This window comes from Eptesicus fuscus, chromosome 10 (assembly GCF_027574615.1).
Source record: "Eptesicus fuscus isolate TK198812 chromosome 10, DD_ASM_mEF_20220401, whole genome shotgun sequence".
Lineage (NCBI taxonomy): Eukaryota > Metazoa > Chordata > Mammalia > Chiroptera > Vespertilionidae > Eptesicus > Eptesicus fuscus.
Window position 1 is genome coordinate 74,791,227 of NC_072482.1, and position 72,089 is coordinate 74,863,315.

A 72,089-nucleotide genomic window follows, 5' to 3' on the forward strand; every position below is an offset into this window, starting at 1 on the left:
GGACAAAGCTCAAACTCTTGAAGAACATTTATAGGGCTTCCCTCTCCAGCCTCTTATCTCCCCACACCACCCCGGTTTCTCTTTCAGTCACTCCTCATTCTGACCTCTCAGACATCACCATTGTTCTTCCCAAACTTTCCCCCCACAATCTCCCTTCTTCCCAGCATATAGTAAGCACTTAATACATACTGTTTCATTACTAATAATATTATTACCGACAATAAAGAAAAGTGGACATGTTTAAAATATATTTTCAAGGCAGAGTATTCAAGTGTTTCTGAGTACTTGTGTGTAAGAGAGGTGATAAGGTAAAGGGAGAAATCAAAGGTGACACATTTTTGTCTTGAGAAATGAAAAAAAAATAATTAAGAAATTAGAGCTAATTATTACAAATGAGAAAAATAGAAGCACTGAGTGATTACAAATTTTATTTTGTTTAGACTAAATTTAAGATGCATATGTGAGGGGATATTAACATGAAATAGGAGACAGGAGTCTGTATTCCCAGAAGGGGGTAAGAACTGAAGAGATAGTTGGTAGTTAAAGCAACAGCAATCATGAAATCCCTCAGAAAAAAAATGATATAGAGAGAAAGTGGAAATGGCCATTTCAAGGCCAAGAGGAGGTGGAGTAGGAAACAGAGGAAGCAGTGAGAAAGGAGGAAAACTGCAGGAGTGGTGCTCTGAAAGTGGCTCAAGAAAGCGGGAGTGCCACTTCTGTTGAAGGCTGCAAACAGGTGAAGTAAAATGAAGCCTAAGAAGTGACCACAGCATTTGGCCACATGGAGGCCATTGGTGACACTGACAAGGGCAAGCAAGGTGGAGTAGGGGCAATGAAAGTGCATGCAGCGTGGGCTGCAGGAAGAGGCAACGAGAGAAAGTGATGACCACGACCGACCGTAGATCCCTTAAGCAGTTATGCTGAGAAGAGGAGCAGATAAATAGAGCCCTATGATGGTGATAGGGGATAAAGGGAGGACTATATTTTACTGCTGGGAGATATAGACCGTGTTCGTGAGATAAGAATCATTTCAGAGAGAGGAAGACATTATAACATGGGATAAAGTGATAGTATCTGCAGTATGAGGCCCTGAAGGACACAAGGGGATGGCTTTGTACAGGCCAAATGGAAGGAGTGGCCAATGAGTGCAGCTCTTCTATGCTAACAAGAGGGAAGGGTAGGACTTCAGTACATGTGCAGGTCTGTGAATGGCTTTGGTGTAGGAAGGTGAATACTTCTGTTTTCTCCTTGATGAATGAATTGAGGTTATCAGCTGGGAATTGGGTGGAGTTGCGATGGAGAGGTTTGAGAGGAAGGAGTGTGAAAATGTGGTCTGGAGCATGGGGAAAAGAATACACTAGAGAATATCCTCAGGCAGAATTGCCTGAATGCCATTTGCAATTTGTCATCATGAATTTGAAATAAGACAAGCCATTATACTGGTATTTGGGTGTGTTTCCTCCAGCAAATGTCAAATCTAACCTCAGCCTGCTACGCCCTCCAACTCCTGCCCTTACTTTAACTTGGCTTCATCTCTTAGTCTTGCTGGATGCCAGTGTTGTGGGAAACCTGTGTTGCTCCTCCAAGTCTATATCTGATGCTCTCCTTGGTCTCCGTTACCTCTGTTACGACCACACTGTAATCCACTTACTTACCAGTATCTGCCAGCAGAGCATAAGGTCATAGGAGGCAAGGACTTTCTTATCTATGTTGTTCAAGTTCTACCCCAACTTCAAACATAGCACTTAGCGTACAGTAGGTGCTGAACATATACTAGTTGAATAAAAGAAATATGGCCCACAGGGCAAATGCCAATGTCTCCAATTTCCACATTAGCATCAAGAACATTTGCATTGAATGTTATTTTAAAAGAATTCTTACCTATTTATTACCAAGACACTAACAATTTCCTTGAGACTTATAGTTCAGATCCTCTTGCTGCAGTTCCCAAAGTCACTATGTATGATAGTGTACAAGTCAACTTCATTTTATTAAGTTTTGCCAAATGAACAAATAAGCCAGACAACAGTGTGGTGGTCACCCGAGGGAAAGGGAGTGGGAGGAGGTAGTAAAAGGTAAAGGGGATCAAATATATTGTGATAGAAGGAGATTTGACTCTGGGTGGTAAGCAAATAATGCAATAAATATACAAATGATGTACTATACAATTGTACACTTTAAATCTATATAATTTTATTAACCAATATCACCCCAATAAATTTAATTTAAAAAAGAGGTTTGCATTTTAGCCGACTTCCTTTCCTCAACTCTATCCTCTAAAAGTGGTGATTAAGGAAGATTTTTATCAGATAGTAGCAATGGTAAAAAGAGAAAAATAAGCACCAAAACTCGTATTTAAATGTGTAGTAGAACTGCACATCACATTTTACCTACTAAGTAGTTTTTCTTTTTCAAATTAGAAACCAACAAGTTTAAGAAAAAACATACTCCATATTCCCCGCATATTTAAATACATGTTAGAATGATTAGGAATATTTTGAGAAGACCTAACTTAGATTTAAAGTTAGTTTTCATACAAATAATAAAGTTAGCACACAGCCAATAGGGATATTCACCTCTCTGTTGTTAAGTAACAGACATGTTTTTCCTTTGATTGTAAGTCATCAGAGTGACTTGCCCAATCAACAAGTATTGTGACATTTTACAAAGATGCAAGAATGCATGTAGTAGCTTACATGATCTTCACAACACCCAACAATCTTGAGATGTACTTTAAAAATTATATATATATTGATTTTTGTAAGAAAGGGGGAGGGAGAAATAGAAACATCAGTGATGAGAGAGAATCATTGATCAGCTGCCTCCTGCATGCCCCACACTGTGAATCAAGCCCATAACCCAGGCATGTGCCCTGACTGGGAATCAAACTGTGCCCTCCTAATTCATAGGTCAATGTTCAACCACTGAACAACACTGGCTGAGCTTATCTCCAATATAAGTAAAATATAAGTAAACAAAGCTTACTTAGATAGATTAAGTAAAGGTCCTATAAATCACAGAGCTTGTAAAGAGCAGAGTCTGAATTTAAACCAAGACTGGTTGGACTCCAAAATGGGTTTTCTTTCAAGAAAGCAATGTGACGAGCCCCTTATCATAAGCCCCTTATGATGGCTAAGGTCTTTTCTAGTTCTAATATTGGATAATTGCTAAAGAAACAAATTTCCTCACTGCACGTATTCTCTTCTTGGGTTATCAGTCTCACTAGTGGCTGGGAGATACTTCAGAGTCTTCTCAGTGTCTCTCCTCTTCTCCTGATGTGCACATGTGGACACAAGCTTTACACATAGTGACTCAAAGGGTAACATTTCTCTGAGCAGCAATACTGTTTCCATTTATTTTACTACTAGAGGCCCAGTGCACAAAATTCGTGCATGGGTGGGGGGTGTCCCCTCAGCCCAGCCTGCACCCTCTCCAATCTGGGACCGCTGGGATCGGGCCCAAACTGACAGTCAGACATCCCTCTTACTCCGGGACCACTGGCTCCTAATTGCTCACCTGCCTGCCTGCCTGATCACCCCTAGTTGCCCCCTCCCTCCCCGCCAGCCTGATCACCCCTAACTGCCTCTGCCTGCCGGCCTGATAGCCCCTAACTCCCCCCCTGCCGGCCTGGTTGCCCCCAACTGCCCCCCCTGCTGGCCTGGTCGCCCCTAACTGCCCCCCCTCTGCTGGCCTGGTCACCCATTACTGCCCCCTTGCCGGCCTGGTTACCCCTTACTGCCCCCCCCCCCCCCCCCCCCACACACACACTGGCCTGGTCAACCCCAACTGCCCCATGCAGCCTGCTGTTTGGTCATCTGTCTGGTTGTTTCGGTCATGATGGCCCCTGACTTTTTATATATTAGGATTGGAATCTCTGCTGTATAAAGCAGGAGGATTAAAAAAAAAAAAAATGACCAGGACAAATAAATGTTTTACAGATGCTTGTGAAATGGGTGTTATGTGAATGTATTTGTACATAAAACGTAAATTTACACTACTTTTTCATTAGTTTAAGTTTCTAGTTATTGGGTTACGTACTTGTTGGAAAAGTAAATATTTACTTCAGTTCTGTATAATGCTGAGTTCACTCTTACCATTAGTTTATTTTAATAGTTGTATTATGACCACTGAGTTTAACTCTGTAATTGACAATGCACATTATCAGCCAGATGAACATTCAACGTACAACATGATATGCACCACTTAATTATGGAAGGCATATGTAATAACAAACATTTGTATAGTGCATTATTTAACAAGAGTTCATTATAAGAATGAACTCACTTCACAGATGTAGAAACAAGGCACAGAGAGGTCAGTGACTTGTCCAACCAAGTTCAAAATGCTAGTAAGTGGCACCTGGAAAATGCTTTGAGAGTGCATGAATATTACAAGCTTTCTAACACTGGCATGGCATGTTATCACCTATCAGAAATATGATCAAAGGACACTAGACAGTCTTGAAGATGAGTAACAAATCCTTGGCTCCAGGAGCACCAAGTGCATCATGTATATGAGAATTTAAAGTCTGAGTTGGAAAAGAGTGACAAAAGGAAATTATAAGGAACCGTGTGCAAGGGATATTGTAAAGCAGTGAAAAGAACACTGAGCTGAGAGATGGCAGCCAGTGGAAGTTCATCTGTAAAACAGGGATTTGGACTGGATGACTGGCAGGGACACTCTGTCCTTGCCCCGACAGATGTCCTCTGGCTCTGCCCTAGGAGGCTGGCCGGCTGCCTTACGTCCAGGTGCTCCCTTGCCCTCTAACTTCTGCTTGGTTCTGTCAATGAGGAGGACCCATGGCAGAGACAGGAGGGGTAGGGGAAAGAAAGTTAGGGATTCCACTTGGATCTCCCTGTAAGGTCCCAAAGGTTGTGGATCCTCTCAAGGCCTCTTGCTTTCTATGACTCTCCCCCTGCACGGGGTGGTGTTCTCCAGGCCTGCACCCATAGGCATGCACTACTCCTGCAGTCCTCCTATGCCTTGCTCACATCCGTGGTATCGGGACTCTTGCAAATGAACTCCCCTCGGATTATCCCAATTCAAATGCCGCTGGAACTCTGCTGATACTTCAAGAGTCCTCCCAGCTGTCATTGCACACATGCTTATTTGTGAACTACTGAACTTGGTTTTCTTGTTCTTTCTCCAAAGTAATGACTCTTGGCTTTTTCAAGTGAAGTTCAGATGGTGCGAAAATTAGCAGAAGAAAGAATTCTGAGTTCATTCCCTTTTCTTAAAAGTATAAGAACATCCACTAACCCCAAGTAAGACAGAAGTCAAATGTAAGTAAATAAGGGCACAGCTTTATTTCACTACAAGGCAGTAAGTACATTGTCGTATCAAAAGTTCAGTGCTAGTGATCTTGTACCAAACGTTGTTAAGGCAGCTACTGGCTCCGGACCCTAGTCTCTCTGGCCCAGCTGCAAACACAGGTTCTGTGTGGCAGTTCTGAGACCAGACACTTCAAAACCAAGGGGAATGCTGATCAAACACATAACATCTGAATTAAGGAACAGTCAGGCCGAACTCAAAACAAAACGTAGGACACCAATAACATAGATCTCCCAAAAAAGAAGTGCAACCTTTATGAACCACAGTTAACAACAACAACAAAAATAACAAAAAACAAATGCATAAGTCTCCCAAATAAGTTTTCCAATGTATTACAAAAGGAAAAAAAAAGTATACATATAAAAAATAAAAAAGTCTGAAATACTAGTGCATAGTCAATTACCTAACACCAAGTCTCTGTCCAAAGCTCTACTGCTCCTCTCATACTAGCAGCATCTCTACAGGCTAAGACCATAGCAGCAAGACACATCTTTCCATTTGGCATTTACAAAATTAAATTACTGAATAAAAATATAATTTGTTTTATAAAACTATTTCATACAGTAATAATTTTTAAAGCAAGCCAACAAAAAACTCATCAAATGGTTTAGTACAATAAGTGTACCTCCAATGTTAGTAACCATAAATGAGCATTTACAATCTCGATTAATTATCCCATGGTATTAAACCAACGTTTCTAGTAATGCATTGTGTTTAGTGATTGAGAAAAGTGAAATATTGGAGTACCGTATTTTGGGTAAAATTTCAAAAATCTCATCATGAAAAAATACTGGTCTGTTGGATCCTCTAAAATACAGGTAAATCGCTTTATGTTTAAAAACATCTGCACTAAGATATTAACAACTGGCTACAATTCATTACCTAATAATTTAGGTAAGACTGTTATTTATTTATTTTTTAAAAATCCTTTTAGTTGGGTGAAATCTGATAAGATTTCATCCACCTAAAATGCACTTGGTGCCGCTCTCAACTGTTGTACCACAACAAAAATAGGTTCTTCTCCCTTTCATGAAAAGTTTCATGTAGAGGAACGACATATCCTAAGTCGACATGAAGTGTTCTGAAAACCATAATGCTTGTCTGGGAACGTCTCACATGACCAGAGTCCGGGTTGAGAAGGCATTCCCATATTTCCGAGCCTGACCGGTGGCTGTCACCTGATCTTCCATCTTCCCACAGGATGCAGCTTCCCAGGCCCCACTACAAGGCTGGTGGGGAAAAGAGGACAACAGTAAGGTCAGACAGAAAGCACATATGTTAGCATACAAACGGAGTCCCAATCCTAGCACAGCCAGCAGAGGGAATTTTGACCTCCAGATAGCAAGTGGTGGACACCAGGGAGCCTTGGTCAGATAAAACCTTAGCTCTCTGACACCCAGGAAGCCAGCAGAAATTGTTTATACCTAAGAGAAAAAAATCCACTCCAATCAGTATCTTAAGATATAGCCACATCTGCATACTTGGGTGCCTTTTGTCTATTAGGCGATTTTACAAAGACAAGAATGGGATAAAAATTCCCCAGATACCAAAGGTGAGCTCTATTTACTCATTAAGCAAACTCGTGAGTGCGTGAGTCCTCTGAAAGAAAAAGCTCTTATAAGTGCTAGAATTGATCACCAATTACTAAACATGGCATATGGTTTTTTAATAGCAATTAAATAAATAATTTAGAATATCTGTTTACCAGGATAGCTTACTTGTATTTATTTATTATTTTAAATTTAAATCTTTATTGTTGAAAGTATTACATATATCCCCTCCCCCTCCCCCCCAGTGACCCATTGATCCTTTCTAGCCCCCATCCCCCACTCCAGGCCTTCCCCACCCTATTGTCTGTGTCAATGGGTTATGCATTATGCATACAAGTTCTTTGGTTGATCTCTTCCCACCCAGCTACTCCCGCTTTCCCTCTGAGATTCCAGTCTGTTCCATACTTCTATGTCTTTGGATCTATTTTGTTCCTCAGTTTATTTTGTTCATTAGATTCTAGAGATGAGTGAGATCATGTGATACTTGTCTTTCTCTGACTGGCTTATTTCACTTAGTATAATACTCTCCAGGTCCCTCCATGCTGCCTCAGGATAGCTTACTTCTCAAAGACACACTGGAAGATGGAATGGGCAGCATCCAGACCCAGGTCCAGTGCCTGGCACCTCACACACATGATCTCATTTGCACAGCACTGCTACCCCATGAGGGGGGTTCATTCTCTCCTGAGTCGGGCAGAAAACGGACACTCAGAGAGTGGAGATAACTTGCCCAAGGCCACTGCCAGGGTAAGTGATGGCATGGCTTTGAGTCTAGGTCTGTCTTCCACACAGCCCCGGCTCCTGCCTTCCCTCCGTGTTGCTCCAAACCAAAATAAGTACTCTCTGTGCCCAACTTAGTTCCCAAAAGGATCTGAGATGCTCACAAAATAAAGACAAGATAACAGAGTTTTAAAAGTGGACAAGGCAGGATTACAAATCCTACCTTATAATAGACAAATATGCAAATTGACCGCACCTTCGCTACGCCCAAGTCACGCCCACCAACCAATCAGGACGAGCATGCAAATTACCCCAACAAAGATGGCGGCTAATTTGCATATCAAGACAGCATAGAAAGAAGCCAAGAGATGCTGAAGGGAGGAGCGGAGGCGGGGCAGGCTGGCGGAGAAGGCGGGCCGGGGGACAAGGGAGGAGCAGAGGCGGGGTGGGGTAGAGTGCAGCAGGAAACCCTATTGCAGGATTTTTCCTGCAATGGGAACGCTAGTAAATGTATAAAAATTAATAATAATTGTACTTCCCATGAAGCACAATGCGCATGCTAAGTGTAAACCTCAGTTTTGGCCCTGAGCTCTCCAGCAGTCAGTGCAAAGAGGGAAATAGAAACACAAACTCAAATCTAAACCAATGGTTTTAAAAAAGCACAACTATGCCTGGTATTGACATCAAAGAGATTTTTCTTTTCCACCGGACAGAAGAAGAATTAAGAAAAGAAAGGCCTCTGCTTTCTAGAGCCTCGTGCTCCCTTCAGGAAACAGCCAGAACAGTGTGAATGGAGTGTGGTGCCAGGCCCAGGGGAAGAGGTGATGGGACACCCAGGAACTGCCAGGGCAACACTCTAGGGCAATGATTTCCAACGCTTTCCAACTCATGGCACACATCAACTAGTTACTAAAATTCTGATTTGACAAAACAATAGTTATACTTTTGATTCATTCACACTGGATGGCTATTGTGTCATTTGTTGTTGTTGTTATAATTAATTCTCACTCAAGAGTATTTTTCCATTGATTTTTAGAGAGAATGGAAGGGAAGGGGAGAGACACAGATGGAGAAACATCAACTGGTTGCCTCTTGCACATGCCCTGACCAGGGCCAGAGATTGAGTCCTTGACAGGAATTGAACCTGACACCCTTCAGTCCACGGGCCAGTACTCTATCCACTTAGCCAAACCAGCTAGGGCTGTGTCATTTTTTTAAAATTTGAAAATTGAAGGGAAAAGTGGTCAGTATCTAAATAGTCAGGTATTGCATGTTTTAAAAATTCTGCAGCACACCAGTTGAAAATCACTGCTCTAGGGAAAGGGCAAGAATAGGCAGGATTTAGATAGATTGGACAGAGAGGTGTGTAACCCAGGTGGAGAAATAGCATGAAGGAGTCAGGGAGCTGAGATCTGTACGTTCTTTGTGGGAGGACCTAGGTAAGAGGAAGAGATAGGGTGCATTAAAATGACCCTTCACAGGTGCTTACGACACACCTCCCATGCTTCCAAGTGTTTTACATGATCATCTCATTTAATTCTCACACAACACACGTGAAACACTGCACCTGTTTTACAGACCAGCAATTTAAAAGGAAGAGCGAATTTAGGGAACATCCTCAAGGTCACCCAGCTAAGAAGTAATGAAGCAAGAATGTGAACCCAGGCCCTAGTGAGTGTAAGAAGCTGCTTCCATTAGGGTTCTTACCAGTGGACAATTGTGGGGTGAGGCCAGAAAGGCCTTGGAATGCAGAAAGAAGCACTTAGTTGGGGGTGTCGAAGTTATCAGACTTTAGCAAAGAAGTATGATAATTCTGACTGAACGTGGTGATGGGGTTTCCTCACCCAGTGGCTGGGACAAAGTTTCAGTGACATAAGGTTTATAGCACCATGTGTCTAACTTGCAAACTTTCCTAGGACACACACTGGGTTCTCTCACTTCTGCCCAATCTGCCACCCATCTCCACCACCACCATCAAAGGCACCGGCCAAGTTTACACATGTTTACTCTGAAGGCTCAGCGGCTCCACATGTAACCTGAACTATACGACATAGCAAGGTGGATTATTATCGCAATATTTTCCTGGAAGTGGATCACAAAGATGGCAGGACAAAGAGGCCAGGCATCAGGGTTGACTTCTGCCACTGAGCCACTTTAATGTTTTCCTAAACAAAAATGATCAGGGTAGTTATAGCCTCCTATGAAATAGTTCTGGATAGGTGATGTTTCTCTAGTTTCGAACAAATAGATAATTCTCATACAAATTTCATGTTTTAGTTACTTGAGTATTAACATTTTCCAGTGCAGTATTGAAACATCAAGTTGACACAAGAAACCCAATTAAAAAATAAAATGCAATGCTATAATTTGAAATCTTGAGCTCGCGTTTGTACTCATTGTAGCAGTGTGACATATAATAACTACCATTTGAGAGCAAACAGTTTAACTATGGTGGATGCCTACCATGAAGTATTATGCAGTGCTTGAAGTACTTGGATCTTACAAAGCTAGTTGTCTGAAGAAGTAGCAAAATGAAATATCTTAATACACTAATACCTTATATGTAAATCTAAAATTACATAAAGATACACACAAAAACCAAAAATACAAATTTTGAAAGAACGCATTCAAAAAATGGGGGAGAATCTAATTCCAAGTATTATCAGTTTAATATATTTTCAACTTGAAATGTGGCTGTGTTCCTGCTGGATCTCCCACACGCTATCGCTTTATTCGTATTTGGCTCTCCTCCAGGACCAGATGTTTAAAATATGATCAGTATAAGGAAGGTACCATATATTTTAAACTAGGATTTTGAGATAAACTTTTCAGTCAACTTTTCTTAAGTCAAAATGGAATTTACCAAGAAATAAATCAAATGGACTGAAATATTCAAATTCCAGAAAGCAGAGCAATTCAGGGGCATATAAGCCCTGAAGCTCAGGGCCTAAGAAGGGCAAGACGACTGGGAACACCTGACTCTCCCAGTGCAAACACCAGGACAGAGTACCACTGTGTACAAGAGCCACTGTGTGCAGAACAATAAGCCACAGGTAAGTGTGCGGGCACCTCCTTTTCTGCACCGTGAGCGCACAAAGCAAACACTTGTTATAGCAATGAGTGAATAAAACTGGTCAGAACGGACACATACCCACACCTACAGCATGAAAGGGAGAGCAGAAGGCCGAGTACTTGGGTAAGAAAAGAAACACTCAGGTCCAACAGCCCAAATGGCAGCTGCCTCCTCTTGTGCTATTTCCTTCTCCCTCCTTAACTTGAAGCCCTGGGGCCCTGGGCCAACTTTTCATGCAGACAGAATAGTCTTGACAAACAAGGATTAAATGTCTTTGTGCTAGAAGAAGATTTTTTAATACTGTCATGTAGATTTTTGTGCATCCTCCTCATTCCCTCTCTTTAAATTTTAGTTTCATTTACAATAAAGAATTGATAAGAATTACAGATTTGTGCACATGAATTCTTGTTAAGTTACTAACCCATGGTACTATTGCAGACATGTCACTCTACCCAGATTTATTTCAACATTAATAATCCTACCGCACATCCTCCTCCTCTTGCCTGCAAGTCACCTTGCTTATCCTATAATCTACCTTTACTGCCCCTGGGCAGAAGTGAACTGTAAACATACTGTCAGAGCTTTCACTGAGATAACCTGCTAAAGCACTTTAAATAAACACTCAGATCCTCTGTAGAAAACAGAAGAAATAAAAGGAGACAAGACCATGTCCGCAGGTGGTTTTCTGTCAGATTATCTTCACATTTTTCACTTAGACTATGAATAGTTTTTTCATCATGCTGAACAACAACTACTATTATCATTATGTGCAATAGCAACTTCACACGATAGCTACTGATGTCAAAAGCCTTGGCAAGATATGTGCTCTGCAATCTGCAGGCCTAATAAAAAATTTGCATAAATCATAAAAATCAAAGCAACTTGTGAGATGATATTATGTTTTTCTTTTAAATTATGAGAAGATATGAAAGATGTCCACAAGAGTATGAATAAGAATGATCTGATTATTCTATTTAACCCATCTGAAGAAAATAGTTTGGGCTAAAATTATAAAAGTCAGATTTCCTTCCCAAAGGGGCATGCTTTTAAAATGTATCAGTTATAAGAGATAACAAAGAAATATTTAGTTGTATCTTGAAAGTCAACGATGAACCTGAGATGAACTGTCACTAAGATAAAGTTAATGGTTTCCAGACTTTTCTCAGGCATAAATGCCACCCTATGCATAAATGCACAAAACAATGAACTGTTCCTAACTTCAGGGTTGTTAACTTTTCATATTAAAGAGTCCTAAAAGTTAGGGGAGAGAAGGCCCAGGAAGTTGCCCAATCCACCAGTGCCTTCACTTCCCATCCAAGCCTTAGTTAACAATTGCTAATATGCAGGGACTTTGCCTACATTTGGAGTTTGTCCCAGATATCTCTAGGGGTCTCTTCACCTTACATCTTTATAGATTTTCCAACCATTTATACCTCATAGCTTAGGGCAGTGATGGCGAACCTATGACATGCGTGTCAGCACTGACACGCGTAGCCATTTCTGATGACACGCGGCCGCTGAGGCGGCCGCATGCCGAGGATGAAACATTTGAGAAATAATGTTTTTTCCTCAAAGTGACACACTACCCGAGTTATTCTCAGTTTTTTGGCGAAGTTTGACACACCAAGCTCAAAAGGTTTCCCATCACTGGCCTAGGGTGTTACAAATTTTTGGAAGAATAGCTCTTTCCTTAGTCACATATTAGTTCCAGGCTATTAAGATTAAGCCAAGTGCCAAATTGCTCCAAAGTCAGTCTATCTTTGCTGGCCTGAGGAAGATTCAATGTCATAGTGTTATCAACCCAACCCAAAGAAAATCACCACATCTTGTAATATCTGGGGCAGGGCACCCTGAATTGGAGAACTTGACATACCTTCCTACTCATTTAGCCTTTGTCAGGTCAACCCCAAAACTATACCCAGCAAACTTGCTTAATTCATTTATTTTTTAAAATTTTTGTTGAATTTATTAGGGTGACATAAGTTAATGAAATTAAGTAGGTTTCAAGTGTACAACTCTATAATAGATTATCTGTATATTGCATTGTGGGTTCACCAACCAAAGTCAAGTCTCCTTCCATCACCATTTATCCGCCCTTTCCCCCCATTTCCCACCCACCCGCCAAACTGGCTTATTATATAACATATCTTAAAAGCAGGTTGCTGGAATACTACTGACAGTTATGCAAAATTCTTGCCAGGACAAGTGGGAAAAAGTGACCCAAAGGGAGAACCAAATGAATATGAATGTATACGACAACACACTGTACTAAAGAATGCCTGGAAAGCTCGATGTCACATGGAGACAGCCTGTTTCCATATCTGTTGACATGCCAGCACAAGTAACAGAAAAAATAGAGAAAACCAGTAAATCAGTTGTTTCATTTCCATAACACCAATGAGATCTGACTACCTCTATTTCAGGAATCAGTTGAATCAGCTCTTTCTTTTGGTGACCCACTGACACAGTTCTGCATGAGTGGAACAAGGAATGAGACAGAGTGTGCTAGAGGAAATAATACACCACAGTGCAAGAAGACCGGTCGCTGGTGAGGCCTCCTTGCCTGTGTTTCTAAGGACAGGGCTGCACACGCCCTTTCCCTAATAACAGACACCATCTATGTACACTGACAAGTAAGCTGCCATTTTGAAAGCATTATGATGTCCACTTGAACTTCATAGCAACCTTGTGGGATAAGTGAAGGATGTGCCATGGTCCTAGCTTTCAGACAAGAGCATTTTGATCTGAAGAGGTTAATGAATTAAAGACATGCATGCAGTTAGAAAAGGATGGTGTCTAGACTAGAACCCAGGTCCCTGCTGCCTGCATGGTAATTTATTACACTCCTCAGCAACGCCGAGCTTGCAAAAAGGTTTGGCCCTATTTAAAAAAATCATAAGTAATTTATATAAAAATAGAAGCAATCCAAAACACGTGAAGCTGAAAAAAGTGAGCTTCAATTGCTTGCAATAATATTTTAAGATTTTTTTGATGCTGTGCAAATGTGTTTAAATTATAATGGCTTGAGAAATTGACTTAAACTCACTTTTTAGAAAACTAAGGCCATGACAAGCCAAGTCAGGAAATTAAAATTTAAGGCTGTCATTCTGTGGTTACCAAAAAGAGGAAAGTGAGTGAGTGAAAAGCATATGAATACATCTTTTACACTTGGGTTTTAAATAGGAATAAAAGGAAATTATAATTTAAGAGAAAAATACAGAAGTTCAGAAGGCTTATAACTTAAGTACAGTTTCAGATCTACTAATAAAAATGTCGATCTTAAGAAATGCTTGGCGGTAAAATGTATTTAGTTAAAAATGTAAAGCAAATTGAAAGCATATTGAGGAAAATAGGCACCTCTTTTCTTCTTGCCGAGGAGGGTGTGTGTGTGTGTGTGTGTGTGTGTGTGTGTGTGTGTGTGTGTACGCCGCAGGCTCTCTCAGGGTAACTTGTGAACAGCTCAGGCTTTCTAGGCTGAATGTTTATTTCCACACTGTGATCATTTTTGAGCTTTTAGACTCCATTCTCTACCCCCACACAACGTGAGGAGAATGGTCCAAGGTGAAAATCTCACATATTTTAAGCTACACAAAAGACACAAATATCAAACATGTCTCAGAACATCTATATTATGATTCTCTGTCTGCTTTTATAATTTAAAATTAAAGCACCTTAAAAACGAACAAGAAACCCAATAATTATAAGATTATGTAGCTGCCGCAAACTACTTTAGGCAAATATTCAACATAAATAATTTTAAAAACAAATATAATGTTATTTGTGCATAATGGCTAATAATTGCCGCTATTTATGCATTCTAGTTTATGTGTTAGGAGATACATAGAGAATTCTGATTTATAAAGTTTATTGCTTCTCAACGCACATAAGAAATGGGCATATTTAGTACCCTGACTGGTCTCTACAGACATTTCCCACTAAAATGGCCAACCTTGGGGAAATGGTTGGTTTCTAGGAAGAGAGGAAGGATATGTGGCTATTAAATTAAAGCCAATTGAATGAAATAAAATTGGAAATTCTATTCCTCAAAGACACTAGCCACACATGACAGCAGCATATGGAACATTTTCATCATGGCATAGGTTCTATTGGACAGCATTGGTCAAAAGATTAAGAGAGATTTAAGAGACTTAAACACCAAATGCAACGTGTGAAACAGTTTCAATTTTGATCAAACAAACAATAAAAAGATTATTTTCTGGATTCATGGGGAAATTTAATTATAGCCCAGGAATTAGAATATCAAGGAAGTATTGTTAATAATGTCATCATCATAGTATTAAGGTATATATGGAAATGTTCTTACTTTTAGAGATACATGAGAATAAAATGTTGCATTGTCTGGAATTTTAGAATGCTTCATAAAAAATGGATGAAGTATATATGGCAAAGTGTTAGTAATTGTTAAATCTAATTCATAGAATATTTTCTATACGTCAATCTATGTTTAAGATATATCATAATGAAATGCTAAACTCATAGCTTCTTGTAGTTCTAGTTTTAAAATATCACATGTACTTACACATATCTCTGTATAAGCATGTGCATTTATATGTACATGAAAAGCTGAACCTTAAGGCTCAGTATCTGGGCCTCAATAACAGTAATTGGTTGTGTAAAGTGTTACTGCCCTAATAAAGCCAGGGATGATTAAAACCGAAATGACAGAACCCAGAATTGAACAATTATGTAGTCTTCAATAAACTATTCTTATACCTAAGGAAAGTTAGTTAGACAATTAGATGGATAGATAATAGTTATGTAATACTGCACTATTACAAATGGCAAATATTTTAGAAGTCTCAAAATTTTAAAATACTGTAGGAGTCATATTTGGTTGTTTTAATTAAAAGCACTATGAAAAAAATATGTAGTTTGCTAAAATCTCACTTAATATTGGACTTATTGTAAGTATAAATAAAGTTTATAGAAGTTAAATGTATATAAAGTACTTTTAAATCAAATAGCCACATCATTTAACAAAGGCACAATATGTTCAATAATACCATCCATGAGAGATCATTAGGTCAAATTATTAATGGATACATATGATACAGCACTGTTTTAAACAAACAAAATTACCAAATTGCATAAAAACCTATATATTGTTGAACTAGGATTATATGAAGTATAGGCAATATGTGCTTAAATATTTAGAATTATTTGATGCATTTTTCAATGTTTATCATAAAAGTTTGAAGCATTTTAGAAATCACATATTCCTATGGTATCTGAAGCTAGATCTCCATGTCACAAAACAAAGGAGATACTTGGTGTGTAGGATTCATTCATTTAACAAATATTTCTTAAAATGAATTGGTTACCTATTATAACAGGTTATTAAAGTAAATTTGAGCAGTGTAAATCAGTAAACCATATAGTGCAGACAGAAAGATTGACTCTAAAATTAACTTTTGGGTCTCAGTTATTCAGTTTAGTAGAATTGACAAATACCACCTTCACCGATGGATGTACATAGCTGGCTTAATCTTAGTATACAGATGTCAAAGTTGCTAGAGTTCCAGATAGGGCTTGTTAACATGCTGGAAATATAGATTAATAAAACAGAGCCACTACTTAATTTTGAATTTCAAAAATAAGTAATGTTTTCTTGAAATAAAATATAAATATACTGATAATAAAGTTTCATACTGATTTTTAAAAAATGCAATAGCATTAAAAACTTTATGTAAAAATATGGACAATCCATATTTTACAAATACAGTTGACCTTTAACAATGTGAGGGTTAGCAACACTGACCCCTGCACAGTCAAAAATCAGTGTATAACTTTTGACTTCTCCAAAACTCAGTTGTCCTTTGGTACCCATGGGGAATTGGTTCCAGGACCCCCTCGGATACCAAAATTCACAGATGCTCAAGTACTTTATATAAAACTAGAGGCCCGGTGCACGAAATTCGTGCATGGGTGCAGTCCCTAGGCCTGGCTGGTGATTGAAGCGTGAGCATCTGGCGTGGAGGGGCAGGTCCCAGCTGACCTCTGGGCCCTGGACAGCACCTGGGCCCCCATGTGCTCCCCTCTGCTTGAATCATCAGGCCCCTGTCCAGCTCCCCCAGTGTCTGGGAGCTAGGCAACAGCCCCACCCCCTGCTGATTGCCATCTGTGGGGAGACTGGCAGGGCAATTGGGCCCTGCTCACACCTGCCTTGGCCTGGCACAGCCTGTCTACCTGCTCCACAATCCCACTGTGGTTCTGCTCTCATCAGGGCCCATCAGGGCCAGCAGTGCCTCCACTGCCACCCACTGCCAGCACCACGTCACCAACACCCACTATGTTCCATGCCGCCCCCTGGTGGTCAGTGCATGTCGTAGCGAGCGGTCAAACTCCCAGGGGACAATTTGCATATTAGGCTTTTATTATATAGGATAGTGTAAATCAGCCCTTTGCAATCATAGATTCAACCAATCACTGATTGAAAATACTGTTTTTGATCCAAGGTTGGTTGAATCTGTGGGTGTGAAACCTGAGAATACATAGGGCCTACTATTATATACTTACTGAAAAAAATCCGCATATAAGTGGACCAGAGTAGTTCAAACCCATGTTGTTTAAGGGCCAACTGTACTGATTGCTTGCCAATTTTAGATAACATATATTTTATATCAGTACCATGTTCAACCCAATGGTTTTGGCTAACCACTATTTGGTTATGCCAAACACTTTTAGGATTCGATTTTAGAAAAATAGCCGAAACCAGTTTGGCTCAGTGGATAGAGCGTCGGCTTGCGGACTCAAGGGTCCCAGGTTCGATTCCGGTCAAAGGCATGTACCTTGGTTGTGGGCACATCCCCAGCAGGGGTGTGCAAGAGGCAGCTGATCGATGTTTCTCTCTCATCGGTGTTTCTAACTCTCTATCCCTCTCTCTTCCTCTCTGTAAAAAAATCAATGAAATATTAAAAAAAAAAAATAACCAAGGGTTTTCACCTTCATCATAACTACTTAAGTATACTTTACATAGTTGCTCTTTGAAATTTAGAATGCCCTTTTTATATACTGTTATAAATGTGGGTCGAGTCCCAAGCTAAGTTACAAAATATATGCAAAACTTGATCTACCTTAATGTACGAATAGCACGTAGTCAAGTTCTATGCTGTGGAAACCAAGGGCCAAGTAATTCAGGAAGGGAAGGGGAAAGAAAAACAAGGAAGGCATCTTCCTCTGGAGCCAGGACCAGCGTAGGTGAACCTAACAAGTAGCTCCCTTTGCCTTCACACCCTCCTAAACCGCCTTCTGTGTCCCTCTTGTGCCCTGGTGGAGTCCGTTCCCTCTGTCATCTCCCAATTCTTTGTGATATTCTGAATCTTCTGCACACGGGGCCCACCCAGGCCCGAGTGACCCAGGAACCACCCCGGGTTGCCCCTAAGCACCAACTCTGCCTATGCACACTCCGGTCAGCAGTCACCTTTCACCAGTGCCTGTTGGATCGGACAGAGGCCACGGGAAAGCAATCGGATCGAATGAAGCATCAAAATGTGCCTAGAGCCCTTCCAGCTGTATTACTTGCATCCCATTATTTATATCACTTGAAAAATAATGCTAAATATCACAAATCATTAAAAGGGGGACATTTTAAGATACTCACAATTTGGAGAGAGAAGGCCTCCCCCAAGATGGGAAAGCCCTTTACAGAAAGGGCAGGCTCCCAAAGCACACATCCTGTCCCAGTGCACTTCACTCACTGTCCACTTCTAAACCCGGTTATTTATATGCTCCAAGGCTTGTGAGGTTCCCCTCTGTGTAGCTCGGGGAGATGGGGGGGAGCGCTCTGCAGGTGGCTGGGCAAGGGGCTATTTAATGTTGGGAACTGCTTTAAATAATTTAGGGGAGTAAATTTGCATTCTTATTTACATCTGGTGCAGGATTAATTTGGAATTTGTTGTATTTCACTACACATACTGACTTCAGAGTTACAAGAGAAATTCTTTTGAGATGAAACCCAGCAGCAACAAGTTAGCCCCATGATATTGACACTTGACTTTCTCATTCTCATAGTCAAATATGTCGTAATTTTTTTTTTAGCTAGCTCATTTCAAACTCAATTTAAACTCTAAGTAGAGGCTTGAGTTGATGGCTTAGTGATGGAACATAAAAATTCTTTTGGAACAAAAAGTAAACTATACCAATGAACTTTATAGAATTTTTAAAAGCAGAGGAGATATTGACGCATGTGTAATATATGATCTTAGTCTCAGACACAGTAAGAAATGTTTCATCTCATCATGCATTGGGAACCTGCTCTAATAAAAATTTCCAGCATGTCTCATATGAGTGGCAGCTGGGAATTTTTAATTTTTTGAACATATATTTTTATTTATTTTGGAGAGGAAGGGAGAAGGAGAGAGAGATAGAAACATCAGTGATGAGAAAGAATCATTGATCAGCTGTCTCCTGCATGCCCCACACTGGGGATCAAGCCCACAACCCAGGTATGTGCCCTGACTGGGAATCGAATTCTGACCTCCTGGTTCAAAGGTTGATGCTCAACCACTAAGCCACAACAGAGTTTTTATATCAAGAGTTGTTAAAAGTACCTCTCCTCTATGTCTAAAAACTCTTATCAAAGGATTATCGATCAATGGACTGATTGATTGATTGTCAAAGTGGACTTTACTTCAGTAGCTCACAGGGGTCCTCCTCACCCCACATGAGAGAGGAGTCCTGATTGGGGTTGGATAGTCCATCTCAATTGTTGCCAGTTGCACCCAGCCCTGGGCAGGGGGAGGGACAGGTTTTGCCCAGCCCTCACCCCTAGGGAATGACTTTTAAGATACCAATGTTGGAATGTTAATTACCTGCAAGGGACTTGCCAGGGACCTGTTTTTAGGTACTGTAAAAGCTTTGAGAACATTGTCTTCATCTTCTGATACTGGAGTCATTAAAACGGAACTTGTAAGAATATTCTAAAAGGAAAGAGAATAATTTGAAATTCAAATGAAATTGGATAATATGAAAGCCAACACAATTCTGACACTACAGTGAGTAGACTGCTATGACATGATACACATTAGAGGGGGGAAATGCAGGTATCTGCCAGAAATTCTCTTCTCAATGAGCTAAAAGGAGAACTTAACTATGTACTAACCCTAATCCCACTGCGGCCAACACCAATAAGAAAAAATGCTAGGCATGACATAGGCACTCAGAAAACATCTGCTAAATGAATTATTAAATACATCTTTAAAAATGAAAGTTTTACTAATCTCTAGTGAGATTAAAGAACTAGTGAGATTAAGCTCAAGAACTGTTTATTTTATATATTGACACAAAAATATTTCAGAGGTACAAATTAGTGGCAGTATAATACAACGGTTAAAAGTATGTAATTTAAAACTAGACTTTCTGAGTTTTAACCCCGAACCCCACTTATTAGCTATATGATCTTGAGCAAGTGACTAAGCCTCCTGGTGCCTCAGTTTCTCAGCTGGTATAATGGAAATAATGTTACCAACCTTGTAAGGATGTTGAGAGAATTGAATGAGTTAATGTATCTAAAGCTCTTAGAATAGTACTTATCACATTGTACATATTGAAAAAACATTAGCAATTGTTACTAGCTTTGATTCATCATAAAGGACAATCATTTACAAATTAGAAACTTTAAAAAATGGTGGTAACTGGTGCTAAAAAAAAAGAAATGAGCCATCAAGCCATGAAAAGACACGAAGGAAACAAAAGTACATTATTAAGTGAAAGAAGCCAGTCTAAAAAGGCTACATATTGTATGATTCCAACTCTATGACATTCTGGAAAAGGCAAAACCATGGAGACAGTAAAAAGATCAGTTGGTTGCGAAGGGCTGAGGGGGAAGAAGGGATAAATAGGTGGAGCATAAAGGATTTTTAGTGAAACTACTCTGTGTGATACTATAATGGTGGATACATGTCATAAATTTATCTAAACCCATAAAATTTACAACACCAAGAGTGAGCCCTGATATCAACTATGGACTTCAGGTGATAACTGTAACAAATGTATCACTCTAGTGGGGGATGTTGATAATGAGGGAGACTGTGCATGTGTGGGGACAGTGTGTATATGGGAAATCTCTGTACCTTCAACTTTGCTGTGAGCCAAAAACTACTACAAAAAAATAAAATCTATTTTGAAAAATGGTGATAACCAAAGCAATCCAGTATAGGGTACAATAAAGGGCATTGACTATAGACACTATAACACTATGCCACAGGCTACATAGAACCAAACAGGTGACAACTTAACAAGGAAATACTACATTTAAAAGACAGATAAATAAATGAAAAGAAAATTTAAAAATTAACAATCTGTCTTCATGGAAAACACATATGTTCACACAGCAGATTTTTTAAATGGCAAGGACTTTCAAATCCTAAGAAAACAAATAATGACAAAGTCTGCAATGGAATAGAATCTATTTCCAATATATAAACAAAACCTCTACTTTATATTCAACATTAATAACTGTAAGAAAATACTCATGCAAGAGAATATTTCGCTGACGCATTGAGGAGTGCTGAAACCACAGTAGCCCACGTGCCACACACAGAATCCAGTGTGCACCAACATCTCATCACATGGATGTGTACTTACTGGCACATCTGCCACAGGTGATGCCTGTGTGAACAGCTGAGTATTCAGACTCTCCCCTTCCCAGTGGTTGGAGCAGAAGAAGTTTCCTGCTTTATCAGTTGGAGATTCCACCTAAAAGCAAACAGGAAGTGCTTTGTTGTTTCTAGAACCAGAATTTCCCAGGAAACAGTTCTACTCAAGAGTAAATTTCTGTAAAATGAATAGGGTCTGAGAGGCTCATGTATAGCATGGTAACTATAGTTGATGTCACTGTATTGTATAATTGAAATCTGCTAAGAAAGAAGAGTTGAAATTTTCTCACCTACAAGGGCAAATATGTAAGGCGATGGATGTGTTAATTAACTCAATGAGGGAGAATCCTTTCACAATGTATACATATATCAAATCCTCACGTTGTACACTTTAAACAATTTACAACTTTACTTGTCAATTACATCTCAATTAGGCTGAAAAAGAGTAAATGTCTAGCCAGTCTCCTAATCACTTATCCCTATATGAAAATAAATTCAAGAGGCACCGTATCTAAGCTGTTAGAAACGTTTCTTGCTACCAAGCTCAAGCTTTGATCCTTGCAATTTAGATTCCCTTTCTTTTACACCATGCATTAAAAATACTATTATTTTAATTTCAATTCTCCATGACATCTGAAAATTAAATATATATGTATCAATAATCTTTCTATCTATGTAGCCAGGGACAAAAATAAGTAAAAAGCTCCTTCCTTCTCATCCCTTTATTCTCTCCAGCATATTTTCTGTTCAAACATGAAGTAGATAGAAGTGGCTTGGCTTCCCAAATGACAGGCCACATGCCTGCAGTCTGACCGCAGCGCTGAACTGCCTCTGGCATGAAAACCTTGTAGGAAAAGTGGTATTGCTCCACAGTGATGATGCAGACTCGTCAATAAGGAACAAAGGGAACAGCATTCACAGCCTATTCCTTTCAAAGGATTGCAAACTTACCTCTTGTTTGATCTTCTTCAGTAAAGGTCCATTTCCTTGAAACTCGGTGACAATTCCAGATTCATCAGATTCCTGCTTGATCACATCCTGCAGGTCTTCTACTAGATGAGATGGTGTCTGAGGCTGAAGGGAAGAGTGGGCATGTTTGCATCAGAGGAAAAGTTCTGCCTGAACTAACAAACCAACTAACCCAAGAATTTTGCAAACACTTACTAGCATCTTCAGGGGGCCATATTTCATTTCTTGAGCTGCAAGTGCATGTTTAAATGGTGTAGGGGTTCTCGGAGAGCTTTCTAGGATTGACTTTTTGATAGCTGGAGTTCTGAAACTTTAGAAAGAAAACAAGTGTTGGCTCAATACACAGGAACATATGTCCCTCACACTGCTCTCCCTATTACACTTAATATTTTTCTACTGAATAAAAGACTCTGTTATTGATATGGAATTGGGTATGCTGATTAATCACACATGTATTGTTTAAAAAGAGATATTATGTACATCAATCATTCTGAAAATACATGTACTGCCTGCCCCTGGGTTTCTATAATGATCATAAGCATTGTGAAGATCTGATGTCATTTACAAATACATTTCACCTATTATTAAAACAGGGCCTACAGTAGAAAACATGTTAATATTTTAAACTGCTTATTATACTTGGAAATAATAAGATTAAAGGTTGATTATAACTCATATTGATGTTCTCTGCCATTTCTTTGAATTGGTTAAGCCTTTATTGAATATAAATGACTGCTTAATCATTCCTATAATTTATATATATAAAAGCCTAAGTGACTGAATAACCGAACAACTGGTTGACCAGTTGCTGTGATGTGCACTGAACACCAGGGGGCAGATGCTCAATGCAGGAGCTGCCCTGTGGTGGTCAGTGTGCTCCCACAGTCAACCTCCCACAGCTGGCCAACCTCCCGTGGCTGGCCATCCCCCCTCCCCCATTGGCCCCAATCACCAGCCAGGCCAAGGGACCCCACCCATGCACGAATTTGTGCACCGGGCCTCTAGTATCATATAATATTACTGGGGGTGTCAGAAGTAGTCTATATAAATTTCAAAAGAAAAAAATAAGATTAAAAAATATGAACTAAAAAGAACTATTCTCATTCTTATTCTGAAGTGTATAATCAAAGAGAAAAGGAGACTGAAAATGTTATTTTCAGTGAAGAAGAAAAGGCCTTATTGAACAAACAGAAAAACTGAATGGAAAAGTTATATAAAACTACCTTTGCATATATGGGAAAATTTGAGGTAAACTACAAAAATTAATTTAGTTTATCCTCCCACCATCTACCTCTGGATAGTTATAATAGGCCCAGGGCACATATTCAATGTGGAATATACATGATTAAATACATACAAGTGGATCCATAACATTATATACATTCAAATGGATCACAGTGTTGATGCCAGACACTGGGGACTATATTGAGACATTGGAGACTATATTCTCTTAAATAACTATAAGTAAATAAGATCAATAATTTTATTCTTGAACCAAGAACTTACATAGTATTTTCCTTTTGAGCTTTCACAGTCTGGTCTCTATGAAATGGTGTTGTAACAGTCAATTTGTGACCACTGAGAGGGGTGGCAGTTAAAGAAGGCATTTCCAAGTCTAAGTTTTCATGATTACTGGAAGTGTTTAAGAACTAAATATGGGAAGAAAAAAATTACTTCGATCAAACAGTCATTCTTTATTGAGCCAAATTTAAAAATCACACTGTGATAACAAGCAAATATGTTTTACTGACCCACAATATAAAATAATAAAGATGCTCACAACATGTAATGTTGGACAAGGCTATCATTTTATGCTAATTGAACACCAAGATTTGGAGTCTGATTTCCAAAAAAACAAAATCTAGGGTCAATGCTGGAAAAATTGCAAAATCCTAAGAAAATATTCTCAATAAATGACATTTGCCATTAAAGAAATAAGATGCACTCTTCATGAAGATTAAAAGTGTTACAGTGATTTGGGGAAAGTAATGATTGTTTTTCTTTTATACTCTGTTGTCTCTCTTTAATGATCATTGAGCCATTATTATAGAAGGCCTACATTAGGTGGAACATTTTTTAATAATAAGCTGTCTCTCTCAGAACATTAATGTTCTAGGACAGAGGTTGGCAAACTCATTAGTCAACAGAGTGGCAAACTGCGGCTCGCGAGCCGCAGTTTGCTGACCACTGTTCTAGGAAAGTAATAGGTGTTCCTCAAACAGTTCCAAGGTAAAATAAATTTGGGAAACACACATATCATAATCTCCTCCTGGACATTCACAATGCACATCAGTGTATTAAAATCAATCTTTAACTTAGTTTGAATCAGTGTTTCCCAAACTTATATACTTTGTATGCGGATGTTTTCCTGGAACATCTATCCAAATCTTGCAGAATGAATATTATCTAAAACACAATTTGGAAAATACAAGCAAAAAAGCAAGATAAATTGTTTTGGTGAGTGCATCATATTTGTTCATACTTAAAGCTGCTCTTAACACTCAACAGACCTAATTGGAAAAATGTTTTAAAGTGCCAAATTACCTATTATTTTCAATTATTTTAATAATTAAGAAGCCAAGTTTTTGAAAAGAATTATAATTTCCATGCCTTTAAAAAATACTATATGAAATAAGAATATCCATTGGCAAAAAACTATGCTAATAAAATCTTATGGCACAACTCAATATGCCATAATTGAGAAATTGAAATTAAAACATAAATTATTTTACTTAAGCATTTGTCCCTCATCTTCTTCCCAAACTTTTTCACTTAAAGATGAAATGGAACCTTTAAAATTTCTAGTTGCAACCCAAGCATAGTTTGCTTCCCTCCACCCCTGGGTCAGTGAATCACATAAGTGAACAAAGAGGCAGAAGGGAAGTGAAGGGAAGGGAGTGAAGGGAAGGGAGAAGAGAAAGGGATAGAAATGTTAAACTCTAGTAGTGGAGGAAATAATAGCACATCTCATGCAACTAACCATCTTTCAAATCACCCAAAAGAGAGAATTATGACAAAAATCATCAGTCAATGTACAGACAGCCTGAACTTTGGGAGGCAGTATGACTTAGCAACAGCAATGATTCAACAACGGAACGAAATCAGTGAGGGTAAAAATAATTAGTCATTTGTTCCAAAGGATTAGTTTCTAGATTATTACGGCTTGATTGTCTGTTGGAAATTAGTAACAGCTGCGCAGAAACTGTGCTCTACCTGCGAGGGGGAGAAGGACAGGCTTTTGACAGGGGACCGATTGGGAGTTGAACTGCTGACGTCAGCAAATATGAAGGACCTAGAGTCTCCAGTGGCTAAGGGGCTGGCCTGGCGCCGCTTTGTTCGAAGGATGACCAGTGGAATTGTGCTGTGCCTCGCAGGAGGTAGAGGCTTGAGCGGGCCAAGTGAACCCTCACTCAACGTGCGTTTACTAGGCTCTCTTGCGGGTCTAGTCACATTGCCCTCTCTTTGCTGGAGCTGTAGGGCTTTGCCTGCATGCTGTTGGCTAGGTGAAAATTCTGCTTCTTCAAAGAGTTCAAAATTGCTGAGGTCACACCATGATGAAGAATCCTGAAAAAATGTAGGAGGCGCAGAACTCTGAGACAGTGTGTGCGTGATATGTGCCATCACCTGAAACAGCACTGAGAAAGAGATGCTGAATGCAAAGGAAACACCTGCCAGGCCCCCTTGTTTAACATCTTCGGGATTAACAATTGTTCTGATACACTGCTGGTCCTACATGAGCGATGCAGGGACCTCTGGGTACTCTAGCATTTGCATGCAATCCAAAGCAAAAGGAAACCCTTTTCTAGATGGCACACTTGGCAATGTTTATCCCCTGTCTCATGGGGACTGATTGGAAGCTGAACTGCAATAAAGGCTTTTTCATCACTGGGAAACAGTGGGAATGAACGGAGTGTCTGCTTTTGAGGGGCTGAACCCAAGTCTGTTTCACTGAAGGTGGTTTGTCTCAGTGAACCAAATGAGACTGGTAATCAATAATCAATGTTTTGTGGAGAAAGCCATGCACCACCAATGAACTTATTACCACTTCAAATATATTGAAAGATTGCTTTAAGCTCTGAGCAAACATAATTCTGAATGTGCTGTCCAAAAGCAAGGCACAATTCTAGAGAAACACAAAGAAGGAAACAAATTAAAAAATAAAAGATAACTCAAACATCATTCCCATAAACCAAGCTCTACATTTACGTCATTAACTTCACTATTTAAAAAAAAATATGCATTTTGAAGGAAATGTGTGAAAAGCTAGCTTTTATCTGGGTAGCCTATGAAATCAGATCTTTGGGGGGAAAAAAACCCATACACACAAAAACTAAAATAATATTTTACCTTTACATTAATATATGTTAACTACATGATAGTTGCTCTAGAAAATGGCAATGATTTGAGAAATGGGTTTCCTCACGCCCCTTCTAAAAACATTAACATGCCTGAATAATCTACTTACAGAATCTATAAATTGAAGTGTTTCTGCAAATTCTAAGAGGTTCTTAACATTATCCAGAATGGCTCCTTGGTGGACGATCATGCACCTCGCAGGAGAGGCGCTTTCTTCAGGTAAGCAGCCAGGATCCACAGGCAGAGATGGCGTGGAGTGGTGCTCTTCCAAACAGGAAACAGGTGCACTGTCTCCATGAGGTCTGGTGTGGTCGGCGATGGTGGTGCTGTGCCACCCGGGGTAGCTGCATGTGTGGTTCTGTGTCTAAGGAGGGGGGTGGTGGCGGGGGAATAAAGAAAGAGCGGGGAGAAGAAAGGGAGAAGGAACTTAGCAATGAAGTTGCACAAGGTATCAGATGCTGTTGGAGGAAAGATAAAAGTAGTTGCATCATCCAGAACTTGCGCCTATAAAACAGTTGTCAAGATGTTTCCTTTTATCAATGCAAGACCCTGCTTTTTAATAGTGGTATAGTCTGTCATCTACACGATGACCTTAATTGTCATCCTTTTGTTAAAAATGCAAGCAGGGGGACTATGTTACAAAGCACGACTCTCACATGGAGTTAAAAAATCTATTAACATAATTTCCAATAGGACCATAAATGTTTGCTGTGAATTAAGAATTATCCTACTCTTTCTAACCTACATAAAGGCTGGAGAATGCAAGAGTTAGAGTTGCCTTTCTCAGCACATGTTCTTGTTGCTTCTACCCCCTTCTAATGCAAAGGATTGCACCGATGCAGAGAAGGGGTGCCAAATCAACGTGGTTAGGAAAGCAGAAGAGCAAATTAACAGAAGTCTCCTTTCAGCATGACCACGAAACAGGAGAAATTGCAAAACATTCAAGTTAAAAAGTGGTCGAACTAACATAAGCACATAATAATTGTATTATTTAACCAATAAAGCTTTTACTCCTAAGAATACCTACTCTGTATCACATCTCTTTTATTTACTTGGCTGGCTAACCACATATGTTACAAATTACAAGCTGCTTTCCCAGTTTGCTGCCCAATCACTAAAAAAGATGTCAACATTCAGTAATGGTTCGCACAGCTTTCACATATGCACACAAAAGAGAGCAGCCAATGTTATTCATGGAGAGAGTATATGCATCTTTTTCACATGTATACACTGAACATGCATCAAATCATGTATGAAGTAATAAAGTATGAAAATCTAGGTTAAGAAACATAATAAAGAAAGAATGAAATGAATAGGTATCATACAGATACAAAGCTTTGTACAAAATAGTTTCATTCATTTTATCTTTGATAGTCTTCGAATTGATTCCAGTCCTTCTAAAGAAAAAAAAAAAATCAACGATGACAATCACTAATAGATGCTGAGTTTCTATTGCAACATAAAAGGACTACTTCCAATTTAGTCAACATTCTTATACCAACTGGGTTTTACTACACAAAACTTCTCATGTTTAAATGTCACTAATGGATATATAGAGTCTTGACTATGTAATATTTAGGAGAGAAGGAAAAAGATACAGAAGAGCACTGGGGTAAAGCCACACTCCTCCCATTTCAGCCCACCGTGACATTCTTACTGGTAGTGCCTGCTGTCCTTTGAGCTCATTCTCAGTTGACATTAGGAGCAACTCTAATTCCTTTATTCGTTTTTCTTTCTCAGGGTCTTCATCATTATAGTGTCTCTGAAATTAAAAGTTAAGAAAGGAAAAAAAGAAAAGGGCCTGAATGGAAGCTGTAAACACACTGGTTGTGGCCTGTAGTCAAGAGGGAACACACAGCCCAAAGGACCTGGCTGTGAAACCAATACAAACCGAATTGGGCCACAGTTGAAATCTTTGTGAATGTTATGCTGGATGTAAGAGAGTGATGTGACATCTGAGGCTAAAGTGGATGCTGACTGGTGAGTTGTTTATAATATGAGAGAATCCGAGAATCCCTGAGCAAACTCACTCTAGAAGTGAAGACTGGTAGATGGCTGGCTGGAGCTCCCCCACCTCTCCACTTGTCCCTGCTTTTTTTACTTCAGTTGGTCAGGTGACAATATGTGTTTAGAAGAAAGAAATAAAGCATGTCTCAAAAATGGTGCCTTAAACAGCTAGTGAGTTTCTTCAGGAAATGACCTTAAAATGGTCTTACCTGAATGGCTGCAGCAGCAGGCTGTGGAACATTGACTATATTGACATGTAATGCGACAGGATATGGGACATGACTGGAGACCTAGACACAAAAAAAAGCAAAACAAAGGACGAATCATTCATGGTTACATATGCTTCAGGGCACTTGGCTTGCTCGAGGACTGAGAAAAAGAATAGTTCACTGATCAAATTCACTAAACATTAAACACACACACACACACACACACACACACACACACACACACAATCCTCTAATTTGAAATTTTAGCCAGGCTTTTAACAATGGCTAAATAGCTAAAGCAACATAGTGGAAAAAAAAAATTTAAGTGCTCATCATTGATCCCGACAGGAAGTATTCCTAAGAGAAAAATACATCTAAAATATATTCATAAATGCATGAAAGGAGTTTTGGTGGGAAAAACCTGATGACACTAGCTATTTATAAATAAAAGCATTTCTCTGGGGATAATATGAGTTTTAGTAAATAGCACAGAACTGAGACCTTTCTGGAAAGTCTGTAGTCAAATACATGTCAAAACTCTTCACAAATATGCTTTGCGTAGAATTTGCATATGAGCTCTGTATTCTTGGGTAAATTTCACTGTTTCTTATTGTTACTATAAAGATAAAAGCTTCTTGCTTTTTTTTCTCTTTATTCTTCTCTTTCCACCCACTAAGAATATTTCTTTCCCTAAGTATAAATATCATGAAATGAAAAAGGAATCACACTGATCCAAGAAGGATAAAAGGAGACACCAGAGAATAGTGTCACAAAACTGCTCCTGAGCCCTGGCTGGGTAGAGCATCGTCCCCATATGCCAAGATTGCTGGTTTGATCCCTAGTCAGGGCCATACAAGAATCAACCAATGACTGCATAAGTCAGTGGAAAACAAATCGATGTTCTCTTTTCTCTCTCTCTCCCTCTCCCTCTCTCTCTCTCTCTCTCTCTCTCTCTCTCTCTCTCTCTCTCTCTCTTCCTTTCTTTCTCTAAAATCAATAAATAAAAATTAAAAAAAAAACACAAAAAACATTGCTCCTGTCTTGGAGTATGAAGGTAAACACAGAATAAATAAATTAGGGCATTTCTGTTCCATCATAACCAAAATGGAACTTACAATTATCTGTTGAATTTCAATGTTGAACTATCTGCTCTTTAAATGTAATATTATGTTCACTTTCATTTTGGAAGACAAAAATATTTGACTACAGCTGCATCCCTATTTCCCCAGTCTTCTTCAGCAGGGCCTTGTTAAGTAAGTTTACATTCAAACACTAAACTCCAAATTAGATTAGAAGCAGCATCAGAATCTAACAACTTGGATTGTAGCCTACACTGTCTCTATGAGTTGTGTAACCATGGACAAATCATTTAATGCCCTTGTTCCCAGAACCATATCAGGAAGAACAATACCTATGCCATGATCCTGTTTATGAAAGCTCTCTGAAAAGTATGCAACTATAGGGTATTATTACCTGGAGCTAAAATAACCACCTCTCTTGTTAAACAAAATTCTCGGGAATGGCTTACATTTTGTGCTTCAGAAATGTGGTAATAGGAATAGTCATTGTTCACTGAGGGCTGTCCAGTTGGAGGAAGGTGAGCTGACGGTGGAGCATGAGCAAAGCCCATCAAATGACTGTTCTTCTGGAAACTTGCGGCCACCGTTGGCTGGCTAGCTTTGGAAGACTCCTGTAGATAACCTTCCTGCTCCACCTTCCGACGCATTGTAGAATTCCAGTGGTTCTTGATAGCATTATCAGTTCTGCACAGAAATATATCACATTCAAATTTCACAAACAAAAACTTCAATTCAGATTAGAGTTAATTGACAGAAAACTGTTCCTAACAGAGACCTTTTCTTTTGGTCCACTAATAGTGTCATTTCTTTTTAATCATTTCAGTCTTTTCTACCTCCTAAAATCATGCTTTCCCTATTACCTAATTTAAATTCCATACATTTCTCTTAATTACATAATATGGAGTTGTAGTTTTCTATAAATATTGAAATCCTTAAACCATTTTGTTTCCTTGACAAGAGTATTTTCAACACAACTACCTTTCATACCTATTCTGACTGGTATAAGACTGTAATACAACTTAAAGTTCCAGCTGTCCTAGAAAATTGCTCCTTTGATTTGGCTTAGTGGGGGCTACACAGACATCACAACAGGTCCTCAGTAAAGTTGGGTGAATGATAATGATGCTGCTGCCACCTCACTGTCCTCTCTTGATCGCCAATAGCACCAGCCAGACATTTTGAGTGAAAAAACTCCCATCTTTTGAAAACCATTTCAAATTGTTCTGGTAACCAGACAGAGGTGAGAATGGAAAACGGGATCCAGAAGGGAGAAATGCTAACTCCCAATGTATTTTCAAACTGCAAAGCATTTTTACTAAAGTGTTTCAATTCTTAGGAAAACAGTTTCTCAATTTTAAAAAACCGTTTTAAAAGCCTCCCTTTTACTATTTCGATGGGGGTGGGGAATGTATGCTAAAGAAAGAGGAAGTTCAATCGCCCCTTAAATTTTTAGAAGAATCAACAGCATATCCTCTCAGACCATATGGGAGAAAAGGCGTCCTTTTATCAACCTCCTGAATTCTCCAAGCTTCCACTGAATCACAAGGGAGGAAATGCTTTGGAACATCACAAGAGAACACCAGATAAACCATCAGAGCCATGGCCTTCTTTGAAATGACCCTTCTTCCACTTTTGAATTATAAAGCTCAAGAACAAAAATATTTAAAATATCTTGTCTTACATATTTTTATGTAAGCTTCCCCTCCCCCCCAAAAATTATCTGTTATAATTGTTTAAATAGGGGAAGGGGCAAAAAATGAGCTTCCATACATTTCCCTTATAATGAGATCATTTTTGTGCCTCTTTCATTAGAAAGAAAGGATAACACTGACATTATTTAAAAACCTGGAAGCAGTATGATAATTCTGTAACTATACTATTTCTTTCTTTAAAAGAGAAAAATTAAGCCTAGTGGTATAATGAAATGCTGGTATCAGGAAAATGATAGGGAGGTCCTTCTGGTCACTTAGCAGCTATGTGAACTTAGAGCAGGGACAAACTGTTAAGCTCAGTTTCCTTCTGTATGTTTAGATTTTTGTAGTTTACAATGTGCTTTGACATGTATTTTACTTGACACTTATACTTGCCCTGTGAAGAAAGTTATTACTCATTTTAAATATGGGGAAAGTGAAGCTGAGGAAAGTTCAATGACTTGGCTCAAGGCTCACTGTTGGGTGGATTCTGGAAGTACTCAACCAGATAAACTCTAAGATCTCCTCCGGTTCTAAAAGCTATGGGTCTGGTTTAATGAATGAAACACGATCGATGGAATGTAATTCACTCACCATACATTTAAAACAGACTGTTCAATAACCACTCCCCCATTCCTCCCAATCAATATATTTTTTGACATATTATTACCGTCCAGGCAGTAGTTTTGCGATTTCTGCCCATCTGTTCCCCAGTCTCTTGTGTGCCTGGTAAATAATTCTGTCTTCCTCTTCTGTCCAGGAGGTTTTCTTAACTTCTGGATTCAAGTGGTTATGCCACCTCTCCCTACATTGTTTTCCAATTCTCCCCTTTAAGTGCTTGGCAATAACAGACCAACGTTTCGGACCGTATTTCTGTACAAGCTCTATCACCTTCAGATAAACACACAAAAATAACCTATGTTTTAATGTTATGTAATGAGTCAGTGTAATCATTCTGTTACAAGATCTTTAGAAAATTTCTAAAAACCTGCTTTCATTCATATAAATATGGAAATAGAATTCCTCTGCTTCCCGTTTGCACACTTTACCTGTTTCTTCAAGTTGGGAAATATTCAAGGAAGTAGTTTGGGGAATATTCTTAATTATGATTCATATAACAATGAAGAAGGAACTTACTCTCTGATCTTCTTCTTTGGTCCAGGGACCCTTGATGAGCTCAGGGTTTAGTACTTTCTGCCATCGATGCTGGCACTGCACATCTGTTCGATTCTAGACAAATAAGACAAAGTATGCATTGTCATATAGATATGATGTGATAAGTGCACACTAACATTTTGTTATAACATGAATCATACATAGATAATATACAGTGACAATGATCAAGAACATTCTAGGGCATGTTTGGAGAGCCCACCTATCCCTCATTACTGACAGCTAAAGAACATATCAAAGTTGCATCTAAAATGATAAGTTCTTCCTCCTGAGGGCAACAGTCCTGCCATGTGAACAAAAGGAGCATCATATTGAGTGTATGGCTGTGAATTTAACTTAACCTTAACCTCAGTCTGTTGCATGTGAAAGTACCTAGGACTAAGACTAAGCCTGTTAGGGATTCCATATTAAGGTCAAGCTTTTATGGAAACCCACTCTGGTGACTCCCATTCAAACTAAGAGATGTGCTTCAATTTAGGGCCACCAGTGTTACTATTCTGAACAAAGATGAATAAAGATAGGCCCTACCTTATAAGAGCTTGTAATCTTATAAGAAGGAAAAGACAAATACGTAATGAATAGAAGGCAGAATTTGATTCATATGCAAGAAGAAATCAAAGCAAAATGATATTGGGGTGGGAAAAGAAACCTCTTTAGAAGGAGAAACGATGTTTCCTTAGGAGGAGACCGGAAAAGCTCTTGTTATGGACTTTGAAGGACATGAAGTAACTATGCAAAACACTCTAGGACGTGGCATCACCAGGGACAAAGGCCCAGAGGAGGGAAGGCAGACCTGAATTCAACTAAATCTGCTTGCAGAGAGGAAGTCAGAAACAGAACTGGAGCTGAATGTTGGGGCCATATGGGAGGACCCTGTGTGCCAGGTCCAGACAGTGCACTTAATTTGTGAAACGAGGTCACTGTTGTTGGTTTTGAAAAGATAAGGTACAGCTGCATTTTAGGAAGCTCCCTCTGCTAAAGGATAAAAAAGTGGAAAGCTCTAAGTAGGGAAGCCAGTTAGGAAGCCACGGTAATCATCTATAGAAGAGGGAAGGGAGAATAGTGAGGAGAATTAAAAGACCAATGACAAAGGAATTCCAGAACCCTTAGTCACTACTTAGGTGTAGGGGATGGGGAGGGAAACAAGATGAGGCATTTCTCCCCCAACTTCTTATATATAGCAAATAAGTAATGTCTTAACATACTCTTCCAAAATATCTTACTTAAATCTTTGGGAGATTTCCTTTTACAGAAAGAAAAAATTACTAACTTACCGGGAGATAATTGGCTATAACTTTCCAGTCATCTGTTCCATTCTGTTCCACCAACTTCTTTAGTTTTTCATCCTAAGACATTTAAAGGTAATCCAAGGACATCAGTCATTTATTGTAAAACTCTATTCAAGTTAGAGTAAAGGGGAATCAATTCAATAACCTAATTCACACACACACACAAAAATCTCTCAAAATATCCAAATACAACAGATAATTAATGTGACATACTGATTTAGAGCATAGATTTATTTAGAGTCAGAGAGACCAAAGACTGAACCTTGACTCAGATATTAATTAGTTGTATAAGCTTGATCATTTTGCTTTTCTGGGCCTTAGTATTGTCATCTATATAATGGGAATGCTGATGTCAGCAGGGTTATTTGGGGATCACATGAAGTAACTATGCAAAACATTTAGCATAATACCTGGCTAATTGAATGTTTAAAACATGGTAACTATTAAAAGTTTTACTCTGTGGGGGGAAAAAAAGAACTCCAATGTTAGATTCAAGACATTTAACTAGACATGGCAATGGATAGGATCTCAAGTAAGAACTAGCTCAACCACCATCCTAACATTTAGTTATTTTAACCTCTTACAAATAAAAAAATGGAAGATAGCTTTTCTTAATTAAACTTAAAGGTATGTATGATGTAAGAAAAGTCATTTAGTTTTTGTATCAAGATATGCATAATTTAAACTTATTAGAATACAGAACTTAATAGAACAAACTTGTTAGAACACAGAAGACACCAAAGATCAGGGGAAAATCTTTCAGTTCACTCTTTCTAAACATGATCTACCAAGTGAAAGAGAACCCTCACATTTTTGCACAGGTAACTTCACACACAATGTGGATCCCTGGTATGACACAGACATGGGAATTAGGAAACCGGTGTTAACAATAGAACTTCGATATGTCTAAGAACCATCTACGTCAAAATCTCCATAAGTAAATTATGTATTTCCTATGGACCTTACTGGAAATCCTGCCTGCCTAATAAGAGGAGCTCTGGTTTATGTGAAGCAGGGTGGAATGAAACTGCAGAAAAGCCAATACTATTAATTCTAACATAAAATCTTTAAAAAAAATCAATTGTAAAATTTTTGAAACTTCAAAGAAAAAGCAACTTTTCCTATACATTAATAATTTTCTCCTTAAATATTTTTTCATTCCTACAAAAATCAAGCTTTCGATAAGCTATCAGAAAAAGGTAAGCAGATATATCTCCTTCCATTATTGATTGCTTTTTAAAAAATCTTTATTGTTGAAAGTATTGCAGATGTCCCCTTTTCTCTCCCCCAGCTCCGTTGACCCCCTCCACTCCACTCCAAGCCCTTCCTCAGGCCTTCTCTGCACTATTGTTTGTCCATGGGCCATGCATATATGCATATAATTATTTAGTTAATCTCTCTCCACCCACTCCTCCCAAAATAAGTCAGTCTGTTGCATGTTTCAATGTCTCTGGATCTGTTTTATTCATTAATTTATTTTCTTCATTAGATTCCACATATAAGTGAGATCAAGTGATACTTGTCTTTCTCTGACTGGCTTATTATGCTTACTATAATCGTCTCCAGGTTCCTCCATGCTGTCTCAAAGGGTAAGAGATCCTTCTTTTTTTATAGCTGCATAGTATTCCATTGGGTAAATGTACCACAGTTTTTTTAATCCATTCATCTACTGATGGGCATTTGAGCTATTTCCAGATCTTAGCTATTGTAAATAATGCTGCTATGAACAAAGGGGTGCATATATTCTTTCTGCTATGAACACACAGGTGCATATATTCTTTCAGGCTTCTTAGGAGAATCTTTCAGATTCCTAGCAGTGGGATCACTGGGTCAAATGGTAGTTTATTGACTGTTTTTTGAACAGATCTCCATGTATATGGCTCTGTGAAATACTAGAGATTATATTTCAAGAATGTTAAGTGAATTCATTAAAACAAGTTCTATGAGGTCTTTTTTACTCTTTTGTTTGTTTTGTTTTTGGAAATAGCAATTCATCTATTTGTTCAGGGAACATTTGCTAATAGTCCACTTTGTGTTAAGCACTTCTGGGTTCAAGGACCACAAAAATGAACAGATGTGTAGCCCTGCCCTCAGTAGACTTTCCGCCTCCTGGAAGAGGCATATATGTTACAGCAATAATAAGAACATGTGTCCAATGATTGCAGGATGCATCCTGGGAAAGTGAAGGATGTCTTTGAAAAAGAGGTGATATCTTCACAGGTAATGAAGAAGTAGTAAGAAGTTGTGGAGCAAAAGGGTAAGAACAGGATAGGCAGCAGGAAGCACAGATGAAACAAATTAAGAGGACATTCAAAGAACTACGAAAGGGCTGGATATTGATGGTATAGTGCACATATGGGGAGCGGTGAGAGGTAAGTATGAGTATGCTGCACATGCAGGCTAGGATACAATTTCAAAGAGCCTGACAATGAGTTTGAGCACCTGTAGTTTAGCTGAAATTTTGTTTTTAATAAATTAATACATTCTAGGTTTTCCTCCCCAGGTTTTAATAACATGATTAGTTACCTCTTCCCTGGTCCACCTAGTTTTCCCCAAGTGACGCTTTCCAGACTTGGGAAGCAGCCCATCATAGTCATGGTCACACATCTCAATGTCTTCATCATCCTCATCACTACTGTATATGCTGCAGAAATAAAAAATGGGCAGATGTAGACTGAAACAAGAAGGTTTAAATTATTGGATTACAAAATTCCACAAAAACTCAACAATCTTTTCAAAGGTTAAGATGATAAAACTTTGAAAACTTGCACAAGATTGTTTTCTGCATTCTGTTGCTCTAGTATTGGAAACTGGTTCTGCTGTTATTGGTCTCCACAGATACAGCAAAGGACCTGGCACTTGCTTACTGCTCTGCATGTTTAAACCTGCTGTTACTGTTAGACCAGTGACAAGTTACACACTTGGCAGGCAACCTTCCAACCAATGAAGGTTTAAGTTTAAAACTTAATATTAAGGACAATAAAAGGTACGAGAGCCCATATCCTTTATGTAAGTTTACACTCAATATCTTCGGCATACATCACAATATTTAAACAATATTTCCCAAATACAATAAATAACTCAGTTATGTTGTTCCAATGGGACTAGTGTTTTATTAAGAGAAAAACATTCAGGAAGTAATATACCCAACAATATAACTATAGTCATTCCTTCAAGATTAGAAGACTAAGAGAATCCAAGAGGAAAGGATTTATAAAAAAAAAAAAACCCGAGGAAGAATAAAACATTCAAGTGATCTCCTTTGTAAATAACATTAATATCAAACACTTCAAAACTCTAGGCCAGGTGATCCAACTTGTGGCCACATTTACAATACTCAGTTTCCAGAGTGACTAAGTGTATAATTAGGCCACCTGATAGTCAGAATCTTACTTACTCTTTTTTTCAAAAATCTCTGACTGAATGGTATCTGAAATATCTTAAAATGCACCTAATTCAAAACTAAGGAATTCCCCCAGATGGGTTTAAAAAGAACCCATTACTCTTTTTAAAAGAGCCTTTTCTTTTACCTACTTGACCCAAACTATGAATTTTGATGACTTTTGAAGTTACTCTATACTTAATGTTTATTAATCATAATCTGAATAGATGAGAGTAATTTTTCAGTCACAGTTTATTTTTACTTATAATTTTTACTTATGAAATTAAGATATGAAGAAAAAATGTACTAACTGAAGAACTTCAATAAAATTTATTATTGTAACACTGAGACTAATAAAATAATGATATAAAGCAATATCATAATGTAACTTATTCTTTTTAAAAAGAAAGTTTACATTCATATTAGATATGCCTTCCCAAACTATTTTATAAGTATATATTACCCACCCTTTATAAATCAAACAAAAGTGCTTACCAAAAATCCTAAATTTGAGGTTCTTATAATTTAAAACTATTATTTGGGGCAACAACCTGAAGATCCAGGATGCATGGTGACAAGCAGGATGTGATCCAAAAGTAAAAGCCATCACACACACAAAAAGGACATTAAACTGTACTTATAATCTATAACCATTTCTTTCATTTAGTGTCTATCCCTCAAGGAAGAGCCTGAAGTTCTGCAGTGTCAACAATAGGTTCTTAACTTCTGATTAATAATTACAATAGTTTCCCTTAATAAAAAAAAAAATACAAGCATCATAAGTGAAACCATGATTAGAAGCCCAGAGCTGTAGGTCAGCATCTTTTGAAAGATTCACAGGGAACTCCTTGGAAATCCCCCAAATGAAGTGTCACCCTTGTGAAATATCCGGGATTCCAAGAAAATCAGAGTCATCTGAAAGTGACCCATAGATTCAACTCAATTTAACTTTTTAGGTTTGGCGAGATCTGGAGATTACATTTTCAGAACTTCTCTCTTAAAACAGCTCAACTCCCAGAAACAAGCAACATACTCAGCCACCCATAGGGGGCAGCCAACATCAGTTGAGAGAGAACAGGCATCAAATAGGACTAGGATTCTGGAGGCAAAGGTGCCAGTCCTAGTTCTGCCTCCACCTAGCTGCACGACTTGGACAAATCACTTCCCCTCTCTCTCTCTCAGGACCTCAGTTCCTTGCGTCTACCTAAAGGGCTTGGATTCTATTTTTTTCTAAGGTACTTTCCAGTGCTAATAAATAATGGTTCCATGACTTCCGTGCCTCTTAAAAATTAAGCACAGAAGCAGAGATGTGCTAAAGCAACGTTCTGGGGGAAACGTGGCGTGTGACTTCCGCAGGTCCTGAAGGAGCCGTGAGGGGAGCAGGGCGAGCCCAGGGCTGCTCGCACGCTCCTGGGTGCATCGGGAGATGAGGCACGGGGGGGGCTCGCCTTTGAGATTTGCATGTGATTTCCTTGCTCCGAGTTGTCCGGGTCGCCCAAGTAGCGTGATTAATTTCTACTAAGGGCCTGAAATAACTTTTCCTTCATCTGTACTGACAAGATCTCAGACCCAACAGTCAGAGAGCTTTCAAAGGCTGATTTCAGGCGTGATGCACTCGACTCCCCCACCTGCTAGACCTGGTGTGGTTACAAGAGTACAACTATGAATATTACATTCTGTCAAGGAAACAAACCGTGCAAAGAAACGAAAAAAGAACAGAGGTGTTGGGGGTTGGGAAGAGGGAGGGGAGCGGGAGGAAGTGTCTTGTGGCCGCTACTGTGATTCTAGAAATGGGGTTCAGACTCATTTCGCTGACCTGGTTAATAATCCCTGCCCCGTTGACGCCGGCCTTGCAAGAAACGGCTTCGGGCCCGCAGCCGGGTTTCTCTTCCCCCCCGTGAGGCAGGTTCAAGGCTCCCGCCCCTCCAGGCCGCCTCCCCCCCCTCCGCTACCTGGGAGCCGCGGGGAACCAGAGGCCCCGCCCCGCCCCGCCGGGACAATCTAGGGCTCCCCGCGCGGAGCGTCCACCCAGCCTCCTCCCAGCACCCCTTCCCAGCCCTCCGCCACTTCCTCCCAGTTTCTGCTCTCAGAAAAAAAACACAAAAAAACACAGGCGACCTTGGCTCTCTACTGTTCAGTCCCCAAAGCGAAGGTGAAACCACCTAAGGAGCAGAACCCTCGCCCCGCTCTGGCGCAGGGAGTCGGCCCCCACCCCCCAAGTCGCCTCCCTTTTCCTCCGGCGCCCAGCCACGCTTCGGCGCTGCTCCCCACCCGCCCAGACAGGGTCCGAGGGTGCTGCTGCAGGGCCCACACCCACGCTCTCTGCAACTTCCCAGTGCTGCGCGGGGACCGGCAAGAGCCGGTTCAAAGACAAATTAAGTACAAGAAAATCAAACAACCCGGAGGGAAAAGGGGTTGGGTTTGCTTTGCCTTCAGGAACTTTGCCCCAGACCTCTTCGCTGGGGTCCGTCCGGTCACCCCTCCTCCGCCCCGGGCGACCCAAGGCGGCGGGAGCCCTGTGCGGGGAGGAGCCGGCGACCTCGGCCGCATCCACGTGTGCGCGCCTCGCCAGGAACCTCTGGCCCAGGGCGAGAGCCCTCGGGGATTGCGTCCCGGTTGCGCGGCAGCGCCGTGGGTGCTGCCCGACTCCGTCCCTTTCCGTTGAGTGGCAACGCCGCCGGCCGCCGGGCTAGCCCCGAACCCGGCCGCTCTTAGTGGGCTCCCGCGCGTCCAGTCCGGGAAGTCCGGGGACGGGTGGGAGCCAGAGCGCCAGCAACTGACAGTTCGGACCCGTGCGTTCCTTCCTCCCGCTCCGTTCCCTGGTGCCCTCCGTCTGGCCAAAACCTAAGGGGACTTCACCCATCCGCCCCAAGCGCGGTGACATGTGCGGCGCCGGCGCGTGTGAAATGCTGGCATTAAGAATAATAACTTTCCCAGAGAATAATGATTAGAACCTTCAAAGCCAGGGCTTAAACCAATTTTGCAAATGTGGAGACTCATTCCCTCCCCGAAAATATATTTTTTTTCCCCCAGCCGCCTGTCAGCTGACGCTCTTCTTAGACTCCGTAAAGAATGAATGAAATTTAAATGAACTACCTGCAGCTACCACACAATCCGGCATTTTCCCTATATCTGCCATATGCTCGGCATTTCCAAGTCCAAACAAATCGTCATGCATCCAGCAATTAGGCTGCGACTCCCTCGCCGACAGCCGCGGCATCCAGCCAGGGACCTAAGTGGGCTCCCAGGGGCGGGTGGGCGCCGCTCATGCCCCCGCAGGAACGTGCAGCTTTTTCTCCCCTACAGAGAAATGCAACTTGCAAAACGAGCCGCAGGGAGTGCTTCCCGACGTCCTGACACGTTTCCTGCACCGACTCTCCCATTCATCAGTCTTCCCAGCGGCTTCTGCTGCGGAGGCAGAGGTCCTGAGTGCTCGCAGGGTCTGACAGCCCCGCACCAGATCTGGGATCGAATTCCCACCTGCTCTCCGGGAGCCTCGCGCCCCGCGCGCCCCCACCCGCGGCCGCCCTCTCGGGCTCCCCGTTACCTGTGCCGGGGTCTCCGGGCCATGGCGCGGCGGGCGCGGGGCTCCGCCGGGAGCCGCGGGGACCGCAAAGGGGCTGCAGCCTCCCGCTGCCCGCCGCCTGCCTGCGTCCCTCCCCGGCGGCGCCGCGGCGTTCCGCACGGCCGGGGCGAAGTTTCTCAGGAGCAAGAGGAGGAGGAGGAGGTCGCGGAGGAGGAGGAGAAGGAGGAGGAGGAAACAGGTTGATATTAAAGTGTAAACTCTGTAAACAGAGATGCCATCAAACAAAGAGCCTTGGACACTCCCCCTCCCGCCAAATCTGGCGCCCCTGCAGTGCGCACGCGCCCTGCCCGCCGCCTCCACGGTCGCCTTGGCTGCCGCCCGCCGGGCAGCGGAGCTGGCCCGACCGCCGCTCCTCTCGGGCTCCCGCGCCGCCGCGCTGCGCCTGGCGCGCCCCGAGGCCCGGGCGGCGCGCGGGCGGGGAGCCCAGGACCAGGGAGGGGTGGCCGGGGGCTGCGGCGGCGCCTTTTCCTGCGCCAACCCCGCTCCCCGGCCCCGGCCGCGCGGGCCCGCGCCACGTCGCGCTGAAGCCGCCTCTCTCCTGCTCGGTGGCCCCACCGCCGCCTTCCCACTCGGCGGGCCCCGGGGCACCAGAACCCGAGCTCGCTGGGCTCTGACTCACTGTTGCGGGGGCGGCGATGGGCGCGCGGCGGGGCGGGGAGGGGGGCGCGACTGCCGCATTAGGGACTGGGTTTTAGGCCGGGTCTAAAACTCAGATTTCTGGCGATGGGGACGGGGGTGGCGGATAGTAGGGATGGGAGCATATATTTTCATGGGAAGTTAGGCTTAGTCTTTTTTTTTTTTTTTTTTTTTTAAATCTAATTTAACTCGTTAGTGCAAAAGGACACACATTTCGAGTGGAGCCGGAGCGATCACGGTTCACGTATGGGACACTCCCGCGGAGCTGTTAGTCCCCTCCTAGATCCTGGAGCCCACACGCCACCTTCGTGCAGTCACAGGCCCTTCACTCTCACCCGGGTGCACGCCCGGCCCCACCCACGCTGCCCGGCCCCGGCGGCGCCCACGGCACGCCTCCGCCCTGCCCCGCGCTGGGATCGCGCTGGATCACACACCTGCAAATCCACGGGGCTCCCGGCAGCGCGCCCCCAGCAGAACTCAAGACACCCCACGTTTGCACGCGCGGTTTTAAAAGTTAAACAGTTTGTAATACGGAGGTCGGTATCCATGCTTAGTGTTTTACTAGATAAAAATCGTCCAAAACTTTCGTGTTCATTTAACTAGGGGCTCCCGAAGAGAAGTAAAGGGAGAAGATCAGTGCTGCATTTATAAGGATTGATGATTGGGGGATTTTAGGGGAGTTTTAGTTTTACTTCCGTTTATAGACTTGTACCATTGGGGATTTTTTTTTTTTTCATTCTCTGTATACACTAATTTATTTTTCCTTTAATCTTATAGGAGTTTGAGACTTCTGCTGACTGGGTTTGTGGGTGTCCCATGTGCCCCGGCAGTTCAAACTTAGCTCAGAAAGCATTTTTTCTTACTAAAAAAGCATTTTCTTACTGAAATGAGTCATAATTTTATTAAATGGCGAAGCATGTTAGGTTTCAAGACTTTATCTGGTGTTTTAAACTTTGTTTCTTAAAAATTGAAATATAGTCTAAATTCTTATCAAAAATGTTAGTTGCTAGTAAGATTAAAACATTCCTTTCTTTGTGAGAAAAACAACAGCACTGAAACAAAATTATTGTGAGATATTTCAGTTCACAATTCTGAAAGACAAGTCACTTGTAAGTTTATATATTTTCAAAGCCGGTGTTTATTGCTAGGTCCTTTAACAAAGTTTCTCCACATCAAAAATAAACACATTTTAAAAATATCTAGAACAGACATCTAGAAACCACCCGTAAAGGAATTGCATTCTGTCTTTGGGATTATTTTATGAAACTAACTGGCATGATTCCCAAATGCTGAGCCTCTGCCACATTGAGAATATCTGAACCCTTCCCAAAGTGAGTTCATAGCCTCTTTCCCAGGTTTCTTAGGCGTTAAAATGGCTCTATGATTCTTAAACTCCTTTTCAGGGGAAAGATACCAAATTCCAATATTTCCTTTGTGCATCATTTTCCTGTGTGTTGTTTTGAGAATTTATACTACTTTCATCCCCCAGACATTTTGGGGTATCAGTTCACATTTTTCCTCATATGTGTGACAAAAATATATTTGGGGGCAAGCTTAGTCCAATAAACAGTATACATGCAATGATTCTTACTAGGCTAATTTGGGATATATTGCCACCTGATAAGTATATGGGAGGATAGAATATAATGGAGTTACCATAAATTCTTGTGCGTATAAAATATATTTTCAAAAACATTGCAGAATGTTCACTGTAACTATATACATTTCCTTTTCCCACTTTAATTACAAACACATTTTTAGATGACTTTATATATTTTTCATTACTCTCAATTTTTAAAAAATCTGCAGAATCAGTTATTTTAGCTGTGGCAGGGCTAGGATAGTGCTAACTTCAGACACAGGCTTTTAATTGCAAAGCACTAAGCAGGAGTCAGCAAACTTTTCTAGAAAGGGCCAGATGGTTGTGTTCCGTATTATTTTCCTTTCCTTTCCTTTCCTTTCCTTTCCTTTCCTTTCCTTTCCTTTCCTTTCCTTTCCTTTTCTTTCCTTTCCTCTCCTCTCCTCTCCTCTCCTCTCCTCTCCTCTCCTCTCCTCTCCTCTCCTCTCCTCTCCTCTCCTCTCCTCTCCTCTCCTCTCCTCTCCTCTCCTCTCCTCTCCTCTCCTTTTCTTTTCTTCTTCTTCTTCTTCTCCCCAACCCCCCTTCTTTTACCAACGCTTTAGAAATGTAAAAAATCATTTTGAGCTCAAAACCTGTATGCAGGCTGCAGGCCTACATGAAACCAGTGATCCTTAGTCTCCAGTGTGTATCAGAATCACTGGGTGTGGCCATGAAAAATGCACAGTCCCAGGTAGTCCCCCTGGAGACAATGATTCAGTAGGTCTGACGCAGGGCCCAGGAATCTGCCTCTTGGACAAGTACCCAAGTGATTATGGTGGAAGAGGTGTCCAGACCACTGACTGTCAATCTGGCTCAATACATTTTTACCTTTGCCAGTAGTCTCTCACCACCTTCCCCTACTTTATTCTCTGTCACCTCTCCTGTGCTAAGGATTCGGGCTCTCACCCAAATTAACTCAAGTCCACGGGAAAGTTGATACCAAGTGACCACAGGGCTGTGTCAGTCTATTCCTTCTTCCTTTACTACGAAACGTCAGCCTCATCTCTGAAATTCGGAAGAAAAGGAATCACTTACCGATTGTCATCATGATTCTCCTCAGGAAAGCAAGCACGTAAAGCATTTTATTTTACTCTGAACACTGGGGAAGAAAGATGTGTAAAAGGTACAATAGTCCAACGTTTTTGCTTCTATTACTGAGAAATCCTGAGCCTGTGGTAGCTCTTTAATACCTGCGATCAGTGTCTCAAAGATGAATGAATTTTATCAATGATGGTGACAGACAAGGCCTTAGGGACTGACTCTATGTCTCTAACTGCTCACCTTTCCCCACCACCTCAACGCAATTTGGGTCAGAACATTAAGAGGGCGATAATTACAGTAAACACCAAATGGTGAAAATACATAAAATTCTTGATGATTTCAGTTAATGAATGACAGACAGCTGGATCATGTATAATTGCAATCCATAGGTTTGAGATAAACCTCATGTTGGCTAGCAGTAAACGTTTAGTAATAACCACGGGGGAAGCACAATGTTTCCTAGAGCCTCCATATGAGATAGTGACTAAATTACTGATTCCTGGATTTTGCATTTCCTGTGTGTTCCCAACCTCCTGATTCTCATAAACTTATATGCTCCTATGACAACCAACCTGCATATTTTCATCGCCATTGAAATGGAGTCTTGAATATAAGGTATGAGTTTTTTGCATGATGAAGGAAGAACACTCATGTGTAAGGGTAAAGTGTGAGCAAAAGCATACAGTCAGGAACCACAAGGCATATTCCAAGCACTGCAACAAGGAGCTGTCTAGATTGCTTGGAGCAAGGAGCACTTTAAAGGCCAGATTAGAGAGAGAAGTGTGCATGTGTATGTGTGTGTGTCATGGAAGACCTACATTTGAAAAATTAATCTAATAGTATTATCACATAAATCAGAATGAGAAGAACATGAAGGGGATGAGGTCAGTTAATTGTTCTGGACTAGGACAGTAACCCTAATTGGAATGAAAAAGGAGGGGGCAGATCAGAAGGACATTACATAGGCAGAACCTTCAAGACTAGTAACTGATTGGATGGCTCTTGGAGGCACCATTAATAGAAATAGGGAAGTCAAGAGGGGAAGAGAAGTGTGCGCTAAGGAGATTCAAAGAGGAAAGTGAGTTTAGATTTCAGTATGTTAAGTTTGTGGTTTCATATGGAAGAGATCCGGGTAGAGTTGTTCGGCAGGTGGTAGAGAGTGTGGGATCAGACTCTGCTGGAGAGGTTGAACTAGACAGTGGTTTACTAGAGTGAACCAAGTTGTGAGCCAGTTGTTAGACACATACATTATTAAAAGTGAAATTATATAAATCTACAATTAAATATATATGTAAAGGTAATAAATATTTAAAGCTAATAATTTCTTAATTATTTTGCTACACTTTACTATTACATATGCTCCTGAGGTTATTTATCTCTATCATATCTGCATGGTAGAAATACTGTGTAATGTATGCTAATCTGTATATGTTTCCAATTCTGTGTTCAGTGAAGTCATGTGGGTAGCTTGCAAGGGGCTAAGTCTGTAGTATTTATACCACAAATAGCAGCAAGTGCTATAAATAGGGCCTTCCCCCAGAATACTGGTGGTTAAACCTTGACCAGGGCAACACTGAGTAAATGCTATGTTCAAGAGTTATCTGCATGAAGGCAACAATTGTGCAACCTCATGGATTTGCTAATATACATTTGTATAGAAAGATGATCAAGGAAAAGACTTTGGAGAATACTTAAGAGGTTCAAAGGTGAGACTGGCTGTAGGAGCTAGGTGGAGAGATCTGTTACAGAGCAAAGGAAATTATACACTGGGTGGCCAGATTATTATGATCTCTGAATGCAAAATAATCTAGCCCCTCAGTGTATATCCTATATAATAAAAGGCTAATATGAAAATTGTCCCCTCGACCAGGAGTTTGACCAGCAGGCAGGCAGGCCAACCACCCATGTCTCCTCCCCCTGGCCAGGCTGGCCGGACCCCACCCATGCACGAATTCATGCACCGGGCCTCTAATATATCTATCTTTATCTATCTATCTATCTATCTATCTATCTATCTATCTATCTATACTGAGTGGCCAGATTATTATGCGTTCAGAGGTCATAATAATCTGGCTACTCAGTGTGTGTGTGTGTGTGTGTGTATGCCTTTTCTTCTTTAGATAGACTCATGTAGTTTGTCAACTGATTTTTGACAGGTTTTCATTTACTTTGAGGAAAAGTATTTGGGGCAGTGGTTTTCAAATATTTTTGGCAGTGACTCACAATAAGAAACCCATTTTTCATCTCATCTCAACACACAGAAACACACACATATTCATGCAGAGCTAAAAAAAAAAAATTTCACCAAACATACTCACCTCATAGTACCAACCATGTAATCTGATCTATTATGTTCTATTCTACCCTAAATAACTCCTGATCAGGAACCCTATATTGTTTTGTGCCCTGCTTATAGATAGTGAACCACAGTTTGCAAAACACTGTTGAAAGGATTAAGGCCTTACCTCTTTCTACTTTAGAAAATATGCTTTTTGGAATAGCTAACTTTTTCTCAAGTGACAGTCCTATCTTCTCAAAACTTTGGGGGAAAGTCCTCAAACCAGTTTATAGAATTTATTTTTCTCCTATCTCTTCTCACAGTTATTTTACCCGACTCCTCCTCCTTCTCTACACTTCCCCACATCTATCTATCTATCTATCTATCTATCTATCTATCTATCTATCCATCCATCCATCCATCCATCCATCCATCCATCCATCCTTCCTTCCTTCCTTCCATCCATCCATCCATCCATCCATCCATCCATCCATCCATCCATCCATCTATCCGCTTAATATGCAAATTGCCCCTGTGGGAGTTAGACTGGGAGACCGATCCCTTGCTATGACATGTGCTGACCACCAGGGGGAGGCACGGAACGAAGGATAGCCCAGGCCAGCAGCCGGCAGCCAGGGAAGGAAGGCCCCGATCAGCCCTGATTGCCGGCCAGGCCCAGGAACCCTACCATGCATGAATTTCATGCACTGGGCCTCTAGTACGTTATAAATGTAAAAGGGCAGCTTTCCAAGTCAGTCAACAAAATAACAAGCTTTTATTAATAGAAATTCTAACAGAAACAACAATGACAATAACACTTAGGAGCTTATATAAGCAACAGAACAATAAGGTGTCCAAGCCTGACAATGTTTTCATAATTTCTTTTATTGATAAACACACAGTATTTACTCATTGCCAGACGCTGTACTAGGCATGGGCTTTTAGAAAGACAGACCCGGGCCCTTTGCTAGATGATTCCTGCACATTATAGGCCTCTTTTCCATTTCCATTGTCACCACTCTCTTCTAGATGATCATTACTTCAGCATGAACTACCTTCACAGCTTCTAACTTATTTTCCACTCTATGATCTCTTTCTCCCCCACCCATTCTCACCTCACTGCTGAATCAATCTCACTATAACCACTTTTGGCGGTTTAGTCATATGTTTAAAAACTCATAATTGGCCTCTTAATGTTGAAAAGATAAGATCTGAACTCCTTAACTTGGCATTCCCTATCTTGAGCTTGCTCTGGCTTCTGTGCCCACACAACCTTGCCCCCAGGGGTGATGGTGTTTAATAATTGGTGGCTCATGTACTGACCAATCAGAATGGGCCCAGGCTATAGACAACCTGTGTAGCTTGACTGGAGTGCACTGGCTGCACGTCATTGTACTTCACAACACAACCTACCTTCCAACCTTATCTCCTACCACCCTCTGTTCACTCTGTTTCCTCCCTCTAAAAAACCATTGGCAATCTCAGGGCCTTTGCTTACACCATGCCTCCTGCCTGCAATGCCTTCCTTCCTCCTCTCTACTTACATAAGCGACCCCCCCCCCCATCCTTCATGCCCAGCTAAAGCCCAACCTTTCTCATGAAGTTATCTTAGACTTCCCTAATCCACAATCATTGCTCGCACATGTCAGCTGTGATAATGCCTACTTTCCTGCCCTTTACTGAGCATATGATCTTTAATACCTTCCTTTGCTATTTATTTACTTACCTACCTATTTATCTATCTATATATCTATCACTTTATATTTTATAACGTGCCTTATCTCATCTTGATTATTGGTTACAAACTGGAAGGGAGAGACAGTATCTTCTACCTTTCTACATACTAAGTTCCTGGATCAGTATTTTAAGCACAAGTATACACAGAAATGTCTGTAGTGCTGATGACAATTCATGAGGGATTAGTTGAAGCTGTTATATGTGTGCGCTTTTAAAATATACTCAATAATACCTTATATTTGTTTTTTTCTAATTCTTTACTGTTGAAAGTATTGCATATACCCCCCCTTTCCACAACTGACACTCCCCCCTAGCTTGCCCCCACCCCCATGCCTTATATTTGGGTTTTAGAGATACAACGAGCTTTTGTCATATATTACCTCGTTTAATCCTTATAGTAGTTCTTGTCTTTCTGTCTACAGTCCCCCTCCATATTATTTTCCCCATTTTCAGGTGGAGGTAACTAAGGTTGAGAGAGGTGAAGTGATTTGGCCAAGGTTACACTCACATAATAAGTTGAAGAGCTGGGATTGTTGAAAACCAGTTTTTTTCATTCCAAATCCTGAGTTCTTTCCACTACTCTATGGTAGCCTCCAACTTTTCATTCTTACATTTTTTTACCTGTAATTCTACTCAAATTGTCAATACCTCACATGGATTCAATTCAGTCCTCAAGTAAAAGATGATAACCTTATATCAAAACCATTGCTTAATCTTACTAGCAGTGCCTTCTTTCTAATATTTGCATAGATTGCTGTCCTTTTGGCAACTTGAGTCTGGAACGACTTTCTTTCAAAACATGCTTTTTTGTATGCATGCATATAAGCATAACCAATGGACACAGACACTAGTGGGGTGAGGGCACAAGCAGGGGGGTGGGGGGCAATGGGGTATAAGGACACATATGTAATACCTTAATCAATAAAGAAAAAAATGCTTTTTTTCACACAGTGTTTGTCTGTATCTTATTTCTTCCCTTTCCACTCTATCATTACATATTTATCTCTATTTATTTATTTTAATATACCTTTATAGAATATTGAATTCCATTTTTTTACATCAAGGAGCCATCCATTTTTAAACCAGTCATAAAATCAATGAATGCTTAATTCCAGCAAGAAGGAAAAGCTTTCTTAGTCTTTGTGAAATTCATTTGGTAAAACTGACATCTTTTCCAATCACTATTGTGTCTTTCCTCTTTCTTTTCCCCTTCCTTCCTTCCTTCCTTCCTTCCTTCCTTCCTTCCTTCCTTCCTTCCTTCCTTCCTAGAAAAAAATCTCACTGCAATATACTTAAAGGTATCTTCTTTCAGAATGTGAATAACAGAATTTTCATGATGAAAATGTTGATTAAAACTCCCAAAGCATTTCATAGTAAATAGGTTTCTTTGTAAATGAAATGTGGGAACAGATTTTATTAATGCAATACCTGATTCAGCTCCTGTGGAGTGATATATAATCTTGTGCCATGTTATAGCTTTATTGGTTCCTTTTGAAGACTGTCAACAGGTTTTGCATAGAATGACTCATTCAAAAGAACATGCCAAGCAAAGTTTTGAAATTGGAATAGGCTGACTTGCTGGTGTTCTCTCTCAGTGAATGGCATCACCACCTTTTAGTCAGGCCAGAATCTGAGGAACCACGTTAAACTCTCTCTTGCTCCAACATTCAACTAAGCACAAATTCCTGTTAAGTTCACTTCTTTAAAATTTATCCCATAGTTTCCCTCTTTTCTTATCCCCTCTACCACCACCTCAGTTTAGACATTTACCTACTCCTTGATGCTGGGCTAGCCTCCTTAAAACCGTTCTTCCTATAGCTGCCAGACAGAAAAACTTGTAAACATAAACCTGGTCATAATACTCCTTTGCTTAAAATTCTACTTATAGTAGTGGCTCTTGACCAGTATATCTGGGTCATCACACTATATATGTCTCCCTTACCACCTCGACTAATGTCCCCTTCACCCTAAAAAACAACCGAACTACAGGTTAAAGATCAAAATCATTAGCATTATATCTAAGACTCTTCATGTCATACTTATGAGCTAGTAAGAGTCCATTGCTTACATGTCACTACATATGCAATGAGGATCTGTACCCAGGTACCCTGCTCATTCTGACCCTCTGCCTTCTGCTCTCCTCTCATCCTGCTTTGGTGACTAATTCCTGCTTATCATCACCCCAGCCTCAGTTTGGAGGCCTTCTGCTCAAGAAAGACTTCCATGGCACACTGTGAATGCTTCAGTGCCTTTAACAGAATACTTAAATTACATCCAACCTTTGTTTCATGACTCTCTTACCCTTTGGAAGAGTAGGTCTCATATATATATTTTTAAATATTTTTATTGATTTCAGAGAGGAAGAGAGAGGGAGAGAGAGATAGAAATATCAATGATGAGAGAGAATCATTGATTGGCTGCCTCCTGCACATCCTCCCACTGGGGATTGAGTCCATAACCTGGGCATGTGCTCTGACCGGGAATTGAACTGTGACCTCCTGTTTCATAGGTCGATGCTCAATCACTGAGTCACGCTGGCCTGGCAGGTCTCATATTTTAGTGGCATAAGAATCGCCATTCAGCACAGAGATTCCTAAGTAAACATATCCAGAGAGTCTAACTCAACTGGCCTCACTGGGATTCAGGTGATGCTGATGCGATGGTTTATGACAAGCACTTTAGAGGTCAATATTTGGGGTTCTATTAATCTCCATGTAACAAGTTATTTTTCACTTTGTAGATACTCCATAAATGTTTCATGCACTGGGTTAAATTGAACAGAGCTTTTAAATCAAGAATTATGTCAATTTCAGGATTTTTTTTTTTTTTTTTTTTTAGGCCTTTTGCCTATCTTTCCATTTTTACCTCAACAAAACACCCCACACGTCCTTGCCTTCTGTTTGGCTGTCTCAGAGGAAGTAGCATCCCTGAAAGATGTTAGCAATGATGAGACTAGGGCCAGTCAAAAATTAAAATTTATCAATAAAATGAAAAGTGATACTATATGTGCTTTTCTCTAGTTTCATAGATAATTGGATTTCCTGTTGAGTGGTGCTGCCAAATAAAATTTGATGCCAGCTACATGTTTACTTTAAATTGTTTTTGTGGCCATGTTATAAAAGGTAAAAAGAAACTGACAATCCTAATTGTAATAATTTTGTAATTTCATTTTATTTCACCTGCTATATTAAAAATATTATCATTTCAATGCAAATCAGTATTAAAAATTATTAAGAACACTAGAGGCCCGGTGCACAAAATTCGTGCATGGGGGGGGTCCCCTCAGCCCAGCCTGCACCCTCTCCAATCCGAGATCCCTCTCACAGTCCTGGACCCCTGACTCCTAATTGCTCACCTGCTTGCCTGCCTGGTCGCTTCTAACTACCCCCCTATGCTGGCCTGATCACCACTCACTGCCTCTGCATGCCAGCCTGATTGCCCCTAACTGCCCCCGCCCCCCTCCCCCCGCTGCCAGCCAGGTCACCCCCATCTGCCTCTTCCCTGCTGGCCTGGTCACTTCTAATGCCCCCTGCTGGCCTGGTCACCCCCAACTGTCCCCCCCCCCACCAGCCTAGACATCCCTCACTGTCCCCCTTGCCAGCCTAATTGCCCCCAAATGCCCCCCCTGCCAGCCTGGTTGCCTCATGCAGCCTGCTTGTTCAGTCGTTTGGTCATCCCTCATTAACACCCCTGCCAGCCTGGTCATAGGCAGCCATCTTGTGAGGGTGTGACGGTCAGTTTGCATATTACCTCTTTATTATGTCGAATTTTTGGCATCCTTGTTTTCTGGTAGTAATTCTTTGAAATCCAGTGTGCATATTATTCTTACAGAACATCTCAACTCAAATGTTAAACTCTCACCAGAAATACTTGATTCATTATTAGAATTTATAAAATGTCCATTTACATACCCAAGTTGTTTCAAAACATGCTTAAAATTTTTCCAGTAACTGAAGCAAGTATCAGGTTTTAAATGTATTACTAAATTAATTAAAAAGAAATAAAATTAAAAATTCAGTTCTGAAGTCACACAAGCCACTGTTCAATTGCTCAGTGGCTATATGTACCTAATGGCTACTATATTAGACAGTGTGGCTATAGAACATGGAATTGTTTAATATAAGATACTTATTAATCAGCTGTCTTCAAGCTGTTGATCCTCACCCTCATTGTTTTCTCATGAATAAGATTTGCAGAATTTTTGAATGCTAAAATTGAGGACATTTTTTTCAATAGTTTTCATTTATATTATCTAACATTAGAATTTTACTTGAATAATTAGCATTTTAGCTTAAATGAATGAAAATTCTGACTGGGTCTGTGAGAGGAGGCAGGGTACTCTGAGGGCAGAAAGATGTATGTGATTGGAGTCAGAGTCCCTGAGTGGTCCGAGTACTCCTAAACAGATTGTGTTACTTCAAGCAAAATGCTTAATATCTAAGCCTGTATCTTCATCTACATAATAGAGATGGTACCTATTCTATGCACCATCCTATAAAATCAAAGTGAGGATCAAATTGTAAAAACAGGTCAAAGTATTTTATAAACTGTGGATAACAATATAAGAACACAAATACAGTTTATAAATTGAAACACTAGATTAATAGCTATCATTTATTAAGATTTGCTATATGGCAGGCACTTTGCAAGCTAACTCTAATTCTAATTATTTCCAGGTAACTGATATGCTCTTCATTTGACTGAGAAGGAAACAAAGAGTTGAAAGTTTAAGTTCATGTTCAAAGTTACATGATCTTTCAAGTTTAGAGCCAGAATTTCAACATAAGCGTTTTTGATTCCCAAAGACTATGGGCTTTCCTAGAAACTTCGCTTCTTCCCCCAACCCCCAACAAAAAGGTAAGGTTCTTAATTTCTTTTCAATAATGGGAAAAGATAATCCAATTACAATTTTTTGGAAATAATGAATGAGCTGAGACTGTAACTCATTTTGTGATGGGTTTTGGAATTCCAGGCCTCTATGAGAGTTTACTCATTGCAACAAATAGAATGAAGCAAAACTCCGCAGGGATTTTGAGTGTGATTTACTCCAAATAATTTCCCAAAGAAAGGCTATATGACCTTCTGAGGTCAGCAATTATTGTCATTTCTGGCTGTGATTCATGCCTGAAGCCATGGGAATTACTTGGCAGCAATTAGACATACACTCATTAAAGAAAACAACTGGGCTCTAGGAGTACTGTAGTCAGATTTCATGTACATCTGAAAGCTTTGCTTTTAGGGACAACATAATTTGATGTTCAGAGAAGAAAGGGAATCAACAGCAAACACTCAAGTCGTCAGAGGTGACCAATGTTAATTCCAAAAATAAAAGAGGCAAGGCTTTAATTACATTGGCAGATTTAGATACCTTCTTTTTTGTTTTGTTTTTTGTTTAGATACCTTCTTGATCTCCCTTTTATACCAAAAGGATGTAAGGCAGCTCTGGCAATGTGGCTTACAAATTATATGTTGCTTTGGTATAGTAGAAAAGAATTATATTTGTCTTTCCTTTTTTTCTGGGATTTAGAAAATAATTTTTAAGATTCATAGTTATAATAGTGTGTTGGCCAAATTGATATAATAGAGCACCTTATTACTATTTGGGGGGCCGACAAACACTCACTCAGGGTTTAAAATGTAAAATCCGTGATAGATTGGTACACCCCATCAATCTCCTCCTGAGAAGAGAGTCTGTCTGCTGCCCTCCCCAAGGCCGCATCTCCTGGGTTCTGGGCAGGCCGGGGCCCGTCCCCTGCCCCCAGCATGGTCCCCAGGTAGCTAAGGGGCAGCATAGCTGGAAGACCTTGAGCACCTTTCTCAGGGTCAGCAGGAGCAGGATCAGCAGCAGAGTAATGCCTTGAAGGTCAGCGCAGCTGCCAGCCAGTCCTGCAGCATTGATGATAATGGTGAACTTGACAAGTCCCTGCCCTGAGGGAGCTCAGTGAGGGAAGTATAGCAATTACCATACAAGATGCATAAAGTTCTGTGGGAGAGAGCTTAGGTTATCCATAATATAAAACAACCAGCGAAGACATTGGTGAGGCTTTCCCCTGAATAACCCAGTCTAATGTGTTTTCAGTAGGCTGGCCTGTCCAAGGATACTTTCCCTGTCCACCTGACAGTAACCCTAAGGTAATATCACACGCCTGTTCAAACTATTGCATATTGGTCCATTTATAACTATCACATGTTAGTGTGCATTCAGTTTTGAGTTGGGGTTTGTTTGGTTGAGAATCAGATTAAACACTGGAATAAAAAACCTCATTCAGTAGAAGACAAATCCTAGTGAGTGTATCCCATTTGATGGAGTTGGGAAGAATCCTAGAATTAACCTGGCTTTTTCAATTTTGCCCAGGTCTTAACTCTATCTAACATAAATACAGTACCCATAATGTGCACATTATACTCAGCATGCTGTAAAATGTTTTATTCAATTTTCTTCAGAAAATATGTATTTTTAAAAACAACAACACTGAAGTCAATAAAATTACATATTAGATTCTTGTTTTCCTTAATGTAAACATTCATGCCAATGCCACTTGAACTACTGTGTGAGAGCAACTACCTACCTAAGTGAGGTGAGTTAATTCATTGATGGTATCGGGGACTCCATTTGTAGTCCAATATCCTGAGATGAATTCTGTGGCCAGGTATGTGATCCTAAACTATTATTTACTGGTACTTGGGCTGGCCAAGAGATTACCTCCTGCAGTTACTTGCCACAAGGAATAAAGTTTCAGGTCAGTATGAAAAATTCTATTTTCACTTTGCTTTTTCTCCTCATTATAGATGTGAGAGAACCTTGATTTTTGAACGTAGCATTGCACAGCTTAACTGAGGGCTTTCAAATGAGACCATGGCTTGTCTGTCGCCAAGCAGAGGAGAAGCCGCAGAGATTTCTAGGAGACTCAGATCCCTTCTCTGAAAGTGTTGTATGTCCACTGCTGGGATGCTCTGGTTAGCAAGTTACAACCTTAGGGATGATAAAAACTAGTAAGATCTCTCCAGTTTTCTGCTTTCTCTTCACAGCTCCCCCAGTCCCAGCCTTTACTAGGGTTCATTTGGGAAGGAACTTGCCTTCGGAGCCATGCTTCACCTGAGACCAGATTGCTCTGAAGGTAGGTGAGTCCTGAGGTCAAGACGGAAGCTGCCCATCTGAAGCCTCCTGAGAGATCTGCTAAGGCCACCTCACTTTGGGGGCTCAGATATGGCAAAACTGCATCGAAGACAATGTTGCCTCAGGAATATGTGGGAAAATAGTTTATATATGTAAACTATTCTGAACCTGTATGAAAATTCACCAAAGGAAGAAAAGATAGGGGAGTAGAACTAACAGAATTTGTAGTATTTGTATACTAAAAGTTGGTTTAATTTCTATACCAGTGTTTACATTATACTATTGCCAGTATTCTGTATTACACATTATCATCACATGATTTTCTTTCATGAAAGGATTATTTGTTGTTGATTTGTCACTTTTCTCCAAAGCTTCTAACACTGAAACTCACAATTCAATAAATTATAATGAGTATATTCATTTTATTTTTTAAGGGGAGAATTTTCATGGTAGTCATTATATTCATGAAGTCATTAGTGCACCCCAAAAATGAGGTATATTATTATGTGCTATTTTGTGGAATGAGTTTATTTCTGCCTCAGGGAATGAAGTTGATAGAAGGCAGAAGTCCTCATTTAAATCTAGTTTTTAAATAACTATTTAGTCCATAAATGTGAATTTGATGAAACCATGGTCAGGTATGTTATCCACTACATACACAGATTAGAGACAAATGGAAGTATTATAAAATCATGTGTTTTCTTCCCAAACTTAGAAATGTCCACCTCAAAGAATTAAAACTTTATTTTTTTTTAATTTTAAAAGAATTTATTAAACTTACTGCGGTGACATTGGTTAATAAAATTATATAGGTTTCAAGTGTACAACTCTATAATACAGCATCTGTGTATTGCATTGTGGGTTCATCACCCAAAGCCAAATAAGAATCAAAACCTTTAAAATGTGAATGTTGGTTTCCAAAAAACATGGAAACTTGTGTAAGATTTTGCTATAAGAACAAAGTTTTCCTCGCCCCAGAAATAAACATTAAACCAAAGAGAATCAGAATTATAGTCATAAGCTTTTATTTTTTGCACTTGAAGAACTGAAAGCTTTCTCTGTTTGTTATTTTCTGAGGGAGGGGGTTTCCTGTGTGTCTTTCTGAAGCTCTGGGGATCCCCTCATCTTTTCAGTCCTAGCTGCTTTTTCCTTCATGGCAAGCATCCTCTGAGCTGATAGAGCTGCTGTGGCCACCATTTGCCATCCCCTGGCAGAGCTATTTGTGATTTTTCTGGACTGAATCAGTGTACTGTTTCCTGATATAAGGCTTGAAGTACCTCCAAATTCTGACTGCAGGGCCCGCCTCCGAGGGAGGCAGAAGATGTCTGATTTGAAGGGACAAAAGGCTGGAATCTCAGTCTCACAAATCATGCTCACAAGGTTTGAAATTCTATTTCTAGAAATGCAGTACTTTGAGATTTTCATTCCTCTGATGTTTGTGTCCTTCAAAATACAGTCTTACCTGGCAGTCCTACTATTATTAAACGAGTATTTTGGCTGGGACATTGGGACAGCTATGCACACATAAACGCTGAGAAAAGAGGATGGTTTGTAGGTACAGGAGAATCCAGGAGGAAACAGCTGGGGGCAGTCCTCCAGGATGGGCCTTGGCTGGGCCTCTTCCAGGGGAAGAACTCAGGGCTCAGGCTCGGCCCCCTGCCGCTGCAATTCCAGGAATGGCCACTAGGGAACTGGGCCCACTTGTCAATTTGCATTCCACCCAGATTGCGAATAAAGTCTAAAACCTGTATCAGCTTTTCAAACTATATGGGTATGAAAAGTACATTTTTCTTTTATGCCTGAGATCTGGAACTTTAAAAATCCTAAGTGGTGCCTTACATGGATTATTAGTGCAGAGCACTTTATTGTAGTTCAATAAAGAGGTCTATGTCTCCATTACACAGACTAATGACACCTCCAGACATATTTACAGTAATTCCCAGCTGATATAGTTTAATTAATGATATAAGGACATAATTACATGTTTTAGTGATCTTTCACATATTTACAGGAACTGCTATAACTAGCTTAATTAGAGTAATTATGTAAATAGCTGATAATGCACAACAAATTACAGAAAAAAAAAATCTCCTAGAGTCTAGTATGTTCAGTTTCTAAGCAAGCTTATAAAAGGAAAACATTTACATCTGGGGATTAAAGTTAAAACTACATGGCTTCTAAATTTTGTTCTTTCTAAACCAGGCAGAACATAACAGTTGGGGGTTTAACAGTTAATTTTTCTTCCTTTTGTAGTTCTGCTGCAGAGCTCATGTCCGTTGTTGTTCTATGAAATTGCTCATTCTGCTTTGCCACTGGCTCGAGTTTCATGATGAGTTTTCTGTCTTGTTGGGGAGTTACACTGCACTCACTGCGAATTGAAGATGGTGCTTAGGGAAAAGGCTGACAAACCTCACACCTCTCTTTCATTTCCTTTCTTGTCCTGCCTTTAACTGAAAGCTTCTGTTTTCATCACACTCACGCACAAAGATGTTTCTTTGGACCAGGCTCTAAATGCTCTTTCTGTATTTAAACACACATTCGTAGGGGCTATAATTGAAGTTCTAATGTGGAGTTCTAACTCTTGTTTGCCCAACTCTCAGTTCCTTTCGATGTGGCCTTTCCTGTCGAAGTGATCAGACTTTTAGTCCATAGGAGGAAGCCAGAGGCTCCTTTTAAAGTGAAATGATGCCCCTCCTTGATCAGCTGGTGTGTTTCCCTTGGTTGATTGACATCAGGCACGCCTTCTCCCTTCCTTTACTTTTGCAGACTACTGGATCCATGTCATTGCGCTTCCTGTGTAAGAAGACTGAAGGCAATTCAATTGAGCCAAAAGAAATATCAATCTTAAGTAGCAAGTAGGATCAAATTTTAATTATAATCTGCTCATATTAATGACTCTTGATGTCTTTCATTATGAATCTCAATGGACACAGTCTACATCATGTAAGTCAATTAATTTTGCACTGTCATGTATTGTGCATCCACCTCTTTTCTCCAACTAGATGAAAGGCTCCTAGAGGGAGGAAGACTATGCCTAGCACTTCTTCATTCCTCACCAGTGCTTACCATGGCAGGCATTTAGTAAATTCTCATTAATGAATTCAAGTGTATTGAATGAGGATCTTTGCATGTGGCAGTGCAGGCTGTGTATGTACCACTCTAGGAGGCACCATTCAACATCATCTTTGCAATGCTTTCTTCTGTTACAAAATATCAGCCCCTTTCTTCTCAATGCCACTTGCTACAGTCACAGACTCTAGCTTCCACCCTTACCAATTAGTCTCCCTCTGCTGAAATCTGGAATTAGTCAATCATCTCCACAATAAGATCCAGTATCCTTCCTTAAGCAATTCACAGGCTAATAGGGAACACAGACATAGAAACACATAATTGCGAAAGCAGGAATTACAGACATGGGATAAGGGAGGAAGTAACATTTAAGTTGTAGAATTAACAAGATTAACTGGATATTAAATTGAGAAAGGGGTAAAGGGTCACTCCTAGGTTTCTGGCTCTGAAGACTTCACAAAATGATGATGCATCTTGTGGGAGAGGTAATTCTAGATAAGGAGGAGAGAGAATAGTAGTTTGGGATATGTGGCTTTTGAAATGCCTATGGAAGATGGGAGATGCCCAGTGAGGTACTGTTTTGATTGGCTTGATGCTGAGCAGTGAAAAATAAGGAGCATCAATATCATCAGTATTGGGTGGTGGTGGTATGGAGTGTTTGAGCTCCCCAAGAGAGTGTCTGCAAGATGACAGAGGGAAGAGCCCAAGAACAGAATTCCTTGGGTGGGGAGGAAAAGTTAGCTAAAAGCAGAGTATGAACAAAAAAATCCCAGGAGCTCTGGGTATCACAGGCCATCTATATATATATAAAAGCCCAGCGACCTGAATGGCAGAACGACTGGTGGCTATGACACACACTGTGGCAGCCAACCAGCCTGATCCAGGGCCTGATCAGCCTCTGCTTCCCTCTCCCCTGCCAGCCCGGCCCTCGATAGGCCCCCAACATCCCAATTGGGGGCTGGGCCAGCAAGCCAATTTGCCCTCAGCCCCTAACCCTGGCCAGCCCAGCCCGATGGACCATCATTGGGGCAGGTGGGCCTGACCCCACCCATGCAAGAATTCATGCACCGGGCCTCTAGTGTTGTGATAAATGAGCATAGCCCATTCCAAGATCCTGCTTTAAAAATCAATAAGAATGATTCCTAATAAGTGCAACCAAATTTCACAAAAGCATTAATTTTCTTTACATATGAAGTAAATAGATAAACATTCCCTTTCTAAACTTTAGAACTATTATTTATTTATGTAGTAGGTCCTCTAGTAACTTGTAATCTGTTCAGTTGAAAAATTAAGTTAGAATTAAATAATGAAGCAGGTGTTCCTTCAATGAATATGGAGAGTAAACTGAGGTGTAAGAACTAACAGTAAGGTAAGATCATCAGGGCCTGTTGGCAGGCAAGGAGAAAGCAGAATTGCTCATCTTTGTTCACAGCCCTGCCCCATGGCCAGTTTCCTGTTACACTGAAGTATGCTTGACACCCTTGACCCTGAAGCCCCTTGCAGCAAACCCTCATAACCCATCCTCTTGCATTTCTGTATTCTTTTTCTCTGCTCTCCTCTGCTCTGCTTGCTAAGTCTATTTTAGGGGTTTATCCCCTTGTTGCTTTAGAGTTTCTTACATATACTATATTCTATATACTTCTATATACCTATGATTCTGAAATTTTATCTCCAGTCTGGATCTGTCTCTTGAACTCCAGACTCGTGTAGCTAAAAGCCTGGTCCTCATTTCCGGACCCTTCAAGTCTTTCCTTTTTCAGTAAAGGGCAACTCCATTTTCCCAGTTATAAAACTTGGAGATTACAGTAGTCCCCCTTTATCTGTGGTTTCACTTTCTGCAGTTTTAGTTACCTGTGGTCAAACATGGTCCAAAAATATTACATTGAAAATTCCAGATATTATGAGAGAGAGAGAGAGAGAGAGAGAGAGAGAGAGAGAGACCACATTTACTAGTTATTGTTGTTAATCTCACACTGTGCCTAATTTATAAATTAAACTTTATTGTATGTATAGGAAAAACATAGTATATATAAGGTTCGGTACTATTTGTAATATCAGACATTCACTGGGGGTCTTGGAATGTGTGGACCTTGGATAAGGGGGGACTACTGTATCCTTGATTTCTCCATAATCCATAAAGAAATCATATTAGCTCTACCTTTAAAAAATACCCAGGATGTTTTGGCTGATGGGCACACAGTGCAACATACAGATCTTGTAACATAGAAACCCAGACCTGAAACCTATGTTGACCAATGTCACCCCAATAAATTTAATTTAAAAAAAATCCAGGATGTAGCCACATTTCACCACCTACATTGCTACTATTTAGTTATTAGCCACCATCATCTCTCATAATATTATACTGTTCTAGACTGGCTACCTTCAGTCTAGTTTCAACATAGCAGCCAGATCTTTTTAAAGAAGAAGTCAGTCCAGTTCTGCTCAAAACCTGATGGTTTTCCATTTTAGAGTAAAACCCTGAGTCCCTATAATGACAAATGTATGATTCACCATCCCTTGCACCTCTCTCAGTGCTCCCACTACCAGCTTTGTACCTGAGTCCTATTGTTTTTGCTCGGGCCACTCCAATCTCTGCAGCCTTTAAGCTCATCATGAAAAATGCTAGGCATGCTCCTACTTCAGGGCCTGCTTTTTCTTCAGCCTGGATGTTCTTTCCTGTATCTGCATGACTTGCTCCCTTCCTTCCTTTAGGTCTTCATTCAAATTTCCCTTTTCAGTGAGGCCTTCCTGTGTACTCTAATATTTCTGCTCCCCATTCCCACATCTCCAATGCCCCTTCCTTGCTAAATGTTTCTCTTTATCTCATAACTACCTTCTGATGTATAATTTGTCTAAGGTTACACAGTAAGTGGCAAAGTAAAAAAAAGTCTCAGATTGCTACCATCCCTAATTTCCTTTAGATTTATATTTGGATACTTGATATATACATATAAAATGGGGCCATTGGCAAATAGTTTGGACCACATGTTAACAGGTAATGCAATGAACCCACCAAACACAGAATAAAGCTATAAAAACAAAATGAAGCTTTCTTTTAAAAGCATATGCGGTTAAGTAAGTTGAATTAGGGTAAGCACTATTGTATTTGGGAGGTCGTTTATTTCAATGGGAAATGATAGATAAGATCCCATGCTGACGAATTTATTGGGAAAAAAAAAACACATCACCCTGTCTTTTTCTTAAAAGTCAAAGGTGAATTTTTTTCTATGGTAAAGAACAGAAATAAAACTATAACCAACGTCATTATGTCTTAAATATCCCAGTGAAACTTTACTTAGTTGTCCAAAGGAAACAATTTAACTTCCTAGGATCAAGAAAATGGATTTGAGAAATTAGGTTTTTAAAAAATGTTTATGGACTGTAAAGCTGATAATTTGCCGTTCATGCAAGTAAAATAAAACATTTAATTAAAAAGAACTGGTGACAGGAAAGGATTTGACCATGATAATAGATGTTTTAGAATGATAACGTGGAGACATACTTTCTTCTTCCCAGAATAAGACATTTCAGTGTTTCCTCTTAACATTTCTACTTCTTACTTGCTTATAGAGCAAAGGTTTGGGGGACCTGGGATTGAGAATGAATGTTTGCCAGGCACTTTCTAACGGCATAAACTGAAGTCAGAGATACTGAACACAGTGTTTAAAGAGGCTGTTATTTCATCATGAGTTTTGTAACCTCATAGAAGATACTTGAGGAAATTAGTATCTTATACTTAGATGTGCATGTTTTATTTCTTCAACAGGATTTTGTAAGAGAAAGAACACTTTTTTAAAAATTAAGAGCACACCACTAACTTGCTGTTATACCAGAAAAATATGAGGTTCCTTGAAATCACTCAAAATAACACTCCCACATAAACTTGTCACCTTATAGACACTACACTTCCTTGCCTTCATTTAAAAAATTGGCAACTGGTCTTTCTAGGTCAATTACTATGCTTCTTTCTTCTTCCTTTTTAAATAGCTAATGGAAAAGAAGTAGGAGTAGAAGTAATAGTAGGTAATGTAAAGGAAACATTTAAATGCATGTAAGAACACATGTGTCAGAGTACTTCAGTTAGAGGCTAAAGGAAATGCTCTAGAATTATACAAAAGGGCATGTGTATCTCTTAGAGTAATAAAGAAGACTCCATCACACAAACCAGACTTGTTGTTTATTAGTACAGGGCATTAGCTATGTTGTTGTGATGTGTGCAGATAATTTTTACTTTTCATATGCCTCACCCAGTCAACAACTGTTCAACTGTTTCCCTATTTTTATTGCTTACTGGGATTCATTTAAGATGCAAGAATCAGAGATCTACAAACCATGTAATGGTCATTGTTGCTTTGGAAAAGTATAACTGACTCTGGTCTACCTACGAGTCAAAATATTAAGATGCTAAAGTATTTTCTTCCCCTTCATTCTTTAGTAAAAGGTTTAGAAAAATAAGTTACTTTCTCCTGGTTTTTATTTTTTTCTTCCACAACACATCTGGGAATTTGAACCTCTTACCTCTATATTGTAAAAGAATAGGTTTATAAACAATTTCAGAAATTATCCTTCCTTAATTGTAAGAACAATATGATTACAGTTGAAAATATTTTCAGCTAGAGACTATAAGTATAAATACTTTCATGTCTATGATTCCTTCACACTATTATTATTATTATTTACCTATTTGCATTTGTAAGGTATGTACAATGTTTCCTGCTTTATGAATTTGTTCTTAACCTAGAATTCTGCTTGTATTCTTAACTTTTTTGCTACACTACTTTTTTGCCCCACTTTCAACCACTGTTGGTACAAATGATGCCTGCCTCAGAAAAAAAAGTCACTCCTTTAATGTCATGGGAATTAGTTTACTCTTTTCTATATCATGAACCTCTTGGATACTTACTAGTTTATCAGCACCTTGCTAAATACTGGCAATGAAGAAGTAAATAGATCCAAATTCTTGAACTTGAGGGTACAGGCAGTCAGGGAGTTGATGCTTATAATAAACTCTAAAATATTGTGAGCAGTCCTATGATAAGCATGTGTATAAGGGATCATAGATGAAGGAAACAAATAAAAGACTTAACAGTGGAGGAGCCATTGAGTTAGGACTGGTGGAAGTTTACCAGTGAGAAACACAGAAGAACATTTCCCAGTGAGGCACTAGTTTGAGGGAATAACATGAAAGTGTGAAGTGCATGGCCCAAGAGGGTCCAGGCAGATAAGAAAATGAATGACTAGTCTAGGAAAGGGGTGGGGATTATGGAGAATTAGAGACTCATGTTATGTTGAAAGCAGAAAGCCCTTTCCTTGCTTCAGCTGGTTGATGCCATGCAGGAATGTTGGCCCACTATTGGGGAATCTTCCATTTTTCAAAAGTAGATATAAGTCCTGTGAAATGTCCAAACAAAAATCTTTATAAACAATGTACAGCTCAAACAAAATTTATAGGATGGATGGGTCCACAGACCTTCAGCTGGCAATCTTGGCCAATCACACACTTCAGAAATGCTTAGTTCTGGGTAGCAGGAGAAGAGGGTATGTTCTGGAGGATGGGAGAGGTGGTAGAGAGTGGTAAAAGATAAAGATGGATAGATAGGCTGGAGATGGTTTATAAAAAGCCTCCTATTCCTTATCTGGCAGTTTGGAATTCATTCCTAGAGCAGAAATTTTCAACCTTTATTATCTCATGGCACACATAAACTAATTACAAAAATTCTGTGGCACACCAAAAAAATGTATTTTTGCTGATCTGACAAAAAATAGGTATAATTTTGATTCATACACACTGGACAGCTATTGTTGTTTTGGCTGTTGTCTTTTTTATTTCACAATCGAAGGGAAAGAGGTCAGTACCCCTAAGTCAGGTATTGCATGTTTTAAAAATTCTTGTGGCACACTGGTTGAAAATCATTATTCTAGAGGTAATAGAGGACAATAGAATAATTTTTATGTAGAAAAATGCTATGATAGTTGGATTTATTAAAACTTCCTAAAAATGTTCAGAATAATTTATTTTTTAAGATTTAAAACCAATTCCAAATACGCATTTACATGATCTGTTCACAGATGTAGTGTACAGAGGAGTAGATGCAGTAGTACTTGTTTGTAGTTACAACTGGGACTAATCAAGTACTCAAGAATTAAATGAACCATAGGACAACTCTATCCACCACCACCACATGTGTTTGCAGAAGCACTTGTGTAAACTGGCTGAAATTTTCTGCACTGTTAAAAAGGCTTGTCAGCCAGCCCTCATCTGAGCATTTAACGGGAATCGGCCTCATTAAAAGTAACTTGACACCCACAGGTAGAATAAATAAATCAGAACGCATCCCTAGACCTTTACTATTTGTATGCAGAACTGAGCCAAAGTTGCAGTGACCTCACGCTAGAAGGATGTGGTTAAGCTGTAACCCACTGTTTACCTGTCCTCATGGCCATGGCTACTGGCATTGCTTTAGCCACAGTTGTCTACCCGTGGCCAACCCCATTATTCCATTCTCTCTACTCACTAGTCCTGGTAATGAATGGACTTGAAGGAAAAAGTCTCTTATCTATCAGAGCTTAATGGTAGGGACAATGCATGGCTGTAACTGCACAAACACTGCCAGATTGTAGGTCGAAATTAAAGTTCAACAATTTTTTAGGCCTACTGAAATGGAAATTGATGTACTATCGTGTGTATGGCAGAATCTTACTACTAGTGTGGTTTAGAGTTCAGTCATGGGTTGGGTTATAAGCACTGTGGGAAAGATGTGTTCTCTTGGCCCCCATGACAGCTTTAAGTGGGTAGCTGGGTTTACACAGGTCCAGAGTTTTGGGTCAAAAGTTGAAATGAATGACTAAAGTTGGATCCTGAGCATTTGGTTTTGATAGGTCCTCGAACTAGGACATAATTATACTTACCAGTGAAAATGTAACGTCAAATCTTTATTGGCCTAGAGGTAGTAAGTAGTAAAGTGAAAAAAGGCATTTTAGAGTAGAAGTCTGGATTGGGAGTGATGAGATTAGCTTCATTTGAAGATCTTTGTGAAACCATTTTTTCCCTCCTTTTCTCAGTTGGTCCAGTTGGAAAATGGAAATAATAATCTGTTATTTTCTATTCGATGAAAATGAATATCCCTTGAGTATGTACTGAGACCTGCAGGAAAAAATTCTTGAAGGAGGATATTATTATTCAGTTAAGAATTACACTTGTATAAAAAAGTAAAGAAAATCTCCTTACATTCCATTTCAATTATGACAAATACTTCATTTTAGAAGACTGACCGACCATATAAAAGTTAGCCTTTAGCTAGATTTTAATTTTCATTCATCTCTAATGAGTGATATGTTTACTTTGTATCTCTGAAGTAAAATATAAGTGGTAAAAGTGAAAATGAAAACAATTTTAAGAATAGATGATGCAATGGAAAATTTCTGGCCTGTTGGCCCTTCTGTATGGTGCATATTGACAGTCAGGGGAAAGACATAAGCAACTTTCCTCACAGATATTGTCCATATAAACCAATCTTCCATTCTCACTTTCACCGAAAAAGGGGAAAACATATCCATGATTAGGGGGAACTTTGGGACTCAACTTTTATGGTTTGCCAACTTCCCTGTTCAGACTTTCACTACTTTCATTATCAGTATCAATCAAGACTGTATACACTGGAATCACTTTTGCTCATTTCCATTCTTAGCTTCTGTGTGTGTGTGTGTGTGTGTGTGTGATTATTTTGACCCAATTTTCAATTATTCTTGGAAAGACTCTAATTTCTTATTTTCCTCATCATGCTTTTATCTTCTTACTCATTCCTTACCTCAAGCTAATTTACAAGGAAAGTTTTGATCCTTCCATTTCGTACACAATTCTTTTATCTTTCTTTCTGAGAGAGGTGGGCCATCTACTGTTGCCTTTTGGTATAACTTTTGAAACTAGAGAACTTTGGTTGCAGAGCTTAGATAAATTTATAAAATAAACAACAATTACAAGCAGCCATATCAACTTACAAATTAGGCCTAATAACAAAGAGAATTTAAAAACATCAACAAAAATTCCCTTTTATCTTTCTTATACAACAAAGTGTTTTTTCTTTTTAACGGCATGGTTGGGGTGGAAGAGGTAGAAAAGGCATATGAAGGACTTAGAATGCATTTAAAAATGCCCAGGCTGAGGCCCCACCCCTAAGAAATTCTGATTTAATTGCTCTGGAATGGGCCCCAAATTTTAGGTTTTTAAAATTTTTTTACTTTAATTTTTATTTTTCAATTACAGTTTACATTCAATTTTATTCTGTACTAGTTTCAGATGTACAGCATAGTTGTTAGGAAATCATGTACTTTATAGAGTGGTGTCCCCGATATTTCAACTACCTACCTGGCCCCATACATAGTTATCACAGTACTATTGAGATGTAATTTACATCCTTGTGTCATTTCTGTAACTACCAATTTGTACTTCTTAATCCCTTCACCTTTTTCATCCAGCCCCCAATCAGTATTTTTTTTAAAACTGCGCAGACGATTTGACTATGTCAGAGTTGAAAACTACTGCTATGATTCTGCTGCTTTTTATTTCTTGGAGGTGTTTTTTTTTTCCCCCTAGTAAGCAAAGTGGCTGTGTAGTCAAGCTTCTTACAAAGCACAAGTTCCCTCCTGAATATGTGAAAATATTCAAATAAAAATGTCCTTTTTAACTTTTTGTATTTTTTGAAGAACTGTGTAAATGAGATAGAACTGTGTTCAAAATTCTGCTCCTCCATTCCCTGAATGTGTCAACGTGAGCTAGTTACTTCATTTTTTAACTCTAAGATGAGAATAGTAATAGTAAACCCTAGGGGTTTGTAAGAATTAAATGAAATAATGCATGGCCCTCCCTAAACTAACACTGAGCCCAGTACCTGGCACACAGGAAGTTCTCAGTGAAAGTTAGAATTATCAATAAAGGGAATTGTACTCTGGTGAGTGATGTATCTTCACCTTTAAAAATGTTCTTTAAATTTTTGCTTATACCTGGCTTTATCCCCTATTAGATTCTTTGCAGAAAGTTGTATTAAACTGCATATGAACAACTCTTGATTTTTGATGCATAGCTAAGCAGTTTAACTAAATTTAACTATGATTTTACTGCCAAAAAAAAGGCTTCTTCTACTTTGAGTAGGTAAGGGCACAGAGCTCATCTCATACAGCTACAGAGGAAAGAGCAGCAATCTAGTTTTCCTCTTAGAATCCTTAACAACAGGCTAATGACAGTTGTGGGTATGTTCCATAGGTCCAAGCTGGAGTTTTAATCCTTTAAAAATTGCTATGCAACAATCTCAAATGAAAATTTAAAAGTAAAAAAAGTCTACCTATTTTCCCATCCTCTTAACACTAGCATGGCTATTTAAATTCTTTCTTGCTTTCTTCCAACTCTATTTGAATGCCTTTATCTATATTATGTCTTCCCTGACTGAAGGGCCACTGTACCTAATTTGCATTTGATGTTTTCCCCTTCAGCTGCAGAGATCAGTAATTAGAGGTGTGGGCTCAGCGTCAGGGTGCTCACCTCCCAAGTCCCCACCACTCCGGCTGTAAGACCTTGAGCACTTCCTTTAACTGCCCTGTGCTTCACAGAGTTGTTCTGAGGGGTTAGTACGCAGACACTCCATACATTTTAGCTACTGTTTAAAAATGTTTTGGTAACCTTTCAAGTTGCTACATGATTTAAATATTCCATTGTTTAAATGCTGATGTAATTTTTACTATGAAATGTTAGTATTTTGAGAACTAGAAATTACACAGGTCTTAAAAGTTCCAATTTCTCTTATTTTCCATATTAAAATAAATTTAATTGGATATATCTGAGTATTGAGCAGGTATGTATAGATAGAAAAGAATGAAAAAATATGGTCATTTGATGGAGGCATTATCAGGCAACCATACAAGACATTGTTATGCATCTCAAGATTTTACAAAATGACTTCTACATCTCTGTTGGTTTACTGCATGGTTCTTCAGAGATGAAGACTGTAGACTCTCACTCAATTGAGTCTAATTTAGTTCTTTGTTTTTATCTGAAGCACCTCCAGGTATGGCATTGATGAGAAGAGAGATAAGATTAACTCTTTGTGCTCTAAACATTTTACCTGCAAATGAAAAGTCTCCAGCTGATGGACTTACTAGGATTGGGATGATCTGTGATGCTCATTCATTCAATAAATTGTCGCTGCACACCTGTTACTTGCCAGGCTATGCAATGTGAACAAAAACAGATGGGACCTGACCTCCCCATCTGGGAGGAGAAGCAAATATAGATCAAATGGCCAATTGAGTGGGTATAAAATTATACCTGCAACATATTCTAAGAAGGAAAGATGCATGGTACAATGAGAGTCCAGACTTAAGGCACTTGACCTGGCCAGAGAGGTCAGAGAAAGCTTGCCTAAGGAAGTCACAATTGTGCTGAAAACAGATGGATGAGTAGATACCGGTTAGGTGAAAGGGAAGGAAAGTGCTTCCAGGGCAAAGGGAACAGAAAGCCCAAAAGTTCTGAGGCAGGAAGAAACTGAGCTAGTAAAGGGAATTGAAAGAAGGCCAGGTGGCTGGTCCTGTGACAGAGTGGAATGAATTGTCATATGGATTGAGCCAGTGGTGTGTTGGAGCATACTTATACCAGGTCCTGAGACCTGATTCCATACACTTCTTCCCAAATCCACATTGAGCAATGCAAAGTTTATAGCCTAAAATTGGCCAAGGAGGGTATGTTTAAATCATAAAAATCAGCAACTCTTCTGCCCTTCCTCCCCGCAGAGAGCCAGTTTACTAACACACCACTAGGTTGTATTATGGAAGCTATGCCCAGATTCAGAATCCAACCACTTTATTTTATTTTATTATTTTCCTTTAGGGTGCCCTGACCAGGGATAGAACCCACAACCTCAGTGCATCCAGACGATGCTTTAACCACTTGAGCTACCTGGCCGAGGCCAGAATCCAACCATTTTAGATGGTTCCTAATCTGAGAATTGAAGAAGTGGAGAGACAGGTCTTGGGAGAGAAAGCAGTTGTGATTTCCAGCAATTGTCACACCTTATACAACAAGAGCAAACTAGGTATGAAGAATGTCCTCTAGTATTCTAGCTTTACTCTCTTCTTTTCCTTTCTGTTTTTACAAATAAAATGACTCAAACATTCATGTCAAATACTGAGGGAATCTTAGTACTCTCTCTGAGATTGGTAAGAATTCCAAGGATGGTGCCTTTTTCCTCAGGGCCACCTCTCATACTCCTGCTGAATTTTCTGCATGCTCTCTTCATCCTGCTGCCTCTGCCTTCTAGTGTCTGTCCACACTGCTTTACCTTCACGAAGTCATCACTCATCACTAGGCCATCACCCATCTTCTTTCATTACCCAAAGCAGCACCAACACCAGGAACAGAAATCACCTTGAACTTCAGGACTCAACCTTCCTGCCCTAAAGTTCCTGCCTTGGGTGGTCTTCTTCTAGGGCTCCTCCACTCCTCTTCCTTCTCCCTATCACCTCCCCCCAACCCCGCCCCTGCTGCAGCATTTTTGTATTATTATTTGGAAAGTTTTAATTTGCAAACTTTATTCCAGATTAGGGTCAATGTGTACAATGTGTATCCTTGCTTTTCCAGAAAGCTCATCATATTGTTTGCCAAACCAAAGAGCAGTCAACCAGCAGTATAAAGAGCTAACAATATGTTTGAAATGATCATTTTCTTTATCTTAGGCAAGACCATATTTTTTTCTTTATTTTTATTGTTGATGCTATTACAGGTGTCCCCATTTTCCCTGCCTTTGCCCCCTCTCCATCCAGCCCCCACCCCCAATTCCTTCACAACCACAAGTTTGTTATAGCTGGAGAACCGGAAACACTATTTCTTCCCTAAACCTTAGTAGCTTCAGTTCATTTTAGACTGTTATTGAGATCTTACTTTATTTTTTCAGTTCAGACTCCTTGGCACAATTAGAATGAAACATTCTGCACTCCTCCTCCTCCCTGGGTCTTGAATCCTGGACGCTGGCATGTTGCTGCAGGTTTTCATCACCATCTCAGCCAGCTTGTAAGCTATTAGCTGCATGTCCTCCTGGGCATGGAGGGAAAACTTACCTCTAGGTCAGCCTCCTCCACCTCTTCACCTTCTTACTCTCCTAACACAGAATTCCTATGTAGACTTTAAAGAAAAGATTCTATGTGCCATTTCAGCCACAGAAGAAAGAAACTGCTACAGGATGACAAAATGAAGGCTGCATTATTATTGAGAAAATACCCGTCCAGGTAAAATTTGGAAAAGTTTGTCCTCAGCCCCTCGGACTTCCTTTAGGCTCTTCAGTCCCTTCCGCATGCCCAGAGAATCTGTTCAATGCATTCACACTAAGGTATAAATAAATGACTTATGAGACACACTGTTTTATGGCTCTTAACATTCCATCAAGAGGAAAGCACTTACTTAGTCAAAAGGGCACCTTTCATGAGACATTCAGAATTATTCCCCCCACTTTAAGGATTACTCCTTGCCACTAATATGAGCAGAAATAGAAAGCTTATGTGTTTTGGAGGGGGACATTTCCATTATATTTAATTCATCACTGATATATAAAGTCATGCTTCCTTTTTAGAATTAAATTGAATGAGCTTTTCTTTTTTTCAGGCACAACTCTTGGAGAGGTTGAGAGAAAGGAGTTAGTGACTTCTGCTCTATCTTTATTAATGTGCCCATCAATCCTGGTCCCAGTGTAGTAAACTTCAGAGGTCTAGAAAGGAAACATTGAAAGTCTATGCCAGTCTTGTCCCGAGAATACAGGGTCCCTACTGCTTTTAACCCTTATTTTTCAACAGTTTGAATTCAAACAAGAAATACTACAAAAGCAGAAACTCATCTTTTTATTGCGCAGTCCTTGTTCACACTGGTAACTTACATTTTAAGGCTTTGATAGAATATTGAGGCAAAGTCAAATAAACGTCATGAGGTCATGACTGGGTTGGATTTGGCAATTTGATCTACTAATGCCAGAAATGGGGACTAGAGACCTGTGCAGATGGAAAGGAAGGCCAATTAGACATGATTAACATGTAGATTCAAAAATAAGATAGCACAGCATTTTACTCTGAGACTTTGCCAGTATAGTTTAATAAATTAAAATGAAGTGCAGTCAAGTTGAGACATTAGAAAATGAGGTTAGGCAATATTATGCAAGCATCTCAAGACCTGGTTAATAGATCCTGACACTTTGGGAAGATGGATTCCCTAAAGCCCAATAGTGGGTTCTTTTGTGGTTTGATGGTCTTATCCACTTTCTGAAGGAAAGAACCTGCAAAACGAAGAGGAGAGAAGACTGAGCGTTTAAGCTAAGGATTCATATAAAGTTTTAGAGTTGCCCAAAGCTTTTAAAAGTTACTGATATTTAGGAGTATTTGTTTTCCTTTATTTTTGCATAGGGTCTCCCTCCAGAAGATTTTCTTGTAATGACACTATTTAGCTGCTACAAATGGCAAGACTAAAAAGTTAAATAAAAATTGTATTATGTGAACATAGAGAGTAGGTGACTAGAAAATAGAACTAAGGA

General features: G+C 39.9%; 1 protein-coding gene across 2 annotated transcripts; it reads right to left on the reverse strand.

The window, feature by feature from the left end:
• Window positions 1–5,292: 5,292 nt before the first annotated feature.
• MYB (MYB proto-oncogene, transcription factor) lies at window positions 5,293–41,195 on the reverse strand. Of its 2 annotated transcripts, XM_008162110.3 has the most exons (16): window positions 40,993–41,195; window positions 36,590–36,707; window positions 34,049–34,120; window positions 32,739–32,831; window positions 32,272–32,492; window positions 30,360–30,594; window positions 28,832–28,912; window positions 28,273–28,377; window positions 26,725–26,979; window positions 25,473–25,823; window positions 23,766–23,908; window positions 22,455–22,569; window positions 22,242–22,364; window positions 21,280–21,390; window positions 19,506–19,613; window positions 5,293–6,560 (listed from the first exon to the last, which is right to left on the reverse strand). In XM_008162110.3, exons 1-16 carry the CDS (start codon window positions 41,013–41,015, stop codon window positions 6,444–6,446), a joined length of 2,271 nt encoding a protein of 756 aa, XP_008160332.2. In that variant the 5' UTR covers window positions 41,016–41,195; the 3' UTR covers window positions 5,293–6,443. The 2 variants fall into 2 exon arrangements, with proteins under 2 accessions (XP_008160332.2, XP_008160358.1); XM_008162136.3 differs by lacking the exon at window positions 25,473–25,823.
• Between the last annotated feature and the right edge of the window lie 30,894 nt (window positions 41,196–72,089).

Excerpts from the sequence above, each read along its gene's own strand:
- MYB (XM_008162110.3), bottom strand. The coding sequence starts at position 41,015 with ATGGCCCGGAGACCCCGGCACAG. Across the intron at positions 36,708-40,992 it reads GCCCGGAGACCCCGGCACAG|CATATACAGTAGTGATGAGG; the intron begins GTAACGGGGAGC and ends TTATTTCTGCAG. Across the intron at positions 22,365-22,454 it reads ATGGCCCCCTGAAGATGCTA|CCTCAGACACCATCTCATCT; the intron begins GTAAGTGTTTGC and ends TCTTCCCTTCAG.